General features: G+C 34.5%; 5 protein-coding genes across 6 annotated transcripts; 2 read left to right on the top strand and 3 right to left on the bottom strand.

Annotated features, from left to right (window-relative positions):
• Positions 1-16401: 16401 nt before the first annotated feature.
• Positions 16402-37359, bottom strand: LOC147075612 (uncharacterized). 2 transcript variants are annotated; one of them, XM_085941895.1, is made up of 11 exons: positions 37098-37359; positions 36861-37015; positions 33040-33162; positions 32610-32748; positions 31344-31896; positions 28505-29656; positions 27232-27365; positions 21935-22168; positions 20616-20862; positions 18097-18300; positions 16402-16981 (listed from the first exon to the last, which is right to left on the bottom strand). In XM_085941895.1, the coding sequence occupies exons 2-11, from the start codon at positions 36994-36996 to the stop codon at positions 16892-16894; spliced, it is 3012 nt and encodes a 1003-aa protein (XP_085798021.1). In that variant the 5' UTR covers positions 36997-37015; positions 37098-37359; the 3' UTR covers positions 16402-16891. The 2 variants fall into 2 exon arrangements, with proteins under 2 accessions (XP_085798021.1, XP_085798022.1); XM_085941896.1 differs by having other exon boundaries at positions 37208-37359.
• Positions 37360-42876: 5517 nt separating this feature from the next.
• On the top strand, positions 42877-46201 carry thoc7 (THO complex subunit 7). Its single transcript, XM_085941920.1, has 3 exons — positions 42877-43034; positions 43148-43271; positions 45671-46201. Exons 1-3 carry the CDS (start codon positions 43025-43027, stop codon positions 46170-46172), a joined length of 636 nt encoding a protein of 211 aa, XP_085798046.1. The 5' UTR covers positions 42877-43024; the 3' UTR covers positions 46173-46201.
• On the bottom strand, positions 46162-71538 carry LOC147075608 (putative RNA/DNA demethylase ALKBH6). Its single transcript, XM_085941918.1, has 3 exons — positions 71457-71538; positions 61613-61661; positions 46162-48381 (listed from the first exon to the last, which is right to left on the bottom strand). The coding sequence occupies exons 2-3, from the start codon at positions 61655-61657 to the stop codon at positions 47740-47742; spliced, it is 687 nt and encodes a 228-aa protein (XP_085798044.1). The 5' UTR covers positions 61658-61661; positions 71457-71538; the 3' UTR covers positions 46162-47739.
• Positions 52706-59494, top strand: LOC147075610 (uncharacterized). Its single transcript, XM_085942332.1, has 8 exons — positions 52706-52959; positions 53143-53716; positions 55279-55425; positions 55639-55864; positions 56385-56680; positions 56901-57011; positions 57801-57870; positions 59103-59494. Exons 1-8 carry the CDS (start codon positions 52706-52708, stop codon positions 59492-59494), a joined length of 2070 nt encoding a protein of 689 aa, XP_085798458.1.
• On the bottom strand, positions 61726-71304 carry LOC147075609 (transmembrane protein 267). Its single transcript, XM_085941921.1, has 3 exons — positions 70876-71304; positions 65173-67250; positions 61726-64103 (listed from the first exon to the last, which is right to left on the bottom strand). The coding sequence occupies exons 1-2, from the start codon at positions 71146-71148 to the stop codon at positions 66912-66914; spliced, it is 612 nt and encodes a 203-aa protein (XP_085798047.1). The 5' UTR covers positions 71149-71304; the 3' UTR covers positions 61726-64103; positions 65173-66911.
• Positions 71539-72089: the final 551 nt, after the last annotated feature.

Genomic DNA, 72089 nt, shown 5'->3' with positions numbered 1-72089 from the left:
GTTCCACGATGAATTGACAGTTAAAACTATAAAAGAAATGAAGTATGAATGAAAAAGTGTGCACAAAATTTGTCGTATCGCCCAAAATATACCGAAACTATTATGGTTTGGTTTAGGCAGGGTTTAATTGATTTTTAAAAACTATCCAACACCATCTGTAAATTGTACTTAGTACCTATTATTTCAATAAAAGCAAATCCGTATGACTAACAAAGTTTACTGTGCACTACTTATGGCGGATCTTAACAGCCTACCTTCACTCTTCGCTACTGGTATTAGGTAGATTAAGAACAAATCTTGTAACTATTTAGGATTGAGTGGGCTTCAAAAATATGTGTAAATTTTTACGAACCGGAGCGCTCGACAGTTTTCTGAAGATTTTTACATAGTAAAGTTATCAAAGTATATGTGTTTTTTTCATAAAAATAAGTGTGTTAGATTTTCTATTATATGGCCAATCCAGCTCAGATGGTCAAATTATTTATTCCACGAGACTGGGCGATAATTTTACCGATTTCACGAACAGGAACGGCGCTCCGGTGCGTTCCAGTCCATTTCGAGCCCTGATGTGTTTCGATTCCCGGGCGATGGTTCTGACGTAGTTCTAAACAATATTTTTCTAATAATTTCAAGTTAATTTTCTACATTCTTTAACTTAGGTATTGAATAAATTCATTTAATATAAAACCTTCACTTCAATTTGAATATATTATTTACATTTCTATTTCTTTTTTACAATGCCTTCAAATGACTTAGCTCTAATAATGGTACGATACACGGTACGAGGGTTACTTAATACTTGACGTCTAAGAAAGCACTTTCTAGGCTGCGTACAGTCCTCCAATATATCTTATATAGTTTTTTTTTTATCCTATAATCTAACCTTAGATTGGCGAGCTCACCCTCTTTTTGAGGGCGAATTTTCCTCAACAGTACCAACTAAGTGTTTTCATTTTTTCCAAGAGGTATATCCGCACCATACCAAAGATGTTACTTATTTAAGACCGAAGACAATTTTCCCCTTCGTTTCCTGGAAAATTGCAAGGTGTCGGCCCCTCTTGCCTGCGAGCCTCGGAGGAGGAAAATTTCAAAAAGTCAAACTGGAAAAGTGTTCACTTTATTTTGAAATGAAAGGGGCTTTCAAAATTGCAACAATGGTTCGTCGAACTTTTTTGTTTTACAAAATAATTAACATATTTTTCGTACATAAATAATTTGGAAACACTTCTGAGAAAATATATGGGAAGTCACGCTTGAGTATTTTATTCGACCATCCGAGTGCATTAAGCGTAACACTTAGGTACATGGCCCCCACAAGGGGGGGGCTGACAGGGCTCTAGCCTGAGGGCCCGGGCTCAGGAGGGGCCCGGCGAGGCGAGTCGACCAAATAAATGAGATAAACATACATCACAAATTTGCTTTAATAGTAAAAAAAAGATACAATTTTTAATTGTGTATCAATACTCGACAACTCCACAATTTAAATATACATAATAATTTTACCGCGTAACTACACCATTTGGAAAACGCTACAGTAGCGTCATACTGCCTTTATCCTTAGCGATAGGTAGGGGGGGCGCCAAAGATCATAGCCTGGGGGCCCGCTTCAGGATGTGGGGGCCATGCTAAGGTACCTATAATATATTTATCGCACGAGGGCTCGTGCGAGTAGGTCTTTGTTAGATACGTCATAGTAACATTAAAAAAGAATAAAAGAGATTTATTATTTAAAAATAACACAACGCAATATGGAAAGTTGTATTTTTCACATAAAGCGCAGAGATCGACAATTAATAATGAAGCAAACAAAAGTGTTTTTTTTTATATATCAAATAAAATGTTGATTGTATGTAATGATTACATCATTACCTATACAATTGACCGAACGTGAAGCACATAATAAAGCTGTGATGCGACGATTTCAAAGTATTTGGGGCGGTCCGGAGCCAACAATTACCATTTTGTAAATTTGCCAGCATGTGTATAATATTTAGCATTTAGCTATTTAGTAAGTACTTACAGCTTATTTTTGTATTTTTTTACGTCAATTTTACTCGAAATTATTTTGATTAAATCATAATAATATCTAGGACTGTAAGTTTAATATACTAGTAGCAATTGGACATAGTTATGCAGAAAGTAGCCAGTCCACAAAAAATAAAAAAGTGAGATATGATATAGATCAGATGCGAGAAGGTTTTCTCTACGTTCTGCTGAAAATAGCCAAGCCGCAAAAAAATATTCTCGAAATAAAATACTATTTACAATTTTACATACATTTTTAATATCATGTTGTTGCTAAAGTGCCATTATCTTAGCTCGACACTATTGTGGACTGGCTACATTCTGCATTACGACGTTCAATTTATATTTTGTGCTACTATGAAACTAAAATAAAGGACATTATTCGTTTATATTATATGGTGTAAAAAGGAAGAAAAAAACTTATAGCTGTGCGTCTTATTTGTTGAATTGATATTTCCAGATGCAGCTAAACGACGTGTCCGGAAACCTGTACGTATGCAGTTCACCGTATCACATTTCACCGTGAAATGTTGTATCGGAGGTATAATATGTTCGTATACACTAAAGAAAGTAATATATTAAAGACAACCTCTTTGGGTCGTATAGTACTTATTGACATAAAATTCATGTCTAAATAAAGCACGGCTCTTGTCGGATTACATTTTACAGGAAGCCAACAGCAAACAAATTAGCAAACAGATATAGCCGATATACTGGATAATTTGTTAGGTTAGGTTAGGTTTTCATTCTTGAATTTTGCCAAAATCAGCTATTAAAATTGAATTAATGCTCATATTGAATCTAATAAAATTGGAGACCATATAGTATACGCACATACTCAGACATTCCCAGAGGATGCGGTTGGCATCCTATATTAAAGACCGTTCAACCTCTTTGGGTAGTATAGTATAGGTACATAATACATATAGTACAGGGTATAGTACTGACATAAAATTCATGTCTAAATAAAACACGGTTCTTGTCGGTTTCCACTTTACAGGAAGCCAGCGGCAAACACATTTTTAAAATAGCCGATATACTGGATTATTTGTTAGGTTAGGATAGATTTTTATTCTTGAATTCATGAATTTCGCCAAAATCAGATATTAAAATTGAATTAATGTTCATATTGAATCTAATAAAATTGGAGACCGTATAGTACCTATATCGTCATTTCTTTCCGATAAGAAAGCTCACGGAGAACTGTGCCACGGTGAAATGTTTTAAGTACAATTTACATGTAACGGCTAAACGATGGTTGGTACTTGGTATACTTAACTATAATATGTGACTACATAATATGCTTAAAAACATAATATAATACTCTTCTGCCTGTTAATATTATTAGTTATTACACAGTAAAAAACATATTACAGTAAATACATTTAAGAATAGTTCTGAATAGACCTATCTTTTTATGCATAACATTTTATCTATGTATTGTAAAAAATATAGTAAAGACATAAAAACATACACGTATGACTGAAAAAATGTGCAATATTTATGTCGGATTCCCCATAGCATATCTAAACTATTATGGTTTGGCTTAGGCAGGGTTTGATTGAATTTTAAAAACTAACCAGCACCTTCTGCAAATTGTATTCTTAGTTCAATGATCACAAATAAGTATGACTGACAAAGATTAGTGTGTATTATTTATGTCGAATCTTAACAGCCTACCTCCACCTCTCGCCAATGATATCTAATTATTTTAATTTTAATTAATGACACTAATTACGTGCAAAAGTTTTATAAATACATGTTTTATGGGTTAAATATAATATAACAAAATGTATACAATATTCTTTTATAATGTTCAATTAAGTATAATGAATTCCAAACATACCTCTGTATCTGAAGTCAATTACAACCAACCAACTGAAAATGATTCCAACTTGTATAAAACACTATAAAGACAAAATATTTTTCACCTCGCAAAAAAACAAAAAGTATGTAATTATATTTCAAACAGTAAATGACAAAATCACTAATTTGATAATGTTTTATATCTCAATAATTATTAGTAAACGAATATATTTATTTAACATTTATATAATAAATAGATTGATTGCACTCCCGTTAATTACTATAATATTATTCCACATTATTTTTTTATTGCACATATATATAATTTAAAACATTAACTTTGTCAAAAATGTTTTTCCACCAAAAAATGCAAACAAACTTTATTCAAAGATACAACAGCTGTACCTATGATTAATATTCCACTATAATATTAAGTCATATTAATATTTAAACTCGGACAATTATACTAATTAAATTTTCCCTTTTCGGTAAAACGCAATTAAGTATATTTTTTAGATCGTGAAGTTGGCAAGCGTAAACTCGGAGTTAGGGTTTTCGAGCAGAGGCGCGCGAACGGTTCCCGACGGAGTTTGAACCACGACTGAGTCAGAAGCGTGTTTGTAAACCTACCCCATCGCCAACTTACACCCCCTACCCGCTTTCGACTCCCGTATTGGTAATGCTACCCCCTTGAAAATGCCCACTCACCCTACTTCGCGTACCTTCAATTATTTGTACTTTCGTATTGTAATCTACACGGTGACTGTTGGATTTGTTAAACGCACCGCATCCCGCAATTAAACATTAAATACATGTATCTATATCTATAGTCCAAGTTAAATACCCATTATGAAAGACGGAGTGTCGAGGACTTCCTTAAAGAGAAAATTCATTGATCAAATAATTATTAATATTAATATTGACTTGACTAAAATACTTAAAAGGTGTATAGTAGTTAAAGTGTTTGGACGGTGGACTCCATGGCCCCCACATCTTCATGCGGGCTCTCAGGACCAGATTGTTTGACGGGCCCCCGTTCCTATCGCTAAGGTTAAAGGCAGTATGATATTCTTCATTAGTGTTTCCCAAATGGTAAAATATCTAAATATAAAAACCAAGTAACATGCGAACCTTCAACATATTGGATAAATAGCCATTTTTATTATTCAGGAAACATTAAAATTAATTATAAAATAAATTTCTACGCGTGAATTATCATTTAACTAAATCAACCAAATCAAAAGCAAAATAGCGCCGCAGGAGACTTTTTTACTGTTAAAGTTAATTTGTGGTGTGTATTTATCTCACTTACCTACTTGGTTCATCCACCACGCCACCCCCCGGGATGGAGCCCTGTCAGTCCCCCCATTGCGGGGGCCAATGGTGGCAGTGACGTCCCTAGACAAAATGCCGCCCCTAGGCAGCGTCAAAATGCCGCCACATTTTTTATATACTTATAGTATCTTTATCATCCTTCCATGACTCCAATATCTAAGAAAGGTGTAGTATGGATACATTACTGACAAAATATATAAGTACCACTAAAACATTCAAAATTAAATTTAGTTAAGTATAAAAAGCTAATAAATATAATATATGTACTTAATTAAGTTAGACACCCAAATCACCAAAGTCAGATGTTTTATTTCGTTGATATTTCGGACACATTTGATTTGTACCATTTAGCATACACAGAGTTATTATTTTCATATCATTTTTACTGTGCTATTATTGTACAACATGAAAACAAAATAATTTTAGCTATTTATATAATGTAAGTATCATATTTCTATATAATCCAAATGATTCTCCTCTATTTGCCGCCTTTCGAGTAACTGCCGCCCCCAAGCGACGCTCAATCTACCTACCCCCACGGGACGTCACTGAATGGTGGACCCTGAGGGCAAAGAAGCGGAAGGCAATTGATGTCTTTAATATCTGGTGTAGCCACCGAATGCTTCATATTTCTTGGACAGAACACAGGATGGACCAATCAATCATCCAGAGACTCGGAATAAAAAAAAACACCTCGTGATAACGAATACGTCATAAAGTACCTACCCCACTGGGGAGATCATAGAAATTTGTTGTCAAATTGAAGCTTTAAACATATTTAATCGATCAATTTATATCTAAATACAATGGGGGAAATAAAAAGTATTATTTTATTTCACAGAGAAAGCGACAATTTAAAATGGTAAAAATAAAGGCTCAACTGTACGTGATTTTTAAAACAAAATTATCAATGTATCATTCATTGTTCAATAAAAATTCTCTTGGGACTCTCATACCGTTTTGTCAATTAATGATAGTTTAAATGTGTATTTTTTTTTCAATTTAAAAAACATCGATGATTTTTACGAAAAATAAAAATGCATTTTATTAGGTTACTGGTGAATAATAATTGCATCAGGCGAATATGAGACCTTGTGCAAAATATTTTTCTTACTCTTCTGGTATAGGTACTTAACGTAATATTTTAATTCCGTTTTAATATTAAACGAAAATATTTTATTAAATGATCTCAAGTGGTGAGAAATGGCGTTATTAAATTCTAATAAGAACACTATTGGCATGTGACATAAGCTCTGTACACCATGATACACACAATGTTGCCGATTTTTCCGAAATAATACGCCAAAATACAAGAATGATTGAAATAAAATACAATATGCTATATATGTATATATATATATTATTATTATTATATACTACTGTTTAAATAATTACTATAATAATAATATCAGTTTTTAGAATATTTATTATTGAAATTCAGTGACATCTAGTGAAGTTGCCTAGAAGGTAAATTGTATTTGAGTGCATTCTTATCTTACGTGAGGGTGTATGCTTCGTAATTCAGTTAATAGATGTCTCTATGAAATCGTAAATTTTGATGTGATTCCCCCTTAAAAACTTTGGTTCACGGTGATGACGTTTACATTTATGTCTTATTCATTTGTACTGTCGTCCAAACAATATCTGAATTTCCCATGGTACGACATTATAAGCCGACACATTACCACTCGGCCATGGAAGACCAAAAAACTTACCTGTATCCATAACAATAATAATTATGTTTCAATATACACAACGTGAAAAGCCATGTTACATAAAACTAATGCTACAATCCTAAATCAGCCGATTATTTAGTCTTCAATTAATTAGTAATACCGTTGATGTATGAGAAAATATTAAATTCGGAAATATCTGCATATCAATATTTCTCGATTACATACATACATTTTAATTAATGGAACATATTAAATAATGATCTACATAATAATATACTGCAACCATTTTCCGATCACCCTGTTTATGTAAAGGGCTCCCCCCTGTCCATATACACGCAACACTACATACTAAACTTCTGTCTGGCTAATTTTCGTAATGATGTGAAATAAAGAAAATATGAAAGAAAATGAAGAACATCGACTCTGTCGATATCCTCTGAAAGGTCTACTACATTTTCCTCTTGACTGGTTTCAATCTATGCCATGAAAGGACTGCTTAGATAGCCGTGAAAAGCAGGTGAAATCTTTGTACATTTTTCACTTTCTTTTTCTTCCACTACACTCGAAATATTATTTTTTCTATTCAGAATTTTTTTATGGCATTTACAATATTTTTTATGTTTTCTCTGTACTAAAATCTATTTGGCTATATTTCATGACATTCTTAAAGCACCTACAGATTAACGAATATCGTAATGAATTCCACTCATCATAGAGCAGAGGCAACGCGTTGTACTTCTGATCAGTGGGCTACGAATTCGAAATGAGCTAGCTGAATACAATCCACATTATTTGTTGCGTTGTTTTTTTGAACCAGTAAGTTTATTGAAGTTATATTTATTTTGAGGCGTTTGGTAGAGAGTGAAATTGAGAGCTGCGCGCGCACACCGTTACGAAAGTAATCAACAGTATGAAGTTAGCAGCCAATCAGTCAGCTGTATATAAACGCAAGTTTGATAGGAGAATTGTTCCGTTTGGATTTGATTATTGATTTATTATATAAGCTAGATTTAAGAGTGTTCGTTGTCAGTGTGTGTCTGCCTTTGGTGAGTGCATACGGCGCCTGAAGATGCCGAAAGGCAAAACTCGGGTCGCAAAAAACGACTCAAATGGAATATTACAAAACTTAAATCCATTAGAATTTAAATTCAAATTACATCAAGTACCTTCAGTCGATAGTATTAATAAATGTTTTGTTCATAACAGCAAACCGATTAAACGTGTGATCCACTATGAATATTTAGGAACATTTGGTCAATGAGAAATGGGGTCAGTTTCAGGAAATAAAAATTAGAATTGAGATCGCAAGGAGTGCCTTTTTCAAAAATGGTCTGTCGTTACGTTCTCTCAATCCTTCACTATGGGTGCTAAATTAATAGATGTCACTGAAAGTTGAGGTTTTCGAATTGTGGATGTATAGACGCATCCTCAAAATTTCTTGGACTGACCGGGTGACAAACGTTAACGTTCTCAATTATTGTAAGGGGAAAATCGAGAAGTTCTGCGTACTATTAAAACCAGTAAACTACAGTAACTTGACTACATTATGAGAGGACAAAAGTACAGCATTCTTCAACTTATCACCCAAGGAAAAATCAATGATAATCGTAACAGAAGACGACGCCGCACAGTTCCGTGTAGTACCTAGATGATGATGATGTATATGGATCGCCCTGACGGTGGCCGACCTCCTCTAGAGGATGACACGATAAGAAGTAGAAAAACTAGATAGTTGGTAAACGTTTGATGAAACGATGAAATACCCCATCTTATTATGCAGTCGAAAAAAATATAAATTATTTAAGTAATTAATAGAACATTATTTTTATTCTCAATCGGGATCTAATGACAGGATTGTGACCCGGGTGATTTGACTGTCGAAGCCGTCTTAACAGGTTAACATTTATCTTTTTGGTGTTCTACGACACACCATGTCCGTGTCGAAGGCCCGTGACACTCATGTTGAGTTGATGCAACCATCTGCTAAAGTAGCTAAAAAATAAGACAGTCTGGACAACACAAACTGACGTTAACGTTCCTAATAACTATTACCATTAGGCCACGTGCACTCAATAACCACGTATAAAGAATGTATATGTAATGTAAAGAACGTATAAATAAGAAGAAGACCACGAAGTCGCAATAACTCGTAGGTGGGCACCAATAGTTAAGCTGCAAGCCAAGTGTTCTTTGATACAATTAACATACTGAGTATTTTTCTATGGTGAATGTAACCAGAAGTGTGGGGTCCTCGGTTGAAACAACTCGAATCTATGCTATAAGTAAAATGTGGAGTAAGTCAGTGGCAGAGACTAGATTTTGTTAACCCCTTGCCCTTCTCCCGCTACCTTAAAAAATCGATAAGTAATTTATTATTATGGATATTTTTTTCGAAATTGATCCCCCCCGTACTGTTTTTTTCTGTGTGCACGGCTGTTATCATAAAAGGGAAAGTTTCCGGTAAGCAAAGCCCTGGCACTAGAACTCAGAGATTGGCTCAGTAATCCATTCATATTTGGAGCAGCGACAGACATCGAAAACATGACCAAATCATCGCCGACATATTGTATTTTGATAATGGATATGGCACAGAGAGAAGAAGATGGTCAGACAGGTACTCAAAGTATAATCGCTTGTAGAATATTAATTGGAACAAATGTGAAACCATATATTTAATATTATTTTACCAGCGGGATGATATTGTAACGAAAAATAATATTTATATAAGATATGTATACCTACCCTTCATAAAAACCACCCCGAGTTGATTGTACAAGAAAAACTAAGGTGGATTATTACTACCTACCAATCATTGTTTTAATAATAATCTCACAGCTACCCTTAACGATTTATTATCTAAAGGTCGCACTAACGATCCTTTAAAACTCTTAAACGACCCCTCAACTCTTACCCCCTATCATATCTATTTTTTTTAATTATTATTACAAGTGAGGTACCTAGTGAATAATAAAGCTTTCCTCTCACGGGATATAAAATAATTATTGCCGCGGCAGTGTGACGTAAAAAATGAGTTTTAATAGCATGAAAAAAAATATACTATAATTATTAAGTACTTAGTAAATTTTTTTTAGTCATCCTCCTCGTATTGAAGAAAGCGAACACTCTGGAAGAATTTTAAGATCATGCAATATTGAGCCATTGATTTAGTGTTTCGTTTGGATAATATCAGCAGTTAGTCAGCACGATATTATGTCTTATGTCAGAAAAATGTCATCTTTCGTCCATATAACGTATATGCCAGGATCGTTCATATAACGTATGTAGTCACCGAATAAAGTTAATTGCATTCCATTGGGTATCAGATGGGAATTGCAATACCGAATGAATATATCAATACCGGTATTTCTTATTGAATACCGGTATTAATACCGTCAAAACATATTATAGAAAAAATAACTACCTACCTATTAATAAAAATAACTATTAAAATCTATTTGAAACACTATTTTATAGCAACTTAAAGAAAGTACCTACCAACATTTTGCATTATGTGGACCTTTATAAAAAATGTGTAAGTCATAACATTTTAGAACTGCTAATTTGTACAAATACTATAAGTCCGAGTACAGGAAAATCCTTCTCAAATTCAATGTGTGTTCAACGTTGGATGAATATTATTTTATAGAATAATAGAACATATTTCCCACGAATGTTTTCTTTTTCAAAATATATTCATCGCGTCAATTCTATACTTAAGTATAATTGACGGATGTTATTTTAATATTATTTAACTTTTGTTAGTTTCAGTGAATATATTTGCCTTTTGGTAGCATAAAACGTAATGCAATAAATAGTAGTAAGCAGTGAACAAATAACATTAAATTGGTTTTTGAAAAACATAAACGTGCTTGCTTTCTTATTAATTCCGAAAATACCGGTATATTTTTAAATCGGTATTTCGGTATCGATTAATACTTAAATACCGGTATTGCAATCCCTAATAGCATCTAAAAAATACCTACTATATAAAAATAGTGTTTTCATATTATTCTGGTTTAAGATTTTTGCTCTGAAATCACAGATAATATAATAATGATGACGATGATAGAATATCGTCCGACGAGTAACAAAGCGACGTTCTTAAAATATTATGAGCTATAAAATATATTATATTATTAAGTATATAAAATTATAATATGACTATAGACCGGATATGCCCATTTTTTGTTATCCAAATTAATATAATGAACATGTAAATAATCTTATTGTAGAGCAAATAAACTTCATGTGAGGACGACTTTTTGAATTGAATTTATTAACGAAAATTGGTTTCTTTGTCTAGGCGCGAACAGAGTAAAATTTGTAATGGATACAAAAGATACCAATTTTCGTTATTAAATTCGATTCAAAAAGTGGTCCTCACAATATGAAACTCATACTCAAGCATGGACAGTTTTTAACAGTTTTCCCCATTATCATAAAACATATCTGAGTTTGATTCCACTCTTCAACTGCACGTCTTTCCTATTTGATTAGCCTGTTGTCGAGTCAGCCATGTCGCAAATGTTCAGCACCAACGAAGATTCTCACGTTTAGTTGACTAAAAGTAAAACGAAGAAGTGCGGTAAAACTACAACTTTGGTGGCTTGATGATATTCAGAAAATTAACGCGTTAGTGTGCGCATTGCCTTATGCCGCGAGGGGTGAAACAATTGAGGGAGTAATAGTAATTAACGGCATCTAGCTGAGACCCCTGTTGTGTTATTTCAAAAGGTTTTTCAAAAGAGTGAAAGCATTTGAATCAAAGAGGATTACATGATTTCAAGTGTTTTTGCAAGGAGACTTTTGCAATACCTAAGTAATTAATATTAGGTATAGGTATTCTTTTCCATTAGTTTTTTAGTATATTGTACCAATGGTTTGTTTTTACATGCACTCATGATTTTGGGGTTGGAGTCAACTTTGTAAATTGCATAATACCCAGTGGCGCATTTAGTGACTTAGATGCCCGACGCAATGACTGATTTTGAGGCCCTTACGATAAAAAACGAACAGGCAAATTTTAATTTTTCCTAAATTAATCCATGCGTTCAAACGGTTTTTTTTATGTTGTATAAATTATACATCCTTTAATCAACATTAATAGCATACATTAATAATTTATTACATGTTGGAGGCCCCATTTTTACAACGTTTTTCTTAGTTCGTATTCTTATTTGTCCTGTGGTTCTTTGTCCGGTACAAATCTTGCAATTGATTTTTAACTAACTTCCTGACTAGCTAGACATTTAAAACTTTTAGAATATATCAGAACACGATGCCAATGATTTTTTTTAATACTTTTAACCATATTTAAGTAGAATTGAATTCATTTTCAGTTAATTCTGTTTTGCATGAAAAGTTATTTCGACACCATTATTGGTTGCTAGGGGTCTGGGGGTCCTAGCAACTAAATTATTAATATATACGTGCGTTACTATGGAAATAAATCAATATGACATAAATTATTGTCAAGTACAATTTTTTTTGATCGTTTAAGCTAGTCAAGTCAAGTTTATACGGTTCAATAGAAAATTTAAAAACTATGTATATAAAAAGTTCTTTTTATCTTGTAATTTTTTAAATCTTATGACGAATTTATTGCGTCATATAAAATCCGCCACTGATATATGACGTATCTACATACTTATAATAGATAATATGAGAAAAACAATGTTCTCACAAAACCTTCTTATGAATATGCATCATATTTTTTATATTATGAAAGTGATTGTGAAAAGGCTAAGTATTAAATTAAAATAAGTGTTTGTGGCTAACATATTATTAGTACACGACTGAAGTGAGACTTTTTGTGTTGCTCTCCATTTTCGGACACATAAATTATTAATACGAGCCAAAATAAATTGCATATTATATTATATTAAAGTGGTTTAATAATTTTATATTGCCATCTGTTAATACTAAGACAAACTAATACTTTTAAAAATCGATAACATATTGGTTTGTGTCTGCAATAATAGTTTTCTTTTGTATCTATTTTTTGTGCCATATCCATTGTCGCTGATCTAAATAGGGATGGAGTATTACCGTCAACTAGTCTCCCAGATCGCAAATAAATCATACTTCGTACTTCTCATTGCTGCCCATATTCAAATCCAGAAATGTCCACAGAAAAACTAAGACCCAACTCTATAAAACCGTCATACGCACAGTCGTTGCATACGGGTGCGAGTCATGGACGCTAAATATGAAAGCAGCTGAAATGGTGGACTGCTTTGAGAGAAAGATCCTGAGACGGATATACGGACCCATGAATGATGGTGTGGGTGGATAAGTATGTACAACACGGAACTATTCCGCTTATACCGAGATTTAAAACTCTCCACCTTCATAAAACACCAGAGGCTAAGCTGGGCAGGTCACATCCAGCGCATGCCTGAGTCACGGATACCGAAGAAGATCCTCGAAGGAAACCCAGGAGGGGAAAGGCCAGTAGGAAAGCCACGCACACGATGGGGTGATAACATTACAAAAGATGCCAACCAGCTGCTAAAAATCAGGAACTGGAAAAGACGTGCGGAGGACCGTTCCGGCTGGAGGACGGCGGTGGAGGAGGCCAGGGTTCGACTTGAGCTGTAGCGCCATCGAAGTAGAAGAAGTCTCCAAGATTCTTGAGCCAGGATGTTCTTCTTCATTCTGGGCCTCGCTCACCATAAATCTTCTCTTGAATAATGAGTTAATATCTCTCGGGATACTAATTATTTCTTTGGTCTTTTCATCCTCGATATTCAGAACTTTCGTCTTTCTAGCTTACACGGAGCATGCGTCTGTATGTGCACTCAGCCTAAAGTTTTCTTAGCGTTGTTTCTGTGAGTATCCACACCTCCTCTCCATAATTATAAAAGGACTCAAAAGACATAACATCTTACCATTCTCATTCATACCAAGATTGTGATTCTTAGTGCTTTAGAACTGGGACATTGGTAATAAAGATATATTTCGATAGCCACCAAGAGGTAATTTTATCAAAAATTGAGTTATGGCCTTAAGTGGCAAATGGAAAAAAAAATGGTGCTATAGTCCGCATTCACCTCAAGCTTACGCTGTCGGACTAATGTGGGGGCCAATTTCGACATTTTTTTATAATACGATATAAGCGCTGATATTTAGGATGTTTCATAACCTTTCTAATACTCATCTAAATATTCAGTAGTCATTGTATAACTTGTTTTATACTTGTAACATTAAAGCAATGCGTTTTTATCGCATTGGAGATCTGGCAAATAAATATTATTTAATTAGTAACATTTTTCAATTTCATTTTCCGAACTGTCGAAAAATAGCTGGCCTATAAGTGTCCACCCAGTAAAAAATCACTGGCAGTGATAAGGGTCCATGGGTCCCAACACCCTATATAATATTCTATGGCATTTTATTAAGAAGAGATCATTGCTTCCAGGGCTGGATTTACCATTAAGGCTAAAGGGCCTATAATAGCCCGGGGCCCACAAATTAGCAAAATTGGCAAGATTGGCAGAAGGCAAGATATAATTTGAAAACATTTATGGAAATCTTTAAGGCAATCAATACACCTGCCCTCGTGCAAATGAATTTGCAGGGGCTTCAAAAACTCGACAAAAGTAGGTGGCTATTGTCAATAAAATATAGCTATTACATATTATTAAAATCTAAGTAAATATAATATATGCTACCGGAAGAAATGTTTACTATACAGAAATTCGTATATCAGGAGGTAAGTTTAGTATTCAGACGTTGACATGCAAAACTCATCAATTTGGCACACATCAACAGGCTATTGTGTAAGATGATGCAGCAAAAAAAACAAGAGGACTATTATAACGATTTAATATTTACAAAATGCTCTTATAACATGTTTTGTCCAGAGGCCCAATATTATGTATTAGCACGGGGCCAATTAAAATGTAAATCTAACCCTGTTTGGTTCAGTCAACTTTTTTCAAAAATAAGGTACTATAAGGGTGCGAGCAATATGGCGTAGTCCGACCATGTACCTAGTTCAATCTAATGCAGGGGGGGGCAAACTTTTTGGATGGAGGGCCAAATTCAAGAATTCAAAATGAGCGGCGGGCCGCAAGTAAAATACCATTTTTAGATATACACTATTTATTATCACGAAAAATAAACATTACGAAAAAATTAATGAGAAGAATGAAACTGTTGTACATTTTTTTTTAATTTAGGTGTTAATTTTGTAGTTGTAATTCTCAAAACTGCTTGTAAATGGGCATTGGAGATATCTGATCGTAAAGAATTTTTATTGAGGTTCATGATCGAAAATGTTTGTTCACATATACCTATAGGTTGATCCAAAAATAACGAACATTTTTCTTTCATAATCTTTAAGTTGGTCGAATCTGTCTGAATTAAGGGGCATTGTAAAATTTTGAGATTTCTTCACGACGATGCAATTCTCTTAAATCAGTGTCACACTGCAGATCAATAATCTCAAGTTGTAGCTCTGTCGGTACACTATCAATATCTATTGAAAATTGATCGCGTACTATTGCTAAACAAATTTTAATCTACTGTCAGTATTTTTAAAAAAATCATAAAATAGTTTTTCGTAATTAGAAGTACAATTAATGATGGCAGGCCACAGTTTGCCCTCCCCTGATCTAATGGTTCCATGAATAAACAGAACATGACGAAACAGAACGGTGACCAAACAGAACATGAAAAAACAGAACACAGATAAATAGAATTATGGACCTTTCAGGAAAAATATAACATTTAATATTGAAACTGTCGTATCTCTAGAATGTTGTATAGATTTTTAATAACACAGGTTTTCAAAAAATCTAATTATATCATTGTGAAAGCCTCAATGAAATGGGACTCACTCGGTATCGCCGGCAAACTAGGTATATCTCATCTTAATCAATCCAATACCTATGTTCAAAATACTTGGGTGACTAGGTTCAATGAAATAATGAGTTTAATAATTCTGTGGAGTTGTGCATGATTATCAAAATCACGCGGATAAATTGAGGGTTTTACGCCGAATGCCCAACATGCAGTGATCATATATCATAATTAAATATTTATTTAAGTATATTTCTTTTATAAACTTAAGTTTTATAAGTATTTAATTGATAAATAGATATAACAAAAATGAATGTTTTGTTTTGTCACTGTTCTGTTTTTTCATGTTCTGTTTTGTCACCATTCTGTTTCTTCATGTTCTGTTTTGCCCGGTTACCCAATCGAATAGCTCACTTGACTCTGATAGGGTTCACTGGATAGTGTTATCCATTTTCAGAGATGTACAAGCAAGGTTACTGTATCTAGATACTGAGCTAGGCGAATTAGATCTTTTGAGAGAGCCAAAATATTATTCAATTTTAATTCTGAATCCGATTCATAACTGAAGGTCAAGCATCGCCTTATATAGCTAAACATGTGACCCCTTCTCTACCATCTGTGTGATAATATTTGCAGCGTGCGGTAGTGGGGTCGCCCGGTCAGTGCTGTTGACGACGTCCGAACAAGTGAAGGCAGCCGCACGGCTCTATAGTTCTGAACAAAATATATGTGTAGGTAATAATAATAATCATAAAACTTCTGTATTTATTTTATTTTTATTAAAAAATGATTATTTACACATCAGTACCTTAATAATAAATATTATGTAATAGTTTCTAGTGATATTTCTCTAGTCGTAAAGTAAATTGCGTCAGTATGTATGTTTAAGAAAATCTTCGATTGGTATTACTGCTACATTTTTATTGTTACAAAAAGAGCACTTTAAAAATGAATACATTTTAAAATCGTCTTAGTGAAAATCGTTCAAATCCAACAACTTTAAACATAAGATATTATAACCACTTCTCAAGATATTATAACAAATCTTAAAATAGTTTGTATGTAATAAAATAGTTGTATGTAATAATAACAGCTATTTACTTCACCTGAAATTTTGTAGTGTTTAATTCAGTTCTCAATATATCAGAACATAACTAATGCTTTTTTATAAAGACACTTCGATATATCTAATAAATTATAATATAACTTAAGAATATCATTGTGCGTTTATGTGACTAAAGTAATCAATCTTTGTCAAATGTTTCTTGAACCTTCTTCCACTTTTCTACGAGTGATGAAACAGACCGGTTCTTGAGACTGCTGGACCCCTTTATCTGTAAAATAATTACAATTAAATTATTTACCTCAAATATACCTATGTCTGGTATGTAGATATACACCCGATCCTCTTTTTGCACGGCTTTTTTTTGCACGTTTTCGAAATAACACGGTTTAGTATTGATTATTTTTTATTTACACTGATTTTTTTGCTTTGGTTTTAAAAAACTAAAAAGAATAAAAATATGTATGTATGTACATATTTATCAAAAAATTACGTTGCAATGGACCGCACGCCACTGGTGCATACATAATATGTTGTCACCAGATGCCGCCCAAACATACATACGTACCTACATACATAGCGCCACTAGTCACTTCGGATTTGACACGAGACATTTTGCGTGCTTCGGCGTCAGTTTCATTGAATATTTCCAGCGATGAGTGATTTTTTGCCAGCGAAAAACAGCAGTTTATTGTCAAGTAGCGACACTGAATGAATATATTTCTCTATGTTAAACTTAATTTAAATCGAAAACTATGTATTTTTATGTACCTATTTAATATTGTTGTGTATAAATAATAAATAAATTCAATTTATTTATTTATGAGTTCAAGAATTTTGTATTTTGAGTTGATTTTAAGTAATGGTATGGTTTTGCACGGTAATCTTTGGAACGTATCCCCCATGCAAAAAGAGGATCGGGTGTATATTATATTCATATCAAATTACAATTGAATACATTGAATGAAAAAACATGGGTAACTCTGACAAAATTATGTTCTACAATGTTCTCTACGTAATCTTTTAACAAAAAATTTCCATAAGGACTTCTTCTTTCGACCATGTCCGATCCTAATAGGATCATATGGGCCTCCACAGAGTGGAGGTTTGTATTAACAGATTTTATTTTTACGAGAAATGGATGTCAGCCACTTGCTCAACCTATTAGGTCCATACCCTGACTCACACACAAATCGAAAAACAATATGTGTACTTGTCAGACCCAGGATTCGAACCTGGGACCCTCGACTCTATAGGCCGGCGTTTAAGCCACGCGGCCATCGTGGGTGTTCATAAGAACACAATTGAACAAATCAACCAATATATTCAAACAACACCGAATATATCTGCTAGTTTTACAATAATAAAAAGAAATACACCATCTACCTTTGATTTCTTCTTCTTGTCTTGCTTTACAACAGGGGTTGAGATTTTTGGTGCAGGCGGAGTTGGTGGCATTTGTAATACAGGTGGGGGGGCAACTGCTTCTGGAATCACTTCATCTAAAGCGGCCAAGTCTGAATAAAAAGAGTCTAAAGCGGCACTAAACGAATCATTCGTGGGGATCGCTTTTTCAGCAGCAGGCATTATCTAAGAAAAATAAATAGAAACAATCAATCAATTAATTAGTTAATTTTTGTATTAGTAATAATATCATATTCACATTGGAACGTAATATACAATTTATTATATTACTCAACAAAAACAGAAGATCTTTTTTCTCTATCAAAATAACCCTTTATTTGACAACTTCTTCTTTGTCCAAGTTGGTTTCTTTGATGAAACATATTAAGGACAAAACATAGTGCCTCAAATATCTGCCGCTTGCCAGTATTCTAGCATTTTTCCAGATCACACCACCATTCAGTAGCTCCGCCATATTTATTCAATACTATAAACCGTCCTTCCAGGATGCTGGAATCTGGTCGGTTCGCAGAAAATGCAAGGCAAGTTAAGAATCTCCGAAGGCATATATCCGTGTATGGCGTGAATATGTTGTGTGGTAAATCAGGAATGTTTTTTAAATTTTAGTTTGTTGAGATTTTACAAACATTTTATTAAAATTTAAAAACATCTAAAAACATAAACTTAATCTGATTTATGGTAGAAAGCTAAACATTCAAATAGCTGCCCTGAGAATTAATGTTTTTACACTTATCAACATAATACACGAATATAACACATGTTCATGCCAAGTGACATGGTCCACTCTCTTATATCTTTGTTTCTGACAAAATTACACTATCACACCCAGTATCTGTTCTCAACCTATGCCATGACATGCTACCCGTAAACACCATAAGAATGTAAGCATTGAATAGGTGGCATTTGGTTCTGACCGTGTATACCTGTCCAGAGATTACGCATTGAGTTAAATGCTGCTCCAGCCATTACCATTCGGACATCAAGCTCTTTCGCCAAGTGCTATCGCCCATATGTACCTGAAGCTACTTTTAAGTGCTATTGCACATAAGGTTGGTTTTATTTGCAATGATTTTATTGTGTTCTATGGGCGGCATACAACAATTAAGTTGTGATTATATTGAGATGGACGTCGCTTACTATCACGGCGACAAATTTAGTCTATGGTTTTGTCATTTTGCAGAATATTTTGTATGATCACAATCTCTTTAAATTCTATGATGGAAACTCTAATGCAGGGGGGGGCAAACTTTTTGGATGGAGGGCCAAATTCAAGAATTCAAAATGAGCGGCGGGCCGCAAGTAAAATACCATTTTTAGATATACACTATTTATTATCACGAAAAATAAACATTAAAAAAAATTTATGAGAAGAATGAAACTGTTGTACATTGTTTTTTAATTCAGATGTTAATTTTGTAGTTGATATTCTCAAAACTTCTTGTAAATGGGCATCGGAGATATTTGATCGTAAAGAATTTCTATTGAGGTTCATGATCAAAAATGTTTGTTTACATATATAGATTGATCCAAAAATAACGAACATTTTTCTTGCATAATCTTTAAGTTGGTCGAATTTGTCTGAATTAAGGGCATTGTAAAATTTGGAGATTTCTTCACGACGATGCAATTCTCTTAAATCAGTGTCACACTACAGATCAATAATCTCAAGTTGTAGCTCTGTCGGTACACTATCAATATCTATTGAAATCGATGTTCAACGTAGAAAATAGTGCTTACATAGTGCGAGACGAGACGCAAGGAAGATGTACTGAGATAATACATTTACGAAACAACTAATTCTTCAAATTTTAATCTATTGTCAATATTTTTTAAAAAATTATAAAAAAAGTTATTCGTAATCAAAAGTACAATTAATGATGGCGGGCCGCAAAAAAATACCCGGCGGGCCACATGCGGCCCGCGGGCCGCAGTTTGCCCTCCCCTGCTCTAATGTATTAGTATTTTGAATTATTATTCATTATTCACGCTAATTCAATTAATTTCAAGTTTCTACGTGTGAGTACGTTAAATTTACTTGCGATATTACATACATAGATAATATTTTGAACAGAACCCAACCTGCAAACCATAGATAATAGACAACATTCTTATAGAAAATACATAGTGCCAACCGCTAAAAACAAAAAACACCCGATTTTGACATGAGTCGAAAATGTGTACACATGTAGAAAATAAAATTCATTGAGTCATGAAGGTATCGATGTGGTGCGGTACAACGTGAGGTGACCTTATTGTTGTTCTGGTGATTTCGGCAAATTTTTCTAACTGACAATGTTTAAAGGTTCAAAAATATGTGCTATAGGATGGGAGCATCAGTCTGAACATTTTAAACACAAAGAATAATGACATTTCACACTTTTTTCCCGTAGCGGCAGCTTACTGTGACGTCACGTGATAGTACGCGACATGCAGCAGTTAACAAAATGACAGTTACAAAAACTAAGTATCAATGCACATACCGGCTGTTCGTCAGGCAGGTTATTGTTGGTATAGACAGCAGGCTGGGGTAGACTAACTGCAGCCGAAGTAGAATTCACAGCGATCGGCGGGGAATGAAGTGAAATAGGAGATGATATTATGATGGGAGGCGGTGGTGGAGGAGGTGGTTCTTTAGGAAGTGGGGGCTGTTGCGGGACAGTCGAAGCAGGCGGGGGTGGAGGGAATAGTTCCGTTCCAGGCGGCAGTGGCTCAATCGCAAATTTTAAACTGAAAATTTAGAAAAAAAATACATTTTTATATACTAGATACAGTCAGACACAAGACATTCATTGATTCACTTAAAATTGAATTTTTTACTCTCTTGAAAAAGTATCATAAAATAATTAAAATATTTTTTATTCAAGATTGATTTACACAAGATTTAAACCCTTAATTGCATGATGTAGCCTTTCAGCAACAGATTGTATAATTTTTTTATATTGTTTTGTGTGAATTAAATTTTATTTAAAAACTTGCAGTGGACAAAGTGTGCTGATAAAATAGTTATAGGTTTTATTCACAGATGTCACTATTCATAATAATATTAAACATTAGATAAATGTGATCTCGATTACAAAAGCAATATGCACATTAAAGGGTTCCCCATCATCCATTTAAGGTTTAAGAGAATATAAGATTATTTTTATTGAAAATTCGTAAGGGAATTTGGAGGACAGTTGGATTGGTAGCTTAATAAGACCATCACCCGGACTTCCAAGCCTTGATGTGGTTTCGATCCCAATTGGTACAAAGTTTTAATTATTTTGAGAAGATATTTTTTGTTATAGTAGTCCAGTCAATCAATATTATTGTTGAGTGCATAGAATATGTGAGAATTTTTGACTTCAGAACTTCAGAACTTCAGAACAGAAGGAGTAGTTAGTAGGTAAACATACTAAAAGTCCCCGCCCCTGGGAGGTGAGGTTAAGGCGGGAGGGGGGTCGAAAGGTCACATTTTTTGGTTTTTCGCTTATATCTCGGAAACGGTGCATGTAGAAAAAAAATGTTTCAAATAAAAATGAAAGCTAATTAAATTTCCTATAAAATTGTCTCTATACATATTTATTGAATTCCCAATGGTTTCCGAGATATACGTTATTGAAAATCGATAATTTTACTGGACTAGTGTTTTTAATGACAGTGTTGATATTGTGTCTTATGACATTGACAAACTGCCACCATATGAATAAATGAAACAAAAGTTTAATCTAACTTATTTAAAAAGGATGTTTCCTTCAAACTGTCAGTGCATAGAATCAAGAGAAAAAAACTAAAATATTGATACAAACGAATTAATTACCTTTTGACGGCTGTTTTTTGGTCAGCGGTAACCGGCAGCGTTGCGGGAGGCGGGGGTGGCGGTGACCACGGAGGCGGAGGCTGCGGTGGTGGCGTGAGACAGATGTCCATATCGGTGACGCCCGCCTGACCTTCTACCAATTCCGCGGGAGTCGACTGCGGCTGCCTCTCCTCCGGGTACTCATACTGCTGCTGTCCCGTGACACCGTGCTCGTACACATAGCATCCTGCAGCGCTAGACAACAAATTGAAAAGTGTTAGCCGGCTGCAGTACCAGGGAGTTTATCGTAATAAGATATTTATAAATTAGGACTAATTTCGACAGACACGAATGGCGGAGGGTCTTCAAAAGCATCAGGACCATTCCAATCATTGAAGATCACACCCCTCATGGCATTCAGGGAAAGAAGAAAAATCAGGAGTACTAAGTGTATTCATTTGGGTTAACCGCGACAGGTAATTCATTAATTTTTACAACAAACTCTCAGAATAATGTTTCATAACGCTTATAATTACCGATTGGCAAAACATCCACACAATAATAAATGTTTTAATAATATCAAAACCGCCTACGTTCAATCGTTTCAAGAAGAAATCGGGAAGAAAAATTAATTGCTTGATTTTTAATATTATTAAACAGTATTAGTATTTAACTGAATTCAACTAATTCAAAATCGGAGGCACCACAATTACAAAATAATTCATGAGTTATGATTTTTTTTATTTACGTGTTACTACCAATAATATGAAACCAATTGAAAATGCAGATTAAATGAGAAAAACACTTTGAAATTTTAAATATATCAATAACGTAACACAAGCTTCGTCAGATTTCTATTTAATTAATTAAAAACGCGACTTTAAATATATCAAAAACGAATTCAAATTACAATAAATTGTATGAATATAATTTTGTGAAAATAAAAATTTCGAATAATAGTAATTATCGAATTATAGTAGATTTCAAATTACAGTATATTTCGAATTATCGGTGATCAATAAAAATTACACAACATACATTCAACTACACGTCAATATTATTGCAATAGATAGTTTAAATAGGGTGAAAAAGTGTCTATAAAATAAGGTCTTTACGCTTCGCTGATCATAATCAATAGATTTATATTATTTATTTACAACCCAAGGAATACAATGTTTGTCGTTGCGTGTCATGGCAAAATCTTTTTACTGCGGAGAACATAACCGCAAAGTTTGCTTACCCTGAAAGCAGAGATCAAAGTATAGAAATCAAAAAGGAAAATAGTGAAAATATCAATTTATTAAAGTCATAAAATCGATCACTTACCAATGGCGAAAGTGGAAACTAACCTTGGCGGACTGCACAGCTGACCTGCTTCCATTCCGGTCTCCGACAAATCTTGGGATGACGATTCTCCTCTGCTTCACTCGCTTATAAGATATGTATTGAGGATTGTTACCTTTTCCTATCCCAAATGCTTAATATTCATATTTTAGATGCTTTTCTGATAAATCATTTGGCTAAGCTAACTATTAATTGAAATTATTTATAGAAATTTGATAACATCCTTAGGAATCATTCTACATTTTTTATATTATTATGTATCACCAATTCTGGAAGAGTGAATTTATATTTCAAGAGAAGTTTTCGCTAAAGAAATATGATTCACCTTTAAATTTTGCCTTTATTAAATACATACACAATCAGTGCAGCGGTGCTTAACTCTCTGTAAGTAACATAGATTAATATGCCTGTAATGAAGTTTTTGCCAGTAGTTGGCATTCATAATTTCAATAGATATAGTGACACATTAATATCAATACATAAATCAATCTACTAAGTTTTAGTTGAATGAATATTTATTGAATGGAATTGTAAACAATACCCATAAATATCAAATAATATTAATGTCTATGGTGATTTTATTATATCTAAATTCCTAATAATACGAAGACGATTCAAAAAGGATCCAACCTTTGTTTTTCCCGCAGAAACAACTGAAGCATGGGAGGTCTGCATTGAGGAAATGAAGGGTAACTTATAAATGCATGACTCTTTTCATCAGTCCCTGCAAGTCAGCCTGCGAGTGAGGAAACGTACTCACCACCCATCGGATTGTCAATTCATACGAAATGATGAAATATCAAATTTGGCGATACTCATTTGGAAACCATTCAGAAGATTCAACAGGTTTATAGGCGACGATGCCATGAGCATCAGACAAAGTAGAACGTGATATAACTGGTTCAAAAGAAAGTGGTGGAGAGAGTATCACTATCCTCAACAAGCCAAAATGACAAAATCATTGATTATGTGCAGACTACAAAGATGCAAAACTGTTGTCAGTTTGACATGCTGAACTCCACTTAATATGCACCCCATTTCACAGATGCCTCCAACAAAGGCAGGACTGCTGGGAGACGTGTGTGTAGTCCCAATGAAATTAGTTTGAGGGGGATTAGGGTTTCAGACCTCCACATGAGTAATTGTATTTTTCTCTACCAAATGTCAGATACTTTTTGAACAAACCTCGTACATTATATTAATAGGAGTATTTTAAATAAGTTTGGTCTACAACTTCTTATAATAGAAATGTATAATATCACAGTTTTAATTAATCACATAATTTTCATATAACAATATTCATTATCATTGGATTATTGAGTAGAAATAAGTCATTTCTGATAGAGAAATCAATAGAACAATATTTGATAATGTATGATGTGAAGAAATCCTTAGAAAACACATTTATAAAAATTATACATGAAAAAAGAAGGATTTTATAAAATTGTGGTCAGAATTTATTATTTACATACATACATGTAAATTAGAGTGTACATTATAATAAAGAAATAATTACTAATTGTAATAAAGATGTGAAATGTTTTAAGACAAATAAGAAAATTATTTTAAAATCTAGAATACACGGGGCATACGGAAACTCAAAACTCTTCAACTATATTTCTAGTGAAACAACATCACAAAACGTTTTCATCATTTCCAATTGATACCATGTGTGTCCCTTGTTACGGCAAAAAATAAAAACAGACAGTAACGGACAAACAAAAACTTCACTACTTCGACGATTTATAAAGAGTTTTGCGATCCCATGCATTCCCATTCCGTGAGTGTAGTACTACAAGGTTCCAAGTGTTAATTTTTGGAGAAACAAAAGTAACAAAGAGGCAGCGTAGAATACTACTTCAATGTTAGATTTGTTTTGTCAAAAATCTTTATAACCTTGTAGTATTAGGCTCGCGATTTGTGTTAATAATGAAACACTAAAATATACCACTGTATAAATAAAAAGAGTATATATATGTATGTACTTTCAGTAAGGCTAATAAATTCTTCAATATAGAATATATCTAAAATTAGCAGGTACAAAAATATTACATACTAAGAAAAAACAAAAAAATACACAGCCAATGATTAAAACAAATACCTGTAGAAAAGGACATGTTAATAAATATAATATTAGAACAGGTAATAAGCAGTCATTATGTATATCAGTAATTATAATTACTTATTAAAATCGTAGCCTTATTATAAATACACATACATTAATTATGTGTATGTAAACAGTATTTTTGTAAAAATGCACTATGAAATCTGTCAATTTGAACATTTAAAGTAATATATACGTTTATTATTATTAACATAAGTGTGTATAAAAATGATTTTGTACTTTTACTATAGGAGACTAGATGATTAGACTAGCTTAGATTGCTCTAGAAGCAAATGATCAGTTCCAATAATTTTTCACAACATGAAATTATTAAATGACTATGTAATTTCGTGTAGGTACATATTTTGTTGATCTGGTGTATAAAGATGTAATTTTTTGTTCTCAGTTTGTTAACACATCAGTTGCCTATACTGCCCTAATAAAACGAAAAACAATAACTCACATTTCGACAAATACCATAATATTAATAAGTATTAAAACATATTTTTGCAATATTTAAAACTCATACAGACAGCTGGGTAATGTCATTCTAAATGAATGAAACTGGTCCAAATCATTAGTAGATTATTAAACTACTTTTATTTATAATTATCTCATTCCATCAAAGTGATTAATGTATTTGTTCAACAAATATGATTCTTATGTCTACAGTCGAGATACATTGAATGTCATTAATCGGTAATTATTAACTGTTATTCAAGTAATTGTAGAGTGTGCACGCGCAGATTGTGTACAACATTATGCGCGCACAACACACCGCCATCAGGACAACCTGACAGCTTATAGCTGCCAAATAACTGGCAAGAATCCACGCAAACAACCAAAAAGGAATAAATGATTTGCAAGCATTTGTATAATTGCAAACCTTGTAGATTGTGTAGATAACTAGGAATAGTTGTTAACTATTCGTCCAACCCATTAGGTCTTTGCACTTTTAAATTGCACAAACTGTATATTAACTAAGAATAATTTGCCATAACAAAATACCATGATGGCCGCGCGGCTAAGTGTCGGCCTATAGCGTTGTGGGTCCCAGGTTCGAATCCTGGGTATGGCAAGTACATATATTGTTTTTCAATTTGTGTATGAGTCAGAGTATGGACCTAATAGGTTGAGCAAGTGGCTGTCCATTTCTCATAAAAAAACAAAATCTGTTAATACAAACATCCACTCTGTGGGGGCCCATATGATCCTATTAGGATCGGATATGGTCGGAAAAAATTTATAATCATTCAAATTACATTATGCAAGTTGTATGTCAATGAAAAAAAAATTTAATAACAATTACCGGCCAACCGGAATTTAAAAAATGGTGACAATTTTGATTGTGGAATACAATGTTGCCTTGCTAATTAAGATTTTCACATCTGTCATTCTGCATGACTTCTTACTTTATTTTAATTTAACGTAATGTCGACATTATATGCATCTCGGCCTAAAACATTATCTCTTATATATTATTTTAATTATCTCCCAATTACCTAATATGTATGGAGTTATGTTATTTACATTAAAAGGGTAGTATAGCTACTTATGTGGAAATTTAGATTAAAAAGAACGAAGAAGTTTTAACTTAAATATATCCATAATTGATGAATATGATTTTTGGGCATAAATAATGACATATTATTGTCAAATTTTTTATTTTTAATTTTGAAACTACCTTTGAAATTTGGCAGATAACAAATAAAAATATGGAACTCGAACGACGTAGTAATGACGAGATGTATTGCAGCGAAGGTTTCCATAAGAGTTCTGCGCAGACGATGCTGTCGGTGGTTTGTTTTAGGAAACGGAGGCGATGAAGTTTCTGGAACAAGTAGTAGCGGATGTTGTGGAGTGAGTGTACCTGTGAAAGCGGCAAGTCCAGGGGGGAGGCGCTGCTTTGGTCTCGAGGCGCGCCAGGGCCGTGCCCGCCGTGTCCAACCAGTCGCGGAGGCGCCACACTAACAGAGCGCCGCTTCCCCAAGCGCCCCACAGTGTCTGCAATCACCGTAAATGATTTTCTGAATAATTTAATTCAGAACTTCTGTTGTTCGATATAGGAAACTCATTGACTGCCTACATACTATTTATAACTGGTAGCATTACAGACAACTAACTCTTGAATTGTACTACAGATGATGTGGTAAAAACTTGGTAGTAAACCGTTATTTAACACTTACCTTGACATCCAAAAAATAAATTAATTACATGAGTTCATTAACCCATTGCAGACAGATTTAATTTTTCAGGACCACTTAAAAAGGCACACTGATTACTAAAATTGATATAACTCATGTATTATTCATTCAATTCAAATAAATCTTTTAAATATTTATATATTTGGAATTTTTCTATTAAGTATTTACATTTTAAGTAAACTTTGTGTATAAGAGGAATGAAAAAAACATGTCAAATATAGTTTTTTGGGTTTTTTTAGCCTTTTTTAATACAAAATGACATAGATAAAAAGTCCATGATAGAAGTAAATAATAAAAGGAAGATATATTAAAACTAGAGCTAAATATAATACTCTTCAAGATATTTAGAAGATGGAGGGCCATTTTATGATTATTACTGTCTCAAACACCTCATACCTAGCGAATTGATCATTATTTTGACAAATTTAAAAATATATTAAACTGTAAATAACTAACATCATAAAATGATAACTACATATATTATTAAATAATTTCAAATTAAAAAATCAAAATATGATTAAAATTTTTTGATTTTCATCATGTCATGCATCCTGTAACACCAGCGCCAAATTGGCGCCGATAGGGCACGATGGGTTAAACAATTCCCAATTTACAAATAGATTGATTATCCCATTCAAATGTACATTAGAACCTTGATTATCTGGATCTTTTTGATCATCAGTTTCGTATATAAAATAACCAGAGGTACATGTTCCACAGTTTGGGAAACACTGATTTCTAGAAAGGACCCAAATGGGTTCGAAATTTGAATTACAAAGACAACGGTATATTGGCCATATTATGTTGACAGTGGAAAACATCAAAAATAAATTTACTTCCATGTTAGAAAAGGTAATCAGGTATTTTCTGAAGGTTTCAAAACAAACACTGTTTCTGCGAAAAACTAAGAAGACATTGAATAAATGTAAAATATTATACCTGTAATTCAATGGAGAGCTGCTGCATAGGGGTGACAGGCGGCAAACTCTGCGTGAGAAACCTTAGCTTGGCCTCGATGAGCTCTTTCTGCTTCTCCAAATCATCACCGTCCTTCGCAGGCTCCGCATCACTTCCGGTATTAATTTTTTCCGCTACCGGAATTAAAGACTCCCCTTTCTTAAAGAGGATACTGCCTAATTTGAAATTGGAGTAATTCGACTTCTTAACTTCGACGTCTTGTTCGAAATCGTCTTCCGAGAAGTCGCGTTTGAATCCAAGACCCATCCTTCCGCCCGACACTTCAAAGTTCTCCGAATACTTTGTTGTATAATTCAAGTCGCGCTTAGAATACGACTCAACAGGATTTGTCGGTAGAATTTCTGTTTTTTTAACTGGTAACACATCGATAGCGATACGTCGTTTTCTCTTAAACGCTGCACTCTCAATACCTAAATCTTCTGCGTTCATTTCATACTTATTAAATACTTTCACATCAACAACATCATCAACTTTGATCGGTTCAGTTACCGGTGGATCAATTTTATCATCATTTAAATCAGCAATACTATCAACAGCTGCGGTAATATCATTTATTTCGTTTACCGTATCTGAACTTTTTTGTTCAATATTATCAGCCTGTACAGCACTAGGAAATAGAGGTTTAAATACAACTTCCGGCTTGGATTCTGACGTATCTTCCAAAACCATCATAGATTTATTAGTCATCGACTCATCTTGTGAACAAATCGTCCCGACGGAGACTCCATCGGACACAGTAGACGGCTGATCGATCGGCTGCTCCATTTCGATTTGCGCTATCAAATCGTCGACGTCCATATCGAGAGCCGCCGAATTCTTGGGTGCCGGCGATCCCCTTTCAATGGGAGAACTCCCTCGCGGAGACTGCGTGGTCGAGTTAACAACGGAAGCACTCTTCGGGGACCCGACTAGATATTTAATCTCGCTCGGGACTAGTTCGCCTAATTTTTTCAACAGCTTTGCCTGGGTCACCATCAATTTATCCATCACTGTTTCGTCCAGATTTTCAGTCTCTATATCGCTTGAACTCTTATTGTCTATTTCGTCTGTGTTTTCCGCGGCTAACATGATTTTATTTTTGCCGGTGACTTCAGCATTGGAATCTGAGATAACCTAAATCCAAAAAAAAATAGTTTTTTAAACTGGTCAAAGTGAACTAATTACTGAACCTGATGATTCAGAGGGCAAACCTACCAAATTCTTGATTTTCATACACCTTATTTCATAACTATGTTTCTGCTGATAGTGACTTTTGGATGAATGTCGACTACATGTGCCACATAATATTATATTTCCTGATACTTTCAAGGATAATTGTTTCTTTGTACATAGTGGGTATCTGTGTAGCATTGAAGTTAACGACCCCACCGAACCACACCCGATCTTAATCGGGCATATCCGGGACCCTACGTTTGGCTGTGAAGCATCATTTTAATATGACTGGAAATGTCTCAGGAGTAGTTAGTTACCCAGGACTGATGTCGCCACTCAAATGTGCTTTGACTGAATTTACATAACTTTGTTATTTAGAGTTCCCCATAAGGCCAAATACCATCTAAGAATAAAAAAGACCACCATACTCGATCCGAATTATGATGGCATATAGCTGGAAAATACATGCTGTCCCGCTTTGACATTTATCTCGCGCAGTGGCAGTAACACGTGGTATCTTATATTGACATTGATCAATACAATGTGACATTATACAAACATCCGTACCTAACATTTTTTTTTAGTCTTATTGAGCTGTATTCTGATATTGACATTGATCAAGAAAAAAAACATATTACCCATTCGCTGCGGACCTTTTGATTAATGTTGAATTACCATTAAAGGACAGTATCATAAATTCACAGATACGTAGATACAATGTTAAATGACAGGGACAGAAGGTCCAATTTAGCTATCTGACTTCTTACATTGTATAGACCAGGGGGTAGTCAACCTTTTTATACCTACCGCACACTTTTGTATTTCTGTTAGTAGTAAAAATTTCTAACCACCCACTGGTTCCACAGAAATGGTGATTTATAAAGTAGGAAAGTAACTTTACTTTATAAAAGTTAGGTTTGGGGGAGCGCCGGCTACCGTCTCTGCCTGTCTGTTACAGCTGGGTAGCGTGGGGGGAGGTATTCTGGGACGAGGCTCTTTTGTTTGCGGTCGCACTATAGCGCCATTTAGTTTCACTTACGTAACATGAACTAAACTTATGCAAGGGCGATACAAATAGTATATTTTCTGAAATTTAAATTATCACGGGGAATTTTATGAAAACATAATGAAAATGTTTTAAAACCCCTACCGCCCACCATGAAAGCTGGAACGCCCACTAGTGGCCGGTAGGGACAGGTTGACTACCCCTGGTATAGACTCTATACATATATTAGGGAAAAAAATGTAATAATCAGAAGCTGGCGAATCTCAAACTGTTTCTCCAGAGAGAAAAGGAGACTCTAGCAAGCATATCATCATGTAAAATAACCTTCCTCTCTCTTCGTCTCAGATTGAAAACTTAGCCTTCACTTATAGAACAGTGAGCAAAACAATTTGCTACAAACGTCTATATCAGGGTGCTTTATTCATCATTGACATTGATTTCACCATAGCTTTAGTGATTCACTATAAAATATTTGAACACATTTAAAACATTGACATATTCTCATTATAAATGTCAAGTATTTTTACAGTTACTTATTCAAATTATGTAGCGAGGTTTCAAACCTAATAACAGTTCTGTAGAATCCCTCACATTCAAAGTGCCAAAATACTTAATTTAAAATATATCAACATTATTACTTACGGTTGTGTCAATTCCATTAACTTCAGTGGATACACTTTCTTCTTCAACAGTATTTCCATTATTGGTAATGACATTATCTAATTTTTCTCCACTAACTACAATAATTGGACCTTTTTCCTCCGCAGATGCTAACTTTTCTGGGATACTATTTACTTCTATTGAACTAGAAACATCTGTCTTTTTACTATCATCATCTATTATCACGGCATCTTCGGGCTTTGTTTCCGGGTCAACTTTTACATCAGGGAGATGCGGACCGTGATCAACCGAAGCATCAGGTATCGGTAACGACGGTCCATACGTCACGGGCTGATCGTCAGCATTTTTAGGAAGCTCCGGGCCATATATTAAAGTTTCAAAAGGAAGTATCTTTTTAGTTTTCTTGGAATTTGGTGGATCATCATAAGGAAGACTTGAGGGTGTGGCGTTTTTTCGCTTTTGGCCAGCATTTCTCGGATAGACTCTCACAATAGATTTAGCCTTGGCGTCCATATGGTTCTCTTCGTCACTGCCAGAGTCTGAATTGTAATATGAAGTGATCAGCTCAATTTTTCTGCAAAGATACATAAATTGTATTTATTAGTCCAGTCTAACAAAGACATACGTTCCAGTACACAATGTAATAGTAAACTCTGCAAGAAAATATTGTTCCAAATATGGCAGCGTGTTTTACAGAATTTTATCACTGCTAACAATTTGGTCAACCAGAGAATTCTAAATAATGGGACGAAGAATACTTAATCATCCAATGCTGGCAATGTAAACTGTGAAAATAATACACAAAGTGACAATACGACAAAAATAAGTTCATATGAGTTTGGTTGATACGACTTTTCTTTCGTCAATGTCGTCGTGCCACCATATGAATCTAGTTTCAACGGAAAGTACAACAATAATAATGTTGATGTAAACACAAAGAGTGTCAGTATTCTAGAACTATTTTCTTCATCAATCATTTATAGTTAAACAGTTCAATCGGTAAGAACCACAAATAGTATTTGAATTGCGCATGAACACCAGGCAGTTCTCATGAATTCTACCACCTTTATATCCACATCTATACATAACATAGAGATCCGGGATCGAGCCCAGTATATTCATTTCTAATAATGATGTTGAACTTTCTGTGATTACTCTATAAAAATCGCTTGAACAATCAGTGCAGTATTCCCAGTGCTCTTTTTACCTCACTTTCAAACAAAATTTGAATGGTTACACAGAAGAAATTTTAAATAATAATAGGTATATTAATTTATTATGACTCACTCTTCTTCTTCACTGGATGGCGATTTGGGTCTAGGTGGTTTGGATTTAATGAATGGCTTCTTGGTAGCACCACGAGCTTCTGATATTTTCACTTGTTGAATACTCCGGGCAGCCGCTACATTAACTCCACTTTTACTAACTGAAAAAAAAAACAATAAACAAACTTTTCCCGAAGCAAAACAAACTAGACCAGAGTTTCATAATATTTTATTGAGTCAGAATGGTTCTCCTTGCAAGCTCTGGAGGTCAATAACTATTTTAGATAAAGAACGTGGAGGACTGAGCAGAATGAGAGTCTAATAGGCAGCCAAGTTCCACCCTGGGCAGTAGTGCCACAAAAGAAGAAGAAAATGGATCCGATGATTTATTACAGAGCAATATGGTCAACAATGAATTCTTTGAATTTAAGAATCAAACTAAATTAACATACCTTTTGGAGGAACAGTCACAGGAACTGGTAAAAACCCAGGAGGCGGTTCCCAACAGACTTGATTCGTGACTTGTTCCCAATAATACGGACAACCCGTCGCAGGGTCCACACACATTGACCAAACTGCAGTTGAAAAAAAAACAACCTTAAATTAATATTGTATGCTTTGACAACATTGATAATTTAGCATGTTTTGATGTTTTTTATACAGTATGTACATGTAATTTAGGTCCTGTTATTTGAGATTTTTTTGTGATTGTTAATCCGAATAATCAAAACAATGACTCTCTAAATAAATGATCAAAACAATGATATTACATAACTTGTTTACGGTTGTAACACTAACACAAAAAAAAACATCAAAATTTAACGAGGTTGCCGGCGACATGTTGCCAATGTGGACCCAGCATTATGTTTGCTACAAACGAATCTGCATTTCGAAATGACTTGTTGATAATTTAATCATTAGTCTTCATAACCTTTCTCAGCATCACTCTCATAATGTTTAGGCATTGTCTGCAAAATTTTCTTTAACGTCTCTGTATTGCAGTAAAACCTCGATTTAACAGACAAAGTTTCCAGTCCGTATGTTATACTTATGTGAAAACTAACACCCCGTTAAAAAATAATGTACAGCGCTTGATTAGCACATGATCACACAGGATTGCGTGACAATTGGTTCTGTTGTCAGCTGGCGGGCTCTATGTTACGACCGTACTCCCTGGATAAACGTCAGATTTTCATAGTCAATACTTGAAAGCATCTAAGCGAGATTTTTTGAGCATAGACAATCATCTAAAAAACCGCTATTATATGGCGAAAACGCTATTATAAGCGTAGACAATAAGTAAAAATATAAAAATAATTTACAATGTAAGTATAAAATTCAAACATTTTAAATTAACAAAATTCGCCGTTTTCAAAAATAAGTATAGCATAATAGAGTTCGCCAATGCATTTCATAAAATTTAAATAATTATAAAGTAACCTAAAACATTCGTGCTCACACCAAAGCGAATTATTCGCCAATCAAGCTCGTATTGGCTTACGGGAAAGAGCACGCAACGTTCAGATTTTGGAAGGGAATTAAGTTATTATCTTACAAAGTTCAATATGGAGCGCTGCAATTGTTTGACGTTTCGGTATCGAGCATTCAAATAATATATCAAATTTTATATTATCATTGATACAATTATTTGCTCCGACACTGCCATCCATTCGCATTTACCACGTCAAAATAACCCGAAAAAAGCACCCGCATCGATATGGAAGGTCCGGTCAAAAGAGTCTCAAAAAATAGCCAAATATATGACAAATTGATGGCTTTCATTGTATCTTTTGATCCCCTGCGTGAATAAATGTCACGTTTGTTCATTAACAACAGGTAAGTAGGGAGCATTACAGCGGCATAGGCTTTTTTTGAGACTCTTTTGACCGGACCTTCCGTACCAATGGCGGGTGCTTTTTTTTGGATATTTTGACAGGGTACTTGGTGAATAATCGCGTTGGTTTGTGCGAGCCTTAACCTTCACATAAAAACGCTCTAAATAGATAAGTAGGTATGCGAAAATAAGGAACATTTTTCAAAATAACGTTATAGAAAACAATATTTGATATATAAAATTGAGCGGTGTTAACTAAACGACATTGTTATAATTTCTTCAATGGCTTTTATTTACTCTTTGATTAGTGATTGTTCTTATAAGATTGTAATATTTATATCCATAGTCAGTATTCCGTATTAACGCATAACCGAGAAAATTAAGATTAAAAAAATACGAGGTTAGTTTGGTTTAATATTTAATATGAAAGATAACACGCTTCATGCATATTTATGATATGTATATTATGCCGAAAGGTAAGTTTTAAGTAGGAAAAGTGGCATTTTAATGAAAACCAGTGACGTTTAATTTCAATCAGTGTGAGCCATTTTATCGAGGCTATTTGACCGGGCCATTTGTTTGTGGAAGCGAAATATTAAATATCATAAACTGGAGCCTGTTTTATTTATTATACATTTAATTAAATGAATATAAATTAAATACGGAATACTGACTATGGATAAATATTATTATCTTATAAAAACAATCACTAATCAAAGAGTAAATAAGAACAATTCAAGCCATTTCCACTCGTATTTCTTATTTTATTGATTAAATTTGAGTCGAAATTATCTGAAATAATAACAATATCGTTTAGTTATGTAACACGGAAAAATTTTATACAAAAAATATTGTAATCTATAACGTTATTTTGAAAAATGTTCCTTATTTTCGCATACTTACCTACGTTAGAACCCTAGAACGCCTAGAACGTTTTTAGACGAAGGTTTAAGCACGAGTGTCTTTGTGTCAAAGATTACTTTATAATTATTTAAATTTTATGAAATGCATTGGCGAACTCTAATATGCTATACTGATTTTTGAAAACGGCGAATTTTATTAGGTAATTGAAAATGTTTGAATTTTATTCGTTGTAAAAGATTTTTATATTTGTTCTTATTGTCTATGCTTATAATAGCGCCTAAGCCATATAATAGCAATTTTTCTGATGATTGTCTATGCTCAAAAAGTGGCGCTTAGATGCTTTCAAGTATTGACTATAGAAATCTGACGTTTTGAGTACGGTCGTAACATAGAGCCAGCTGGCGTGACTTTGCAGCAATTTAACGCATGCAGGCCGATGTTCTGACGTGTAAATTGTTTTGTTTTATAAAATTCTAACTAAATGAATCTAATTATTACCCCAATAAGAGCTTCGTTGAAGACCAAAACAGTTTCGGTTTTCAGTTTTAAACAGAACAACTTTTGTTCATCAAACTCGTCGGATCACCTTTGACACTTTTCGATCCTTCAAAATAAGTTGATCGGTGGTTACTCAGTGGAAGGCATTCGGCCATAGACTACTACTACATAAACACTAAGAAAAGGAATCGAGACTATTTGCCAGATGAGAATTGGACTGAACTTTAGAAATCACCATGGGGAGCTGACAGGGCTCTAGCCTGGGGGATTGACCAGATAAGTAAGATAAACGCACATCACAAATTTGCTCGAATCGTAAAAAATCGCCTGCGGTACTAATTTCCTTCAGGCGTATTAAATTTTAAAATATGTGGTTGTAATATATGGACTCTTTTGGTGATAGAATTTGATAAATCTAGAATGATCTGAAATTCGCACAGTTCATACTATCCATATTATTTACTATTTCGGGTTACAGCATATTCAAAGCCGGTAAATATGCCGCAGATGCCTGCATGACATTTTATAACTTTCTTTTAGACCAAACCAAACCACCCTAACATAACCTACCCAAACCCAATATAAACTTAGTGTGTGATATGTAATAATGATGCATCAAAATGTATAAAAAAATTAAATTTAAATTACTTAACAATTATTGAATAGAAAAGCATCTGTGCCGACAGAAAAAAGGGCGAACACCACAGCTATTGTGTCCTGATTAGGGAGCCATTAGATATAATTAGCATGTTATTTAACCGGTTAAGTGCCCAAAGCGTCTTTGGACGCCCTAATTACACCAATTCTTATGTTAATTACTATCAATTAACTAATTGCGGCATAGAAAGGATTAAATGTGGTAATTAAAAAGTAATTAAATGCTCCACAGTGTATCGGTTAATAATATAATTTTCTACATAGAATAAACTGTTTTTGTTAAAAAAAAGCTCATGTGGGCATCTGCGGCACAATTACCTTAAAGCCTAGGATGCAACTAACGGTTGGTGTGCAGAATTCAGAATATTGTGAAATTATGTTTTTAAGGTTATGTTGTGAAAAAAATGTAGGAAACCTCACCGCCAAGTTGTTGGTCGGGTGCATTTGGTAATGCTGGTGGATTTGAAGCTTCCTCATCGTTGTCTTCGCCGCCGCTACTTTCTCCGGATCCATACTGTCCTATTAGACCAGCCAGTGCACTGGGCGTATGATTCATCGTCAAAATCGTGCGAAAGCTAAAACAATACCATCAATATATATCCTAAAAAACCACATTAAATGAAAATTACAATATACTTTTATTTGGTAGTAACTCACTCTTATAAATCCAAAGCTTATTTCAAGCAATAAGTACTTTGATAAATTAAATCACGACATGTTGGACAAGAAGGCAAAATTCATAAATAAAGTTTTTAAAGTAAACATACGAATCACGCAGTCAATGTTATATACAAATTGTAGTGAACATCAGAGCAAACGCGTACGAGTATTTTGAGTATTGAATTACAATGCATAGTCTATTTTTCACCAATTTGCGAAATATTGCTGTGCGGTCAGATAAGAATATAAAATTGTTTCTGTTTGACATTTTTATGGCCTGCGATCATTGCCATTGGTGGTAACCTAATTTAAAGCATTATTTTCAAGCATGGCAAGTATAAATTGCCATCATTTTTACACAATGATCCAAATAATTCACGTAAAAAGAGTCTTCGCTGGTCATTTTAAATTCATAAAGCATGGACACTTCGATACAAATATCATTATCCTTCTATCTACGCAAACAACACTGAATTTAACCAGTACCAATTCATAGCTCTGATAAATTGTATGCTTCAAATACACTCTATGACGATCGGTCTTTAATGGCTCAAATAGACTCTATGACAATCGGTCATAATAAATGCCGAAAAACCCGTTTCTTATGTTGGCGTCCTGTGTCACAGGGTGTCACAGTGTGTAAATAGGATCTCATAGCTGTCATACAATATGTATGTATAATATGTCTATAGACACTAAAACGCTCTTATCATAATACAATATGTGCCCGATCGTCATATAGTCTATTTGAACCCAACTTCATCTACCTATCTATTCAGTATTTTATCAGTATACCCACAAAATCACCCCGTATCTTGTTTAGTATTGTATGTTTCATGCCAATTTACCGGTAATAACTATTATTCGAATTTGACTTTGAAGTCCTTGAGATAGCGTTTGCTTTTCCTTCTTCGCGTGAGGTGTTATTCTACTAATTTAATTTCCTTTTTCTTGTCGTTGGTCATTCCTCCCTTTTTATTTACTGGTCATACCTGCGCGTCCCTTTTTTATGTAGGGTGTTTGGGACTCCTTTGTATTCATTCTGGATTTGACTTTCGTATTGTTTAGATGTAGCGTCTGACATTTCGTTCTAACTATCAAAATAAAATATCTTGGACGAACCTTTAGTGATCGTTAAGTGATCATTGATCATGGCGCAACATCTGAATAAACGTGGGGAGGATATTCTAAAAGCAATGGACACCAGACGGTGAAGCAGAACTGTCACATGAAGAAAAGTTCAACGTACGAGCATCGATTAAGATGCTGATGTTTGAGGTATCCTCGTTACGTACCTTATTTCAGCAGGGGGACCGGCAAGGAGTGGCACAACGCCCAAAAACAATTCTTGGCGGCCCCTACGTTCGTAGAGTTAGGGCTCAATGACGAGTTGCGTCGGTACGACCACTCGTCATCAGCTAACCATCTGATGGAGAGGACCATCGCGGCCCTCCAGAATGCGATGTTTATCCAACGGGACAGCTTCTGGAAGGGTATGCAAAAGTTAATGACTCGAAACATCGTGACAGCGATGGGCCTGTACAAAAAAATCGAAGAGGGTTTTGGGGACAACGCATAATAAAATTTCCGTGGACATGACTCAGATCCTCACCGGGAAACGTGCCGAGATTATACAAGCTCGGCGCCAGGTGATTTTGTCCTCAGTGAAGGATACCTTCACTCGGGAGGCACTATCAAGGATTCCTCTGAGCTCTGAGTCCTTCGAACTCACATTATGGCTGGTGTACTCCCAAGGTACGATGTTCTGTGGGAAGGGAGTTCTCCAGGGGAGGTGGGGGCTCCACCAAGGGTCCGTACTCCAAGCGGAGGTGACCGAGTCTGGACGACCAGCAACATTGGGGGCCGCCTAAGAGACTTTCTAGGAGTCGGAGGGTGCTCCCCCTTAAACATTGGTAAAAATGACTGCCGGAGCTCGCATACCTTTTGTGCGGAAACCACCATCGGTAAGTCCTTCTTTACTTTTACGGAAAGAATTTCAAACGCGACAATCAGCAGAGATCACTCTCCAGATCGAGGAGTTAAAGAACTCATGGGTTCTAGAAGAAGCGGGTCCAACCCCCAGATTTCTCTCAATCCTGTTTCTGATCAAGAAACAAGACAGGACCCTAGGCCCTGTTTTCAACCAAAAGCGTTTGAATGCGTTCCAACAGCCAAAGCCATTCAAACTAATTCACCATTACAAAGTTCCAGCCTTCTTACAAAAATTAGACATAATAAGATATAGCTTCTCAACATCGTCGATTCGTTCTACCAGCCTACTGAGGGGAGCTCTTACAATTCACGTGTCTCCCGTTCGTGCTGTCAGCCGCTCCGATTATATTTGCGTCTCTGACCAATTGGGTTGCCGAACGCCTACAAAAGAATGGCTGAGAATTTTCAATTACCTAGACAACTTCTTAGTAGCCAACCAATCCAAGAAACAGTCTCGGTTCAGGTGGAATACAGGATAGCCTTCCTACAGTCTTTATGGTGGACAATAAATATAAAAAGATCCTGTCTGATCCCAAGCCAACAATGAGGGTTCCTGGACATCACGTGGGACACACACAACAATCGGAGGTTCCTGTCGCCGGAGAAGTGTGTAGCACTCCGTCACCATCAGCTGCTAACGCAGGTACAAAAAGGCAGTTGGTCCCTCAGACGGGCACATGTCCAATCCCTACTGAGGCGACTCAACTTCGCATCCTACCTCCACGAGGAAGGTCGCATTGCCGACGGCTACAACGCTCCAGTCATCAATATGGTCGAGGTCCTATCCTCGCCAATTGATGACAATCCCACCACAGGCCCAACAGGACATCATGTGGTGGGTCCAGGCGAAAAGATCCTCAGAGTTGACACAACGCAGGTACAAAAAGGCAGTTGGTCCCTCAGACAGGCACATGTCCAATACCTTCTGGGGCGACTCAACTTCACATCCTACCTCCACGAGGAAGGTTGCATTGCCGACGGCTACAACGCTCCAGTCATCAATATTGTCGAGGTCTCATCCTTGCCAATTGGCGACAATCCCACTGCAGGCCCAACAGGACATTATGTGGTGCCTCCAGACGATAGGATCCTCAGAGTTGACACAACGCAGGTACAAAAAGACAGTTGATTTCTCATACAGGCACATGTTCAATCCCTTCTGGGGCGACTCAACTTCGCATCCTACTTCCACGAGAAAGGTAGCATTGCCGACGGCTACAACGCTCCAGTCATCAATATTGTCGAGGTCCCATCCTGGCCAAAATGCAACAATCTCACCACAGGCCGAGCAGGACATCATGTGGTGGCTCCAGACGATAGGATCCTCAGAGTTGACACACATAATGACATTCAATCACTTCTTGACGACAGACGCAGCCGACACAAGCTGGTGAGCCCAACTGAGTGAACACTGCCTATCAGGTACGTGGAAACATGACCAGTTGGCATGGCATGACAATCCAACAGGAAGGAAATGTTTAGAGTTCTCTCTGCAATTCAATCTCGGGTACAAGCAATCAAAGGATCAGATCTGCTTCTGCAGACAGACAACAATGCCACCCGTTGCATCGCTATGAAGCCGCGTGCCTTACGTTTGGTTTGTGGGCGAGCGAACGCATCCGTCTACAAATCTTCGAGACCATAGACCATTTCGCTAGTGCTCGCCCAAAGTGATCGTACTAGACGCTCAGAATTAAAATATAATTTTCTATTTTTTTACAAAGTATTTTTAAGCGGTCCAAATGCAACCATTAGATAAATATATCCATAATTTAAGTTATTTTAAAGAAACACTAGGTCACTGATATTAAAATATATAATAATATACAAATAAATTATCAAGAACATGTATCAACTTACCTATGAAACGTAATACCATCTTCTTGCTTATCAGTACGGCTACCATATTTTAATACAACACACAGAACCATCTTTTCTACTTAATTAACTAAAAATATTTACCACTGACTTTATGTTTAACACAAAAAATAGCAGTTTTAGCAACACGAGCTCGTAGGTTATCGACGCTATGTGAAGCGTTTCGTCCCGATTTGCCAACGACACTTTTGGAAACTAGCTCACACATATGTAGACCTTTTATCTTGTCGCAGAGATTGTAAGGGTGCCGAATACTTTCTCACTCGCACTCATGCATCGTTTTTGTTCAGGCCTTGTTACAGACAGTGGCGCTCTGTTTCACGACGCCATCAGCCGAGTATGGGACTTCAGACTGGCGTGTATATTTCCACCACCAAACTTACTTCCACGAGTCCTAGCGCACCTGAACTCAGCAAAAGGGAAGTACTTACTAGTGGCACCGAGCTGGAAACAATGCTTTTGGGGAGCGGACTTACGACGATGGGCGATAGTACCTCCATCACTCACCTATATACGACACTAGTAGATACGGATGAACCTAATGGATCATAATAGCCCTCAACCAATGGAATTGGCCAGATACCTACCTAGGCTACTTGCACAACAAAAAGGGTTTGTCGTACAACACCATCCTGGTGAATAAGTCAGCCATAGCCACATTCTGCAAACCGATGATCATTGGAGATATCAGCAGCAACGTGGTAGTACAACACAATATGTTAAAGGGAATTTCAGTACCTAATTCTAAACCCGTCAAATGTGATCCAAGACGAGTGGTAGATCATCTTAGGAAAACAACACCGGTGGAATAAAACATATACGAAACGTCTCGCAGGACAGCTACTCGGCTGCTTCTTGCATCGGGACGAAGGGTTCATGACCTCACACTACTCAGTAATAGTAGACAATGGATTAGTGGATAAAGGTGACCACATAATTATATGGCCAATGTTTGGCGCAAAGACAGATACCGCCAAGCATCGTCAATCGGAATAGAAGCTAAGCACTTCCACGTGTCAGAACATCGACCCAGTATTCTGGTTATGGAAACTCGTCTGCGTGTCAAACCCAAGGAGAGAGGAAAGTGGGAATATTTCGGAATTATTTATATCTTCAAGAGGACCACCAAAACCAGCCACCAGGGCAGTTATAGGGAATTGGATAATGTCAGTACTGTTAAAAGCAGGGGTCCAAGAACCACCAGGCAGTGTCCGATCAGCGGAGGCTTCCTTTAACTGTAAAAATACCCGATAGATGATATCCTAGAGAGAGGTAACTGGCGTAGTGAGTCGACATTTTTCACGACTAGAGAACCATGGACACACCACCATCATAAGGAGAAAGGAACCCATTAACTTTTCTATTCAACCCTATACATTGAACGGCACCATGGTCCATACCTAGTCAATGAATCATTGTCACATACAGGAATTTGGCATACCGAATACCAGGTGATAACAAACAGATATCTCAAGGACTTCAAAGTTGAAAAAGGAGTTTTACCTACCAATAAAACTCTTATTATTCATGTTGACTTTGAAGTCCTTGAGATAGGGTTTGCTCTTCCTTCTTCGCGTGAGTTTAGTACCTACAATAAATTATTAAACTTCATCTACCTATCTATTCAGTATTTTATCAGTATACCCACAAAATCACCCCATCTCTTGTTTATTATTGTATGTTTCATGCCAATTAACCAGTTTTAACAATAATTATAACCAGCAGGAAGTAGGTAGGTAATCTGATTCTATCATTAAAATAATATTATTTTCAATATTAAATCATATACCTACCTATATTATTTTGTAAATTTCTCGACATATTGAAGTTTGTTATGGATATTTTGACGCTATTAAAATTATTATCAATGATTCGAATTTGGTATGGTAACATTTCAACCATAGACAATATTCAAGGAGCGTCAAATCGAGATAATTGTCGGATTGGCTTGGACATAAAAATAAAGGTTATGTTGACATAGTATTGACAATACAATAACTTGTATTCTAATTAACCTTTATCTGACGTACTTTGTGATATAACGATTAATAATTATGACTGAAGGTATTCAAGGGTTTTTTTTTTACAATTTATAAGCATTGCAAATGATCTATCTCCTAACATATCTCTGCCTTTTAGATGGTCGGTATTGTTTTTAATTCTATCAACAATTACAGAAGATGTGATACGACGTCGCCTTCTCATCGACGGAGATGGAACTGGGGATGACCGGCGCTTAAATGTCCTCCTAAAGACCCTCATTAAATGGTGTAATTCTACTACTGACTCCCCAGAAGAAAGGTAATTTGGCACTTGCTCTTGGATTTTTATCATTGGCTTTTCGATGCTTCTTGCTTATACCATTTCTGTCTCTAAATAAATTATGGTAAATGTGCCGCAGATGTCATGAGATTTATAACTTTCTTTTTAGACCAAACCTAATCTTACCTACCCCAACGTAATATAATCTTAGTTTGTGATAATGATGCATCAAAATGTATGAAAATTTCAAATTTTCAATCAACTTATTGGATCGAAAAGCCTATGCCCCGACAGAAAAGGGTATTTATTATAATTGTCTACATGGAATAAACTTTTTCCGCAAAAAGAAAATTATAAAAGCTCATGAAAACATCTGCCGAAATTATTGTAATTGCATTGTAATGTATAATTCACTTTATCAAAAAATATAGCAAGCTCAGAAATTGTAATATGCAACTAAGGAATACTCGATGGTTATTCATCGGGTCAGTGCCTGCTTTAAATATGGGAAAATATTGAATGAAAACATTACCCGACACGTGTCTGTAATACATACCTCAATTGAAAAACACTTTTTTTTATCTATCTGGTATTTGAACCCTGGATCTTTTTCAAGCTTAATTACCAATACAAAACACCGTTGCATAGCTACCGTAGCTTTCCCATTCCTGACAGGAATGCTGATAATTGATTTATCTATTCTTCCAAAGGTGACAAGCTTTTGAGTTTTTACAAGTGAATATGTAAAATAAATTAATTACCAGGGCTTCGGGGAACTAATCCGAAAACCGGAAAAACCATTATTTTTGTCAGAACTTTTGTTGTTTACTTGAACTGAAACGAATACAAATAACAGTACAAAGCTTTTTTTAATACTTTTAGCCAGGGCTTTTTTTTCCATTTAACGCGGTGGAACGGCGTTCCGGCACCTTTTTTCACGGTTTTATTTCAAAATCAATTAAACAAAAAAATATTTGCGCTTAAGTAATTACAATAATAATTCGTTAAAATGATAAAATATGGTACAGGTGGAAGCCATTTTGAATGTTGGCGTGTTAGTGTTAGTGAAGTAACCGTATAGTTTAAATAGCAAACCTGCGTATGTAACTAGCTTCATACGTATGTCTTTGCGTATTATGATTTTGACGTTTATCGCATGGCGGCATCTGCGTATATTGTTATTTACGTTTGTTTAGTCAGTTTGTGTTACGATTACGTGTTGTGCAACTATTTTATATATTATTTAGTGCAACCCCAAGTTTAAATATGAAAAGAATTTCCTGTTACTTCTCAACCACCGGCAGCGGCGCCGATTCCGCAAATAAAAAGCTCAAAACAGTAACAGAAACGATGACAGAAGATATGGAAATATCGGTACATGTAGATGTTCCTGAATCATCTCGAGCTGATCTCGGGGATCAAGGTCGAACTCAAAACGATTGGCCAGACTGCTGGTCATTAGATCAAAATACATACTCGAATACATTCTCGAAAAGACATATTCTGAAAAACTCTTGCGTTTGGTATATGCTCTGAATTCTATTCCCATTTCTTCAAGTGAATGTGAACGGGGGTTTTCGCAAATGAATCTTATTATTACCCCAACAAGAGCTTCGTTAAACACTAAAACAGTTTCGGCACTCTTGTTCATCAAACTCGTGGGACCACCATTGACACTTTTCGATCCTTCAAAATATGTTGATAGGTGGTTACTTAAAGGAAGACATTCGGCCTTAGACTCTAACACTAAGAAAAGGAATCGAGATGATGTATCAGACGAGAATTGGAAAAAACTTTGGAAATCACTCTAAACTTTTATTCAAGTTCATAAATAAATACATTACATATGTATTTACAATTATATTTTAAATTTAGTCTTATTTAGTCTTATTTGTACAATATATTTCAAATATAATGTATGTATTTTATTGTTTCTGTAGCTTTGTTTTGACTAAAATAAAAAATTATCGTAAAAATCAACCTTTTTTTGTTCGCTTCGTGGCATAGCTCCTTTAAATTTCATTTAAGTGACATTTGAATATAATTTTATTTAGTAAAAAGCTTGACATGAAGTGAGTTCCGAAACCTTTTTTTTTTAAAAAAAAGCCCTGCTTTTAGCCATCTTTAAGTAGAATTGAATTCATTTTCAGTTAATTCTGTTTTGTATGAAAAGTTATTTCGACACCATTATTCATTGGTTGCTGGAGGTCTGGAGTCCTAGCAACTAAATTATTAATATATACGTGCGTTACTATGGAAATCAATATGACATTTCAGTATTATTTCTATCAAGTACAAATTTTTTAGATCGTTTAGGCTAGTCAAGTCAAGTTTATGATTCAACAAAAAATTTAAAAACGTATGCAAAAAGTTCTTTTTATCTTGTAATTATTTGGTATTTGTGTCGTATTACAGATACACTATTTTCTGATTTACAGTAAAGCAGTTCATGACAGAATGCTCGCACAGATAGCGCAGTGTGAATTTGCGGTAACAAAATCACAACTCTCCTCGCAAATGATGTCCGCCGAACTCAACAACTACGGGAAGCTATCTCACATCATTGAGAAAGGCATCGATGCAGCAAAACTGCACATCGAAACAAGCAAGACTGAGTTGAAGCACGCCAAGACAATCCGCAAAAACAGAATAGAATACGACGTCTTAGCCAAAGTCATCAACGAACAACCCGATCGCAAACAGACAGAGCAGAAACTCTCAAAGTCCAAAAAAGAGTTGGCCGCCTTAGAAGAGACAAAAGAACAACTTGAACGACGGTTAGAATTGAGGAGAAAACAATTCCACGTTCTCATTACTTCAATCCAGCAACTGCAAGCCTTACTTGAAGATTCTGATTGTGATGAGATCATGAATGTATCTTTGGACGACATCGAAATGGAAGGAAATAAATTCAAATCAAATACAGATTCGCCGAATTAAAATTTTAATAAAATACAAATGATAAAAAATTGACATTGTTTTTTTGTTCAAACATATCCTTTTTTAACCTATAATAGTTTTTATCATAAAAAAACTTGGAATTACACTATAAAATCACATAACATAGTTGTTATAATTCAAACTGATGAGAAATCATTGTAAGCCTGATTTCAGTTAACATCTTTATTGATTTCAATTTACCTAGATTTTAACATTTATATTCGTTATAAATCTTATTTTACACTCAGTATCTGTGAAACTAAATTCTTGATCACATACAAAGAGCACATGGGAGCAATAATCTATCAAGTTTTTGTTTTTAATGAGTTAACGCCATGTAATCTTTCCAAGCTATATGTCTACATAAATTGTCCTTCAAATCAAAGACAGAAACAATTTTACACATGTGTGTTCAAAACATTGATATACTACTAGATGAGGAGTTCCCATACAAGTGTCTTTTTAAAAATGTACCACAAAAGAAGATATTATGAATATCGTCTAATAATATTTCCTTGTAGGTATAATGAGTTAAGACCGTTAACATGGATTCCCGAATTTCACCCGTATTGCCCTGGCTGTAAAACTAAATTTGCGTTCTTGGAATAGTGACCCTAAGGGTGCTGCAACCCAAAGCTTGCAAGCTACCAAAAATTCATGTCTGAGCGGACAGAGCAAGTCGTCATGCGGTGACTATTAGTTAGAGTAAGATGCAAGCTAGATCGGGCTTACTCATAATTATTGTCAGGTCGTTTTCGAGACAAATATTAAGTGAGCTTATATCGAGTTAAGTCCGCTGATATTAAAACAGTAAGTTTTAACACTGGCCGAGTCGTTGAAAATCGGGCGTCATTTTAAGAAGCATATGATTCATCCAGTAGTATATCAATGGTTCAAAAGAACATTAAAACTCATGCATCGCACATACAAAGTCGGCACGACTGGAACTAGTCTACTTTGTGTATGTAATTTAGTTGAGATTCACAAAACACACCTGAGTTAATGTACGAAAGCGGTGACACATTGTTCATTGAAAATACAGCAGTCGGCCTTGCAACAAACTTAGAAAGGCAATGAGAAATCACCGTTTGTCCGATGTACTATGAAGTTTACCCAGTTAGAATATTAATGGTTTAAATCACACCTATTGTGTGTGAGAAAAAAAGTAACTTAGTTTGTTATTATTGAGTTCAAATTATGATGCTGTGTTGTGTGCAGAGTGCCTTACAGTTAAAATGTGTATTTCAAACTGATTATCACTGAAATTGATCATCTTTCCCATGTGCTCTTCATATATAAAATGCGTCAATTCAACATCTAGTAGGTACATAAAATTGAAATAAGTAATGAGATATGTGTGCAGTTTCCTGTGAAACTACATCACATTATATAAATAAAATGAATATTACAACCATGACAAGACTTCACGTCCTGACCTTTGCAAATCTTTTGATGACGACAATGAAAGTTTATACATAAATGTGTTATCAGTTTGAATTCACATACATAGATAGGAGTTCCATCAAATACTGTCGGATGATGGTATTAATCAAGCATCATAAATACTTCAGATTGAAATCTTCATTCTGGTTGTTTTTGGCACATGTCTTATGGTGAGAGATATACGCGTCTCTCGATCCAAATTCTGTCCTGGGGTGAATTTCTGCGAGCATTGCTCAAAATTACTGATTTCTTCCGTTATAATATCAGTCGTGGCATTATCAATGCTATGTAAATACTTGTGATACATCTCGTTCTGTATAACCAGTAAGCTCCGCCTCTCGAGAAGTATTGAGCAAGTTTTAGGAACAATATTATCGTTGTCCTCCTGGATAGAAGGTACATGCTGAACGAAATTTAATACAGCATTCGACCCGCACGAAATCGTGTTTATCGTTGGGTAGAATAGAGATCCATCTTGATGTGGCATGATACCTTGGCCCGGTAGGTATTCATTTACGAGAACGTGATTGGGAATATGCCCTCCCATTAATCCGAGTTTGTCTATTTGCTCGATGTATATGTGCAGCCATTGAGGGATGGTCTCCGCAACCATTCCTTTGGGGTGCGGAATGCCACCCCAGTTCTGCAGCCTCCTCTTTATCAGTTGGTTCCATTTCGGTCTGGGAGAGGCGTACACCTGAGTGATGATGGCCTCTTCGTCTGATTGCGATATGAAGTTCGGAATATAATAAACAGTCGAGGGAGCCTGAAAAAATAAGAGAAAATATATTATAACAAAGCCATCAATATTTTTTTTTAACTATTCATGTAAGAATAATGGGAATAACACATTCTATGTTCTCCTAAACCTTTTTACACCTGAGGCGATGAAATAGAACTCTGTATAGTTTAATTTTCAATTCACAAAATTTATTTAGCTTTTTAATTATGTTCAACTATGTGCAGAAATCAATTCCCCAGTTTAATATAAAGGGAACATTGCCTTGAAAGAATACATATGTATGTCCTAAATAACGACCTGACCTAACTAGATATGATTAGCACATTTTACTTGCCAATGGATTATATTTAAAAAGCGAATTTACATCATGACTAGATCCCAAATATGATAATATTATAGCTCATTTCCATCTATCTCTATAAACAACATATTGTTCAAAAGAAGTTTATTTATGTCAGTAATCATGCGAAACAGTGCAGAGAAATATTTATATACTGAGGCATACATTAACATGGAGAAATGATTTACCTTAGTTGATATTAAAATCATTTACATAATATTATATTAATGTATTTCCATTACAAACATGCCTATGAAATCTTGAGTATTGTACACTTCACCATCCACAAATGAACGAAACATAATTAGTACTATCTTTTTTAATTCATTTACTACAAAATAAAGTATATTTTGCTGTCTAACAACATTAAATTAACGTTTCACAATATGGCTAATGATAGAGAGACAATTAAACATATAATATAGGCACCTACATCCAAATTAACCGCATATATTTGACCAAAAGTGCTTTAAAACAATCAATAATCTTAACATGCAAATGTCTCAAGCAGGGCCACAGGTGAAATATTGATTTTGTGATAACACCGTGTCGCTTAGCAACCAGTTGGTAACAATCTTCAAAGAAAGTTTTTGTCCTTTTACAAAGTGACAGCATCTCTTCACAATGGGCAAGTAATTTATCTAATTACTCACAAAGGGAAAACTTTTCTAATTGACTATTAAACATCAATGAGACAACAACTCGAGTGTAAAACAAAAAAAGCTTATTAGCTTTTTTGAACGCATAAAAAAATGTTATATAAGGCTAAAAATAAGAAATGGAAGGTCACTTAATGAATTATTTGGATATTTGCAGTGGGATATATTTTGTGATTGGATGATTTCAGAGAAAAATAAATACACATTTGAAATATATTCGTCAGAAAATAGTGAAAATGCGGCAGATGTAAATATGGACAAAAAATATTCATTATTGGAAAAAAATCACCGTAAACTATTAGGTGAGTAAACTTAAAAGATTCATTTACAGGAATTACAAATTTAAATAAATACATAAAACATATAATACAAATTGTAGAATTAGATTATGAAACTAAGAAATAGTTTACTAGGATTATGAAGCTGACCAATCAGGAAACTTTCATTGCGATACGATTCTTGGGACAGAAATTTCACTTGCTTTTTGTCTAATCCTGAGATTAATAAAATGCTCTAACATCGTAATCCCAGGATTGCAAATTCTATCCGGGATTAAAACCCTAATTCCAATTTTAAAACATTAAATATTGTTATTGCATCAATTATAAACTGAACTTAATATGTAGCAATAACAAAAAGAAATCTGAAATTTCTTCAGTTTCAATTTCTGATTTTTCTGAATCACGTTTCAATTCAGGATCATAGATCTCTGCATTTTCCCATAAAATATCATCTACTGTGACATCAAAGGTGTTAGTGACACAACAAACTTAAAAGAGTACTCCACATAGACTATGTGATTTGTTTCCAAGCAACTGCCATACATTCTATTTGATGCCGATGCATTTATTTTATCCTATCAGAAGGGGTACATTCATAAACATGAATCATATTTCTTCATTAAAAAATCTTTGAATAGTTTGTTAATTGAAACGTCAAATGGTCACGGCTTGTGACACCAGCAAGAATGATAATTAAATTACTACTCATTTCGGATTCCATAATCTCAAGTTCCTGGTCTGCTGCACCAGCTTACCTCCAAGCACCTGATTGACTCCACTTTTGGGAATTGTCACGACTGCAAAGTTTTTAACAGCGATTTTATGACGGCATCTGATTCACCATGAATGAAGAGACCAAAATAGGAAAGAATATGCGTCTTGTAATTGATGCAATACAGTAGTTATATGTATTACTATAATACTGATTGTTAAATTCATATAAATTATAACCAATAGAAAAAATCTTTTTGAAAAAAGTAAGACACCCGGCAGGAATCGAACCTGCATCTCTTTGGTTTACGCCCCGTGCGCATTGTCCACTATGCTACTAGGTGACATACTAATTACGACAAACTAACTATTGGTCTTTTTAATACCTGTCCTACCCTAATATAAGCTAACTAATTGTAGGTGTTACCACAGCTTTAACAGAAGCCCTCGAAAATACTGTTCGAGGAGACGAATTCGATTTAGAAGACACTCTCAACCACTGCATGGCCATCTACCCACAACTCTTCGTACACAAACAGAAGAAGCCTTCTCACAGACCGCCAAAGAAAATATATAACACGTCAGGTAGACACATCATTTTGGACAATTCAGAAACATACCTATCAATGAATAAATATTTGGTACTCGAACCTACAACTATCGAATTTCAGCCAATGTGCTTTACCAATTAATTCAAATTTATTTATTTTTTACATACGGTGAACATTACAAAATGTAAATTTAAGGCCGTGTCCAAATACGTGTAATGTAATGAGAATTTGTCGTCCATACGTGTAATCTTTACACGTAATGCTCGTAGCAACGTTCGCATCGGCTGTCGGTTTTTGACACAAACACAAAGGCGCTCCGCAGCGCTCGATAAAGACACTATCTCGACAGGATTCGCGTCGAGATCATGTGCCGTCCATACAATTCACATTACATTACACTTAGTCTGGACCCGGCATAAGACGCTCACAACATAACATTTAAAAACAAAGAAATAATATTAAAACCGTGTAAAGAAGAAAGAAATATATACAGTATCACAAAAACAGTATAAAAAGTAAAAAGATACAAGAATTACAAAAATTGTAAAGCATGGTAGCAGATGGAATGAGCGAAGTGGACCCTATTTAAAGAATTTATAAAACAATGTCCACCTATATTCATCTTCACGAAGGTGGAATATATCAACATCCGAAGTGATTTGGTATTACAGAGTTATTGCCCTCCCAATTGGCATCACCAATGGCAGGTTAGTTCTACATCTTGGGAGAACATGCAACTGATGCTTTCGATTTCTAAGGGTGTCAGGGACACACAAGTCAATACTACCAAGAATGGCAGAGTTAAGTAATGTATACAATGCCAACATGTGGAGACTGGTAGTTTTGGGTAGCCTCCAGAGAAGAGAAAGCAGAGGAGATGGAGTGATCAAGTGAAGGAGCTTACTGGGTGCATCCTTCACTCTGCCCAGAGAGAAGCAGAAGACCGAGAGGAGTAGGAGTCTTGGTCGCTCAGAAGATGACTGGTGGGTACGATCCTCAGCCATGAGGGAACGACCAAGACAATACCAATAGTTGCCAACAACCATGTGTCCGAGATGTTATATCAAATTCTATTAATATTTGCATCCATCTTTTGCAATTTTTAATCAAGGCATTTATTCATCTTGATTCCTAGATGGCGTCAAAATCTTTCAAAAATTCTAATGGAAACATTCTTATTAATAATTTTTATAAAATTATTTTTTATTCAATAGTTTAATTAAAAATTAAGCGTCAAGTAAATGTCACTCAGTGACTTGTGCACTAGGTCGTTTTAGCAGCATATCACGAGTCAACTAAAAGACGAATGATTCTTGTTTCATGTATGGAATGGAAGTATTTGACGATAGTCAGTTTTGTAATATTTTTTTACGGGTGGGGAAGGTTAGATTAAATTGTTCTACCACTACGCCACTAATATATTGTTTTAATTTAGTTTCAGAAGATGCCACAGATAACGTCGATACTGAAAATACTCAAATCTCCGTTAATTATACCACACAAACGAGTCACCAGAGACCGGTAGTTCACAGTCCAGTAACCAAAACGCAGCGACATAAACTAACAACAAATGACAGAGAAACATTAACGATTGACATCGACGGCTATCCAAATATCGATTCGACAAAGTCAGCAATATTTATAGGCCCGGATAATGAGAACACGGAGAAAATTCTCTCAGCATTTAGTCCGGCAACGATACAGACTATTAGGATATCAGGAGCTCCGGAAATTTACGTAGATCCAACCGGAGAAAATAGTCATAATTCATACAAAGGTCACGATTTTGGTAACGATGAGCAGGCAATGAAAAATAATATAAGTGACGTTTCTCCGTATCTTATTTTCTCTCCTGAAAGTAGAAGACAAAGTATGTCTTCGCAAATAAGTGATAATGAATACCGTTCGCCAAAGAGTAACGATTTTGTTAAGTCTTACGGAAGCGGAAACAGAGCCATCCATGAATTAAGGCACGAGGAAGAGTCAGACCAAAGCCAAAGACATGCAAATGGTAAATATAGCAAACGCCCTAAGAGTTATGTGACAGAGAATTCATCATGGTTAGCGGCAGAAAGAAAACAATCGCAAGTTAACGAACCAGAATTCGTAAATACAAATAACAATACGGCTTATAATCAAAATATACCGTATGAGATAACACTGCAACAAAGAAATCAGAACAAATTAGGTGTTACCAGTGAAAACAATAATTTAATGATAAAAATTGTTCCCGAAATAAATAGTTATACCAATTACAAAAAGCCTTTGACGCCTCGAGAAGAACACAATAAAAAGATGTCTAGTTCTGTGCAAACACAAACAGTAATATCGACTCCGTCCGAAACTTGCATAATTATAACGAATCAATTAGATCCGGGGCTCGTGTTTTTGAGTAACGATTATTCGGTACATGAGAATCAAAAACAAGAACTTGTAAGCAAAAATGAGAATGTTAAAGTAACGAATGCAGGGAATTTGTCAGACGATCAGGCCTATGATAATTCCACCGACAAAAGGTTGGAGAAACTTAAAAAACTATCGACGGGATTGAGAGTGCAATCTGACGTAATGCTGGCTGTTGATTCGGAGAGCTGTTACGACAATGAAAATAATATCAACCAGTTAGATACAATCAAAGAGGTGAAACGTGAATATTCGGGTTTGGGGCAACAGCCTCAAAATCAAAACGCTTCTGAAGTGTTTTCTTTGCAAACAACGCATGACAAAACTGAAAGACAAAATCTGGCAAAGTCGAAAGACGATCTTGTTAAGGGGACTATTAAAGAAAGATGCACCATTTTACAATTGTTGCGATCAGTAAGTTGACATTAGATATTTTTATTAATACAACATTAAGATAAGAAATTCGATATGGACAAGCACATGACAATTTTGCATTGCAATGGCGGCGAGGGCGTCAGTTTTGTGAGTGGCGCGATCTCTCAATCATAATACAATGCAAACTATGTAATTCTACAGAGACTAGGCATGATTTAGTTAGACAGCCTCTCACGATACTCACCAGCCAAAAACTATCATTGTTATTATTGGTCCTATTGATCTGAAATCTTCACCAATCAATTATTAATGGTCATTTTCTAGATAGAAATGTTAAAAAATATAGTGTCAATCCACTTTCTGAGATAATCAAAGGCAAACATTTCTGCAAAATAACTCCTCTGGTTACGATATTACTACTTACTACATGTTTAGTATGCCACATAAGCCCTCAACAAAGTCTACACCCTCACTATGCCCCAGTGATGCCAACCGTACTATAATTATAGTACAATACTATAATTTTGATTTCGCGAAAAATGTAAAATACTATAATTTTACGCTATAATTTTAAAGGATTCAAGACGAAAAATGTTCCTGTACTATATATTTTTCAGAAATACTATAATTTTTACGCCTTTGTACTATAATCAGCATAGAAAAATATGGCAACACTGCTATGCCCCCTTTTGTGGGCTCTCTGCGTATGTGATTTGTAATAGTCAATAATGTAATACAACCATGCGTTCAAATCCTGCATCTAAAAAAAATTATGTTATTTACTCAATGCATAGATCCACAGTAAGGCAGGTTCAAATCCTGGGTTTGGCAAATACACATTTTGTTTTTAAAAGTTAATTATTGCCCACGATGGCCGAGCGGCTTATAATGTCGTGGGTTCCAGGTTCAAATCCTGGGTCTGGCAAATACACATATTGTTTTTGGATTTGTGTTTGGAGTCAGAGTATACACCTAATAGGTTGAGCAAGTGGCTAACATCCATTTCTCGGCGGCTTTCGTGGTGAAGTGCGTAAGGCACTGGCCTTCCACTCGAGAGTTCTGGGTTCGATCCCGGTGAGGACACAATATTTGTGTGTTTTTCTCAAAGCCTGGGTGTTTGTGATTGTTCAAAATTACTAACAGCAACCTTGTACAAAAAAGCAAAGACAATTCTAAAAATAAAAAACATCCATTTCTCATAAAAAAAAATCTGTGGAGGTCCATATCATCACTGTTCTGGCAGAAGACACTAATTCGAAAAAATTACATATTGAGTTAGTTACACCAAAATGTTCCTTATTTCAAACTTTACCGTCTGGAAACCTTCTTAATAAATAAACAGTCTTTATTTTAAAGTCATCCTTTTTACGATTACTTAATAAACTCACATGATAGACCATTTCAAACATTTTAACAACTTCAAAATCAAATTGCTCAAAACTAGTATTCTCCAGTTAGTGTGTTCTGCCAGAACAGAGATGATATGATCCTCTCAGAATCGAACATGGAGTAGTAGTAGTATTGTTTTACAATTTAATATACATCTATGTATATACATAACTTAACAAATAATAAAACTCTAATGGTGTTTTCATTTACAGAAATTAATTCACACATTAGCCAGAGAAAGATCAAGCCTAATGAATTTATATATAGAAAATGACATCCTGAATATAAACCGAAATCCAACCATGTTAGAGATACTGATGCCAAAAGAGATTGTGAACGGATGGGATTTAATACTACAGGTGAATGAATAACCAATACAAAATGACATAAAACATTATAAATTTTTGATAAACAATTCATTGACATTTAGAAAAGAAGTTGATCATGGCGCCATCTATGAGAACTGTCAAAACATTGTATCAAAAACACTTAGTTCACAAAATTGCCACCTGCATATTTGGTAATATTAAAAAATGTTGTCAGTGTGAAAAACTTGTTTATTTTACTTCCAGGAAATGATATTGAAGTTTCTAAACACAATGTGCTCAATGTGGAAGGGTCGCGATTATTTGACATACAACCTGAACACCATCATCTGTCTTCAGGGGTATTTTTTTGACAAATATTCAACGACACCGAATAACGCGACGGGTGATATGAAGTCTAAAGAAATGCTGATAGCCATCTATCACAAACTGAGCACCAGACAGAATCAACAGGGTTTACTACTGAACTCAGGTAGATATGGAAATAGGAAATAGAAACCGAAAATAATGGTGTACATTCGGAAAGTCATGCCTACAAGACCTAAGTTGATGATAATATTTATATGATATACACAATAAGTAATAACAAACATATTATACAATATTGATGAATGTTCAAAACATGTACGCTATCATATTATTACTACCGATTCCAAATTATTTTATTTCCCATACTAAGTAACCTGATGCTCGGATAATTTACCACTAGATGGCGTTGTTGATTGTCATACAAAATATATTTCAGATTATCCTTCGATTCATTTCATAGTAAATACTAAATAACTGTTTAATAAGAAGTCTACATGACTGAAATGTACATACCTAAGAGCTAACTGTTAAAGACAGACGCGCCGCCATTAAATTAAATCGTGATTGAATTCCTCGTATAACTGACAACACTAAAACTTTGTCAAGAAATATAAGCTACGAATTTAAAAATAATAATCATTTCGTTACAGACAAAATTCTCAAACAGTTTTATTTGTTTTTAGGGGTCGCGGAAAAAGTTGCCTACAACATATTAGAAACAAATGAATCAATGTCACCATACCGTCTGCGTCACAGCCTCGGTCTTCTAATCAACCTGTGCGTCTCCAGCCAAGGAAGAACGCTCTTGGAACCGATGGCTCCGGATATCCTCAAAATGCTGGTGAAGCTACTCAACAGCAAGGATAAGAAAATACTTCCGTACGTTGCAAGGATATTGTACGTTTTGATGGCGAGTGCGGTCTTTCATAAGACAGCAAAAGACATTCATCTCGAAGAAACACTGGTGGAGGCAATCAAAGTAAAGTATATTTTGGAATTTTAATATGGTCTACGTATACTGCCTCTGTTTTTAGATTGCTGTGAGCATCGCTAACCTCATTTGAAGATAGGACAGCGAAGAAGAAGGCATATTAATATATTACTAAAATTATTTTTGTGTGACATTTGAATTGCATTTAGATTTAATGTTACCAAGGGCTTGAATAATTATTTTGTAACAATGTCGATTTTTGTTTAAGGTTTCTAAAAAGCGAATAAAATTACAACTGGAAGTCTTAAAGACTGTTATCGAACAGCCAAGTCACCATCAAAATCTTAACAATGTTGAAGAGAATTTCTTGCAAAATATTGTAAGTATCTTTGGTATTTTTCACCTAGCTTTTCAGTAGATCAATTTTCAATATATAAAAACATCTATTGTTAATTGGCAAGTTGCACGCTTCTCGGGCTGCGAGTCGAAGATGCCAGGACGCATACAAGCACCTACGAATTGGTCATTCCTATACCGGCTCGCCGATCGCCACATCCAAATATCTATACGTTTCGAAGGTTACGTGCGACTGTTGCTAGGTATGTGCGTGGTCTTCATATGCGATACCAGATTGACGTTCTTGGATGGTTTGATTTATGGCTGTGCAGCAGAAGAGGCGAGTTTAGATGTGAGAGCCAGCTTAATGACAGTTGCAACCAATAGCGCCCGTACACGTGCATGGATTTACTGGCACCAATAGTGTGTAAATTAAACTATCGCGACAATAACTATTTACATGCAAAAGTGTTGGGCGTCTCGCCAATCCCATTCTTTAGGCGTAAGCGAGATGCAATGTTATCATTGTATGGTGCTATTTAATAGGTTGTAAAAATTGATGAACGTCAAAATGCTCTGCGCGGCGTAGTTCATATTTTTTCTGGCAAGTTTGCCACTATCGTTGTACTACGTTCTAGATACTGATTTTGGCTTGTTTGTGTTAATTATAATATTACCTAGCTCCATAATTACATAATTAATTAGGTGTGTTGAATTGTATATCTATTTTTTTATGGCCATCAGCAACCATACTATTTAAAGTATTCACTATGAGTAAGAACGCATTCTAAGTGTTTAAAATTATTAAGAAAGTAATAAATATTTATTTTAGGAAGCAGAATTAGATGAGCTTGAAGAGGAGGTGGAGATGACAGAGCCTCGCTTGTCAACTCCTAAACCAGGTAAATTGAATAATCCAATGATGAATACAAATGTTATACCTGTACACAACCTCCATTATCTCAAAAAGTAGATCAATGACACCCATGGTTTTCTTATATTTTTATCTGGAACCATCCGTGCTATTAGTGAAGATCATTAATAAAAAAGTTAGTCTGTGTAGAGACCACTTGTTTTGATTACCACAAATTTTAATCAATTGTATTGTCATTACATTAGTACCTGTGTACCGAATTTCAAGTCTGTGGGTATACGTGAAGTGGGCAATAATTTAGCATAAAAATGTGACACAAAATTGTTGTATTACATTATAATATTATTTTTATATTATAGAGTAAATTTATATTGATATTTTGTTTATTACTGGTCTATGGTAAATTAGGAGATAAATTAGGTGGGTAAGTTTTGACATTTAGAATGGAATGTGCACAATGTGGCATTGTTTGATTCTGTCTGCATTTATTCATTATGATGTGTGGTTTTATACTGTGTTTTCCACCATTAATCCTTTCGTTTACTGAAACTTATTTATTTATGAAATTAATTATTGTTTAATTTCCAGGGTATTTCGAACACAATGATGAAAGCTTCAGATGTTTAGATAATCAAATGTTTGAAAATAATTTCGATAATGTTGCCATCAATCAAAATCCAGAAGCAGCAAATATCTTTAGCCCAAAAAAAAAACAAGTATCACCGGTGAAGGCAATTAAGAAACCGACAAAGACAGTTAATACGGCCAATGAAAATATAAATAATGATTCGAAAAAGAGGGTGTTAAAAACACAAAAATCAATCAATGCTAATGATGAGAAAATCATAACAAAAAATAAGGTAACAGATCGTAATGTAAAACCGAGGCAAAATATTCAAAAAAATAGAGTTCGCAAGACAAACTCGAAAGTCAAACATGAAATTGAAGAATCATTAAGTAACACACCGCGTTTGGATGAATCGAATACTGCAGCGGAAGATAACAGTAAAAATTCAAGCAATCGTAATCGTTTGTCTCCGAATATGATTCAAAAACAAGGTAGTAAAATTTCTAATGTAGAAAATAAAGCACACCCTAAGAATGTCAAAGAAGATACAGTAAAAATGGATGATAAGACAAGTTTTTTAATCGTTAACGATAATCAGTTAAAACCGAATGGTATTTTACAAGAATCACGTCCTAAATCAGTAATGAAGGTGATTGAATATCCGGAACACAACGAATCCTTAAAATTGATAGAAGCTGAAAAGGCTATTGCGGTCAAGTCACCATCTAAAGTGCTTCAACATCAGAATTCGGTGGCAAAAAGCCGACCCACCACTCAAGCTAACGAAACCACAAATAAGAGTGGCAGAAAGCACAGTCTTTTCAGTCCTGACGGCCGATTGTCGGCAAACGACTACGAGTACTGCGAAGATACTAAGCAAATTCAAACGCCAATACAGCAGAATAATATCTTCAGAGACAGTCGACAGTCGCCGTATAGGAGCAGATTGAACGACACTCACAAGGAAGGTGCGGAAAGAAGCGTGATGAGGTCCGGGTATATTAGCCCTCAAATAGTGGAGAGGAAGTTTGAAATGGCGACTTCTACCAGTGACAATGAGCTCAACGGGCCGAAAACGAATTAATAAAATTGAAAAAATATAGAGAGATCTGATCAGCTATCAAGAAATTAAATGGCAAGTAAATAAACTTGGAATTAGTCACGTGGAGGTCAAACCTGTGATACGTGGCATATTAATAAGGCCAAAAGGTTTTGACTTTTGAGAATCGACACCTCCACCGAATTTTAGGCGTACACTACTGTACGAAACCATCTTCTTGGCTACGCTTCCAGGCGTTGTTGTTTACTAAATGGGAGGAGCTTATAATGGAATTGCGGTTAAAAATAGGCGGAGCATGTTAGTTCACAGTTGTAACACTTAGCCAAGAAAATGTTTTCGTACAGTAGGTACGAGCGAGCACGTTACAGTATTACGTTAGTAATGATCAACCGTCGTAAGTCTTAGCCAGAATTCTACTCTACCATAATATATAACAACAATGCATATACTTAGATCAATTTTGAAATTCGATTAACCCAAACTAATATCGCACTATACATTATATTGTTAGAACTGGTTTAATGATATCTTAATTGATATATTATCTGAATCTCACACCTGGCAAAATTTTTTTATGTGTGTTTTAATCCAAAACATGGATGCAATAAGTTGAGCAAACGGCTAAAAACCATTTTTTTTTACAAAAAATATGTTAAGAAACGTCTTCAGAATGCCAAGGTCCACATCAGATCGTCGATTCAATGTAATATAATATATATCTTCAAAGGGACAAATCCAATCACCCAGCAACCGATCAATGAAATTGCTAAGTTCTGTGGAAGTACTTAAAATGCATTCACAGGACCGAGGAGTAGAATCAGCTTGGAAAGGCCTTCATCTAGAAGTGGATAGATTCAGCCCGATGAAAATATATATATACCTTACTAGCTTAGTAGATTTGTTAATCTCAATCTGTCTATGGCACACTATACATGATCAAAAGCGTCCCTCGTAGTCTAGTGCGTAAGGCGCTGACCTTTCATCCGAGGGCTCCAGGTTTGATTCCGGTGAGATCACAATATATTTATGTGATTTTCTCAAAGTCTTGGTGTTTGTGATTGGTTCACTTATATTACTGATTACACTAATGTCATTCGGCCTCATGGCCTTTATTGTAGTGTCAAAAAGAATATTTATATACATTTATTTTTCTTGCAAATCAAAAAAAAAATATAATTAAACATATCGTCGACCATAACAATAGTCACATGGATTATCTACACATGACAGTGGCCACCACGATATAGTAAATAATCTATAGTTGTTGTCATATGAAATAATGTAATTTACGTAGCTTGAAAATATAATTATAATATATACAGAAAATTAGGTGACTATAAATATACTACATAAGTGTAAGATAGTTGACAGAGAATATGACGTATTTAAAGCGACACTGAGTGAGATAAAACGATACAATAGGCTTCATGTAAGAGCAGTCGAAAATAATAACGGTAACAATAATTAAATTGACCCCATGAAGCAGTAGAAGAATTCGCAATCTATACAATTTCAAAGTTAAGTTGTTCCACTATACCAGGGGTTCATAAAGTGTGTCCCGTGTGACTTTTTTTGATGTGTCCCGCGAGATTTATGTTAAATTAATATTATTTTTTATTCTTCATATCGAATAAAAAATTACATTTAAAATTAAATAACCTTTGGCAACAATGAATGGTGAGAAAATTTGAGCCTAGATTGCAGGATTTAGTTTCAACGAACAATTGTATAAATTTTAAAATATTATTTTTAAGTACTTAATAAGCATAATAATAATGCATATTTAATTAAAAATATAAGTTAACATAATGAAATTATTTATTTGCTTTATGTTTTTTAAAAACAGGAAATATTTACAAAAGCAAGGCCCGCCAAATATTTTTGATTTCATAATTGTCCCTTTTGTCGAAAAAGTTTGTGAACCCCTGCACTATACTAACTGTCGTGATATGCCAGTCGGAGAATGGTTCGATTGCTTATTCAGTAGTCCAACAATGATAGACAAATGTTTGTTACAATTCACATCTAGCCCTTTAGCTAAGTGATCAATGTCTTTTTGAGTATTATGTGTAATATTTTAAACTAGAGTTACTACAACCTACATAGAAGTAAAAATCATATTTGAATTATTTTCATACTCACGTTGGTCAGCCGAAATTTCTCCGGGTCTTCTATGAAATCTTCCATTGTTCTGAAAAGAAAACATAATTTATTTATAAAACATGTCGATATTTCAAGCCATTTGTGTAAAATATATTTATTAAATAATATTGTGTAAGTACCTGCCATTATTTCCACACTGAATGAAAAAATATATTTTTGATTTCCAAAGACATCTTCAATGTTAGATGTTTTAGTTCAGAGCTTCCAAATTATAGATAAAACAAATACTATTAATTATTATACATACTTCGTGAAATAATTATATATTTATTTTGAAATCTATATTAATTTATTTATCATTGTTATTGTAATAAAAATCACATATAAATGTCAAATTTCTTAAAATTTTAATAAACGTTGAAAATATACATTGCTTTTTTGTCTTATATTGTATAAAAAATATGCTTTATTATATTACATTCCCTTCAAACAATGCATTGATTGATACCCAATTCCAAGTGCATGAGACACAAGTCTTTCATCCGGGAGCTCTGGGTTCGATCCTGTTAGGTCACAATATATTTATACGATTTTCTCAAAGACCGAATGTTCCATAAATTATTTCACTACACTATGTACTATCATTGAGCTTAGTGTTAAAAATAATACATATATATTTAAAAAAAAATTAAACCGTGGAATGAGAACTATAAACATACAACATACCAGTGAGGTTTGATAGTTTTGACTGAAAATATGACGTAGTTAAAACGATGCCGAGCGAGAGAAAATAATGCAATAGGTTTTATGTAAGAGAAGTCGGAAATAATAAAGGTAACCATAATTAAATCTATCCTACATAATTCGTGCGCAGTAGAAGAAATCATAATCTGAGCAATTTCAAGGTTAAGTTGTTCCACTATAATCCACACTAAGGGGATTTGCAGAGACGAAAAATAGATATTATATAGGAATAAATTATATAAATTAATGCCACATTACTGCGGAACAGACCTAAGACAAAGCTGTTGCAAAATGACGGCAGAAATGATGCATCATGGCTACTGTCTGAAGAATAATGTTAAACTGTCGCAGTTAACAATAGATTTTATGTTTCTGACATTCAATACCGACTAATGCATAGTCACACTGATGTAATAAAGTGGGCTTTTATAGATTATGCGTACCTTGAAATAAAACGATAAGAGAGATAGATAAACCTGGAAAGAAGGTGATAATAATAAGATGCATTCCCATTTGATCCACTCCCCCAATGTTAATTCAATGCATCTAGTGTGTCAGGTAACTTGCGGGAGCGCTGACACTGCAACTAAACTACGTTCTGATACACTCAGTATAATAGTTAGGTTAGGTAAATCCAAACTATTATGATGTGAGTGAAAATCAAAGCATTGTCTGAGTACGCCTTTAAAGATATGTTATAACAAAAATTGTGACCAAAATATATAAAATATTAGGAGCCTTATGCATAGTCATCATTTATACGTTATGTTTTACTTGGAAAAAAAATGCGACTAAATAACATTCCATAATATTTCACACTCCAAGTAATACATAACTTATAATTCCACGTATTTACATAAGTATGACTATGCATGGGGCCCTAAAAGTAATACTACTTAAATATTTAGTTATGTTTTTGATGTAAATAAATTGCCTGTATAGTTTGTTAGACACAGTTTTATAAAGAATAATTAATAACTACATAAATTAAAATAAACCTTTTTTAAATATTCAAAATAGTTACTTATTGTAATAGGAAATAAATACATTTAATCTATTACCTGTTCAATAAGTATGTGGTCAAGAGAATGTATTTTAAATCTCAGATAAAATCTATAAATCACAGATAGACCGTTGATCGAGAAACAGATATAAATGATTGATATTTAACAATGTTTCACATGAGTAAAAAAATATAATTTCTACATTAATAAATTTAAAAGTATATAAATTAGTAAAACAGGAGAACATTATTATAGAATTATAAGGTAGAATTGAGGCTACCATTTTCAAACCCAGCTCATTCCAATATTGTCGAAAAATGAACCTTGGATGTTATTATGTAAAGAAAAATACATTTAAAAAGAATTTTTAGGTAGCAACCTCAATCGTAAAAATCGTAAAAAACTTACATACAAAATAACGTGAAACTTCCAAACGAGGCTTATTCCACAATGATTTAGTTTCAAAGACAAACTGTTTCAAGTTAGCCAATGGTAGCTCAGCTTTGGGGTCACGTGGTTAATAGTGTCCAGTACGATTTGTTTGACAGTCTTGTGACATCTCTACATATAATTCAAGTTTAAAGGTATTTTTTGATTAATTAAAGCAGTTATTTGTATAAATAAACATAATGGACATTACTGTGATAGCATCAAAAGCTAGAAAAAGGGAAAGAGAACCAGTAAAATGGCAAAGAAATGAAGCCTAAAATCTTCGGTGTTTACCTAAATGTCATCAAAATTTTTATTTTATTTTATTTTTTCTGATGTTTTGAATAATTGATCTGGTCATAATTGAAGAGTGACATTCCAAACCGGCCTAAGTCTAAAAATCTGATTTTGAGATAATCATATTTTTGTGATTTGCAATTTACCTCTTAACTTTTCGGTACTATAATGTTTGGCAATTTTATAGAAAATTCAAAGACTCGAAAACATAGTATATAAATAACTTTAAAAAGTATAGTAAAACTCCAAAAAAATTCATTCAAAAACTGACTTTTTTTTCAAAATGGCCCTAAGTCTGTACTAAGTACAGTTTGGGACACAATAAAATAAAGTTTAGTGTCTTTTGTGTATACAATTATGATTGTGTAATAAAATGTGGTCATGGACAGTTCTGTTGGGATGATTAATGAATAAAAATTATATAAAATTTCTTTCACTTTGATGCATTTTTTGATAAAAAGGTAAACATTGTAACTTTTACAGCATAATAATATATTATATAATAATACTACAATGTAGGATCATTTTCAATAAAAAAATAGTTTACTGATGTGCACATGAACTTATAAAACACAAATTCTCTAATATTTCGTCTGACATTTCTAATCTGACGTGTTACAATATTATATTATGGCCGCTTGAAGCGTAAATGTAGCAAAAAGAGTTCAACTGCGCATGCGCATATATCCTTAGGCCAGTTTGGAAAGAATCAACCGTTACCTTAGTGCTGTTTTGAGAAAAAAAAGGCAAATAATACTACAATGTAGGATCATTTTCAATAAAAATGTGCACATGAACTTATAAAACACAAATTCTCTAATATTTCGTCTGACATTTCTAATCTGACGTGTTACAATATTATATTATGGCCGCTTGAAGCGTAAATGTAGCAAAAAGAGTTCAACTGCGCATGCGCATATATCCTTAGGCCAGTTTGGAAAGAATCAACCGTTACCTTAGTGCTGTTTTGAGAAAAAAGGCACATTTCGACATCAAATTTAAGAGACTTAGGATTTTTTGTAAAATATAAGTTTTAGTGAGAATATAGATCTCAACACACTCTATCGGATTCCATCAAAACATGAAAATTTGTAATTTTGGACTAAGGCCGGTTTGGAATGTCACTCTTCAATTACTATCCAAAAATTGCTTGTAACATTTTAGTGATATATCATTTGGTTACATACTTCCATAGGCGGATTAATTAATTATTACCAGTAGCGAATGGTGCATATTGAAGGTGGGTAGGCTATGGTAGGTAACTGAAAGATAGCCATATTTACAGAAGTTGAATTTGATTTTGTTCATCTTCAGTATTTTACTGAATATTTCACGATAAAAAGACAATACGCACCAAAATGGATATAATAAAAGTAATGCCCAACCGTAATTTGAATTCAGGCTAAAAATTCTACTGTAGTTCAGCGTTTTGTAGAAGTGACCGTTTTACATTAAATCCCATGCGAAAAAATTAATGAATAATAATATATACAAAAATACATCACTGTAAACATGTGAGGCTTTTTTACCTATAGCCTCAGGTAATAACATTGCGTGCATGTATTTTTTACAATACATGTGTAATCGTTTATGTGTTGTATGCGTGAAATGTACAAAATTTTATACGGTTGTTTGTGTTATAGCTCGTTACGTATTAGTGGAATTTCTATGTGCCTTCTGGTAGACCAAGTCGTCAATCAATTTATAATACATGCCTACAGACAGATGTCAATAGGCGCGTACTGACTGAGCGAGCAGCCCCAGGCATTTGCTTCGTGAAAATTGTTGCGCGAGGCAGCTCACAACAACATTAACTTCACACGAGGCAGCCGCGCGCAGCACCTTTGAGCATCAATAAACCGACAACAATTGTGTCGGTTGTGGCAATGCTCGGGCGAGGCGGCACGTGCGTTTGCCTCGGGCAATTCGCGTACTGACTGACTCGAGCATTTTGACTTGCGAGGCTTTTACATATATTTTCTATGGTGAAGTTGCCTCGCGATCACGCAAGGCTGCTCGCTTAGACAGTAAGTGCCTATTAGCAAATTATATTATTTTATGGAATGTTAATTATTTAAATAGATTAATAGGCAATTAAAATTTATTTTAAATAACAAGGTAGGTGTTAAATAATCGCCTAGTATTGAGTCTTTGCCACTGGATGGTACTACATACTGTAACTGTATAGACGTCTGCAATAATGTGCCCCGAGATACAAATTAAAGCAGTATTATTTAAATTGAATTGATAACTGGCCACCGGTTCCATGAATAAACAGAACATAATAAAACAGAACATGAAGAAACAGATCTTTGACAAAACAGAACATGAAAAAACAGAACAGTGACACTTATTATGTGACGTAAATTATTTTTCAAAATAATCGCATCTCAATTTTCAATATGTAATTGACGTATTCTATCTTGCTTTAAAAGTTAACACGGTGTGAAAAGATAGCACAGACAGTTAACTTCTTGTGATAATTAACTGCCGGAATACATAAAGTGGTATTTTATATTAATAGCTGTTCTATACAGAAGGCAGCTATCGACGGCAGTTTATCATATTTATGTATTGAGGCGGTTAATTATTACAATAAGTTAACCGTCTAAACTGTCAAAAAGTGCTATGTTTTAACAGGCCCTCTTTTGGCTGTGTTAACTTTTAGAGCTTGATAGACAGTTTTGACAGTTTATACGGTTGACTTGTATAACTGACAAGCTGCCGCTTATATGTATATAAAATATGTAATATTAAATTGGGATACATTTTTCTATCATTGTAACCAAAATAATCACCAATCGTCATTCATTCAAATTATATCAAATTTCTCATGCACGTTACAATACTGATTCGTTCTTACATTATACAAGTGAAGTATATTTATCAATATTAAATGCACTCGGAAGGTGACTTCTAGGTTTCCATGGACTGTAGAAATATGCTATAATATATGGCAAACACAGTGTTGTTGTTATATATGCCCAGTAGTGGATCGGCGGAGTGGATCCGGCAGGGGCAAACCAATATCCCCGGCGAGTGGCATCCCTCGTGTGATGGCTTGCGAACGCAGCCAATAAGATCCAACCGAACGTGTGTAGAATTGCAGACGAGCGGGCGTACCCGATTCCAATGACGGCAAACGATACGCAGACGCCCAGCGAGGAATTGTGTAAGAACGGCCGGTACTTCAAGTGGATGTCCTAATGCACAATTTTCAAATTCAAAAAAATGTAAATAATAAATAGGGACCATAAAATAATATAAGTAAACGGGTCAGGACGATTTGGCACCAGGACAACTGGGCGCCACGCAGTCGAATGAAATTCGAAAATAAATAGATGTTCATGAATAATAGGTACTTTTAAAATATTTATTTAATATTATTATTTTATTATACAATACTTGATGAGAATTTTGAGAGATTTAATTGTGTATATGTTTAAGTTCCAAAGAGAAAAGAGTTCTTTTATTTTTATATAAAGCCTCAGGCATGATAATTCTCAATTCGCAATAAAAAACAAAGCAAAAGCAAAATAAATAAAAATTAAGCAAAATGAATTAAAACCACTAAGTAGTAGATAAATTCCTTGTCTACTTTCTGTATAAAATCGTAACATATGTCTATTTATTTCATTCGACAGTGCGGCGCTCAATTGTTCTGATGTCCAGTTGTCCCAGTCCCAAATAAATTGCTAGAAATTATAAGATAATCAAAAATCATTTCATTCACAATTCATTTCTAAGTTGTGAACAGTTTTCATAATATCACCATGCATCTATTTGTGCGTTAAACAGGATTTAAATAATATATAACATCTTTGTACCTAAGTACCTAAGAATTTTATTTAGATAATTCGTGATATGGCTTTAAAAAAATCTAATATTAATAGCACCTGTACACGTGCATGGAATTACTGGCAATAGTGCTTATTTTAAAATATCGTGACAATAACTGTTTACACGTAAAAGTGCTGACTGTCACTCCAATCTCATTCTTCAAGAGTAAGCGAGGCGCGATGTTGTCATTTTTGGTACTATTTGACAGGACATATTGAAAATCGGTTAACGTCAAAATGAGTAGTTCGTTTTTTTACATGAAAAAATGGCTTGGTGGTAAATGATTTGCCAACAATGAAGAGGTGGAGTCTGAGGTTGATGGCTATTTTGATGAGGAATATGTAGAATTCTACATATGGCGTAAATAAGCAAAACTGCTGTATTTTGGAGTAAGGAAACCCACAATTGATTCAAGATAGGCCAGGACATGCTGCGAAAGTTACTATTTGGTGCGGTTTTTGGGCCAGAGGGATCATCGAACCATACTTCTTCGATAATGATGAAAGAGCAACAGTTACAGTCAATGGTGTCCGCTATAGGCATATGGCAAATGGTAACTGACTTTTTGTGGCCGGAATTGGACGATTTCTATTTTGAAAACATGTGGTTCCAATAGGATGAGGCCACATGCCATACAGCTCGTCAAACACTGACTTTATTGCGTAGAAAAATCAAATTTTGTACCAGAACGTGAATAACCCTTAATAAAGCATAATCTGGAATTTAATTTTATTGACAAATTAGTAGAAATTTGAAAAATGAACACACAAAATGAACATAGGAGCTTTTCTATAAATAAGTAGCATATGAATATTTTGCCATTTGCAATATTGTTCCAGATGACAATTGAATTATTAATTGTAATTGTATTGTAAAGTACTAATTATCCAGCGTAGATTAGAATCATTGAAATGCATGTATATTGCACCTCTAGTGATAAGAATAATTGTGGATAATCAAGTAATTAAATTGTTTACAATGTTCACAATCATGTTGCAATTATTCATTGTAGGTATGAACTTTGAATTATTCGTTGAAATTAAAAAAAAAAAAAAAATTTATAATAAAAAAAATATGTCAATTGCATATTGGCAAGTTCATTCAACTTAACAGAGCTTAATACCCCGTTTACACTCCCATGGATGGATTTACAGCTGACAGTATGCATTATCGCAGGCATAACAAGAAAATATATGTGTAAATGTGTATTAGCATGCAAGTTGCAAGATTGTATGCATGAATCAAAAAAGTTCGAAAGCTTCTGAATTTTCACGCGACAGTTGGTCAGATCGATATCTGCGCCTGCGCAGTAGAACGATAATGGTGAACGTGCCGGTAAAAAAACGAACTACATCGCGACTCATTTTGAGTTTAATCCATTTTCACTACCTGTCAAATAGTACTTTTAAATGACAACATTGCGTCTCGCTTACTCTTGAAGAATGAGATTTGAGAAACAGTCAGCACTTTTACGTGTAAACAGTTATTGTCGAGATAGTTTAAAATACACACTATTGCTGCAAGTAAATCCATGCACGTGTACAGGCGCTTTAATGCTACTAGCAATATCTAGCAACAGAATACGAAACATACACTATACCTAATACAATTGTCTGATAATTTACACTTTAAACCTTCAGTATAGTCACAATACCGCTATAAATAAAAAGGATTTAAAGTTTTACATAATTTTTTTTATAATAATCGATGTTTTTCAATTTAAATAGAAAATACATTACTTAAATCTATTTATGAATTATTTAAAAAATCTGTTTATAACGTTCGAAAGAACTTATCAAACTACATTAAAACAAGATGTAGGTACTAATAAGAATCTAGGTAGGTTCGACAAACGCGTATTTAAGAATAATAGTTTTTTTTTTTTTTTTTTTAAATTTAAAAAATAACTTCTCTTTGTTTTTAATACCTTTAGATAAATATTGATCATTTAAATGAAATATATTTTGTATATAATTGCTAGATACGTACCTATTCTGTCGCTAGAAGCATCATGCTCCCCGATATACATCACAGTATTAATAATTATGACATAAGAAGAAATTACAACGAGGTAGGGACAGGCGGCCCTCGACTTTCGAATGTTTTACTTTCGCACAATTCGCTATTTCGTACATTTCTTAAAATTTAGATTTTTGTTGATAATGCAAAAACTGTGCGCTTCCATGCATTCGCTCCTCGCTCTTCTGCTCCCTGTCACCTTGTCAAATATGTAAAATGATGGTATTCAACCATTTCTTAGCAAGTTTATAACAAAAACACCTGATTGCTAACACGCCTCGTTAACTTTATTATATGCATTGATAAATAAATATTTTAGTACACTTTTTTTACATTCCTTTACTTTCAAACACATTTTTAGGAATCAATTACGTGCGAAAGTCGAGGGCCACCTGTATTCGTCAATTCAGTCAATTCTTCGTTAATTTTGAAACGATAATTAATCAAAGGATTGATGGTAATTGATAAAATGCCTAATACAGACCAAGAGACAGTATAGAAGCTGTTTTAAAGTCCTATAAAATCTTTTTAAAACACAGAGAAAATGTTAAATAAAGTTTTATGTAAATGACCATGTTTTTTTATATTTAGCCGCAGATAGAAACTTGTACAAAGGTACCTACTGACTAACAAGCAGGTGTAGCCATATTTGGGGCAAAATTTGAGTAGTAGGTAATCAGAAGGAGCAGCGCCTGGTAGTATTGATTGTAGAATGTTGTCTTGTTCTCACTCAAATTTGTATGATGTGGACTGCTGACTAAACAACATTTAATTAAAAGCAATGTTTGCAGGTGTGGACATTTTTGTCAAATATCAAAACTTTCAAACAAATGAATGTGCATGTACATTTGAGTAGTGGCAAAGGTTTACAAAACAATGTATTTGAATGCGTATTATAATATTTCTTAGTCTGAATTTGGCATTATTTTAAGGGTACATGTACAAACAATATTTTTACAATCTATTTACCTTTAAATGAAATGATTTTGCTGCAACAAAGTGGTCAATGTCTATCAAAGATGACATTACAAAACATATTAAAATTTGCCAAAATAGCTCAATGGACATGTGAAGTTTCAATTGCACGCATACAATTGTCCAAGTTAGCCCCCCAATTATTGCGTGTGCCCCGTTATCGGCCAGAGCTTTTAAAATTTGGCTATTTTCCAACCTTCCAACAGCAATATCACCAACAATCGCAGTCAAGCAGAGTAAACATGTCAAAATCAACTTTACAACCATTGTAATATTCGTCAAAATTTCATGGCATCCTGAAGAAAACAATATATAGTAATAATCGCCGAATATTAATTAAAATTTAATCCACTCGAAAATGACACGCCAACATAACGAAATAGATAAAATAGACTAACAACATAACCTTAAAATTAATGACAATGCACAATAATAAACACCAAACAAGTAAACGTCAGCGTCGGCAAAACATAATACCGGAATTATATCACAATACATCGAAATACAAATAATTTTAGAAAAAACTTTAGGAAATATTCTATGAATTATCTACAAAATAAAATGGTTTTATTTACCCGAAATTAGTAAATTCCAGATTCCAGACAGAATAGCAAAATACTCATTCACACTCTCACTGTCCGAACGTCAAATTTTACTGAATAGTAAATCCACAGAGTTAAGTTGGCGCAACGGTTTGATTTGTGTATTGATAGTCAATATCTTTATCAATTGATTTCATATCTTTACTACATATTAAATTAATGACAAGAAGATAAAAAATACATGCGAAATGCAGCGTTTTAAAAATGAATTATTATTGTTATTTCGTGTCTACAATGTATTATTTTTGTATTAAAAAAAATACTTGCAATATCAAAGTGAGCAACTGCCAACTACGTAATAAACAGAAAATCTCAATAAAATGGTTTGGTTTTTCAAAAACTCAAAACAGAGAAATCGAAAAGAGCAGTGTTTCCAAAACTATGATACACGAAAGTTTTAGGCCCGTTTCAGACGGGACACCGGTGTCGCGCTCGTATAGGTATAATAAGGAGGCCTTTGTATTCGAATAAAAGGGCCTTTATATTATGTTTATGAACGCCCCGAGCTAATGAGCCAAAGCGTGTCCGGTACACTTTTCCGTCGGCCGCTACATTCTCAAGCCGCCGATACACATGTTTTCATGACCGCAGCCAGTTTTATGTTCT

This window comes from Rhyacophila brunnea, unplaced genomic scaffold (genome assembly GCF_057557595.1).
Source record: "Rhyacophila brunnea isolate RB1 unplaced genomic scaffold, BYU_Rbru_1.0 scaffold_14, whole genome shotgun sequence".
Classification (NCBI taxonomy): domain Eukaryota; kingdom Metazoa; phylum Arthropoda; class Insecta; order Trichoptera; family Rhyacophilidae; genus Rhyacophila; species Rhyacophila brunnea.
Note: the sequence above shows the minus strand (reverse complement) of the source record. Positions and strands in the feature narration are given on the sequence as shown.

What these genes read in the sequence shown, in the direction of transcription:
- LOC147075608 (XM_085941918.1), bottom strand. Translation starts at nt 61,657, where the DNA reads ATGGAAGATTTCATAGAAGACCCGGAGAAATTTCGGCTGACCAAC. An exon ending in AGAAATTTCGGCTGACCAAC is followed by an intron (nt 48,382 to 61,612) that starts GTGAGTATGAAA and finishes TTATTTTTTCAG; the next exon opens with GCTCCCTCGACTGTTTATTA.
- LOC147075610 (XM_085942332.1), top strand. Translation starts at nt 52,706, where the DNA reads ATGAAAAATAATATAAGTGACGTTTCTCCGTATCTTATTTTCTCTCCT. An exon ending in GGGTTTACTACTGAACTCAG is followed by an intron (nt 55,865 to 56,384) that starts GTAGATATGGAA and finishes ATTTGTTTTTAG; the next exon opens with GGGTCGCGGAAAAAGTTGCC. An exon ending in AGAATTTCTTGCAAAATATT is followed by an intron (nt 57,012 to 57,800) that starts GTAAGTATCTTT and finishes TATTTATTTTAG; the next exon opens with GAAGCAGAATTAGATGAGCT.
- LOC147075609 (XM_085941921.1), bottom strand. Translation starts at nt 71,148, where the DNA reads ATGGTTGTAAAGTTGATTTTGACATGTTTACTCTGCTTGACTGCGATT. An exon ending in CAAAATCATTTCATTTAAAG is followed by an intron (nt 67,251 to 70,875) that starts GTAAATAGATTG and finishes ATTGTGCATTAG; the next exon opens with GACATCCACTTGAAGTACCG.
- LOC147075612 (XM_085941895.1), bottom strand. Translation starts at nt 36,996, where the DNA reads ATGAATCATACGCCCAGTGCACTGGCTGGTCTAATAGGACAGTATGGA. An exon ending in TGGACTTGCCGCTTTCACAG is followed by an intron (nt 22,169 to 27,231) that starts GTACACTCACTC and finishes TTTGTTGTCTAG; the next exon opens with CGCTGCAGGATGCTATGTGT. An exon ending in CAAAAAACAGCCGTCAAAAG is followed by an intron (nt 20,863 to 21,934) that starts GTAATTAATTCG and finishes CTAAATTTTCAG; the next exon opens with TTTAAAATTTGCGATTGAGC.
- thoc7 (XM_085941920.1), top strand. An exon ending in ACTGACTCCCCAGAAGAAAG is followed by an intron (nt 43,272 to 45,670) that starts GTAATTTGGCAC and finishes TCTGATTTACAG; the next exon opens with TAAAGCAGTTCATGACAGAA.